Source organism: Manis javanica, chromosome 14 (assembly GCF_040802235.1).
Source record: "Manis javanica isolate MJ-LG chromosome 14, MJ_LKY, whole genome shotgun sequence".
Lineage (NCBI taxonomy): Eukaryota > Metazoa > Chordata > Mammalia > Pholidota > Manidae > Manis > Manis javanica.
The window spans coordinates 42,868,920-42,941,008 of record NC_133169.1 but is presented as its reverse complement, the minus strand read 5'-3'; the positions used below and the strand labels follow the sequence as shown (position 1 = coordinate 42,941,008).

The following is a 72,089-nucleotide window of genomic DNA, read 5'->3' as shown; positions in this document are numbered from 1 at the left end:
CCTCTCCTCCTGCCGGGAGCTATGGGGAGGTGTGCTCAAGTCCTGCTGGGCCGGTGCTTGTATCTTACCCCTTTCACCAGGTGCTGGGCTCTCGCAGGTGTGGATGTAGTCTTGCTGTTGTCCTGTGTCTTCTGGTCTCTCTTTTAGGATTAGTTGTATTTGTTGTATTTTCAAAAATATAAATGTTTTTGGGAGGAGATTCCCACTGTCCTACTCACGCCGCCATGTTGGCTCATAAATATGTATTTTTAGAAGATTTCTTAAGCTTATTTGTGCATAAAACAGGATTAATAATACACATATGAATATGGTATTGAAGTGGGATTCTATATGCAGGATTCTATATGCATACACACATATACAAAACAAAATAAATACACTTAAAGACCCACAATGATTAAAAACCTTAGCCTTGCAAAGTGCTTATACACAATAGACTGCTCTAAGTGACATGCATATATAAGCTGATTTAATCCTCACAGCTATTCATTATCATTTTTATCACATTGGACAGACAGAATATGAAGCATAGATGGCATAATTTATTTGCCACTGTTTATGTATTAATGACAAAACTGAAGCATGAACAGAATTCTCTAAATGTTGATTTTTCCCCCTTTATTATATAACATAAAAGGAGAGAAAGGATATACTGAACTCTGATTTTTGTTTTCACAGATAATGAAATCAGTCAAAGTTTCAGATTGGAATAAACTAAACATTTCTGGAATTCTTTGAGGATTATGCTTCTATAAAGATTTATCAGTTAAGTGAAAAAAAAGTATCTCCACAAGATGAGTATGAAATCTCAAGAGCGTATTCCCCAGGAGGCCCTGTCATGTGACTTCCTGGACATAAATTATAATAATATAGATATGAACGTAAACCATGTGGAGCCAAAAGAGAGTTATATGATCATGAGAGAGATCACCTCCATAAAGATGATCATTAAAATACAGAAAAGTCATGAAGACTCATAATAAAACAGAAAATGAATTTCAGCAAATGCACGACTATTTGCATCTTTAAAGTAAAATACTTTGATGTTATTAGTGAAAAAAGGATATTAATTAGGTAGTCTAAATAGCATAAATAAGAATAAAATGTTAGTAAATAATAAAAAATTTAAAATGTCACACCAATAATTTTAAAAAATGAAAGAAATTTTAGGGAGAAAGAAGTGCATAGAGAATACAGCCAATGATACTGTAATGTCTTTGTATGTTGACAGATAGTAACTACACTACTACAGTGGACATTTAGTAATCTACACTACTACAGTGGGCATTTATTAATTTATGTCATTTTCAAGTCATTGTGTTGTACATCAGAAAAAACATATTGTATATCAACTAAATTTCAATAAAAATTTTAAAATAAAAACAAATAAATTAAAAGATATCACATGTCTATGAATTGTAAGACTTTTATTAAAGTCTCATTAAAATACAGTATTATGTTAGTTTCAAACGATTCAATGGTTATACCCATTATTAAATCCTCACCCCAAGTAGTGTAGTTACTCTCTGTCAATATAGAAAGATGACACAGAATCATTGCATTCTCCATGCTGTACTTCACCCCCACGACCAGCTTATATGATGACTAAGAATTTTTGTGTCCCTTTATCTCCCTACTTTCCCCACTCACTCACCCCAACCCCTCCCCGGGTTGATCAGCAGTCACTTTTCAGTGTCTCTCTCTTAATCTACTTTTCTTTTGTTCATTTTGTTTTGTTTTGTTTTCGTATTCCACATATAAGTGAGATCACATGGTATTTGTCTTTGTACACTTGGCTCAGTTCACTTAGCATAAAACCCTCAAGGTTTATCTGTGTTGCCACAAATGGCAGGATTTCTTTCTTTTTATGGCTGAATAATATTCCATTGCATATATGTCCCATATCACCTTTATGCATTGATGTATGGATGGACATTTTGGTTGCTTCTTCCATATCTTGGTGATTATAAATAATATGGCAGGAAATACAGAGGTACATATATCATTTTGAATCAGCAATTTTGTTTTCTCAAAGTGGAATTACTGGGTTGTACGGTATTCCTGTTTTTAGCTTTCTTAGGAACCACCCTACTTCTTTCCATAGTGGCTGCACCAATTTAATTCCTAGCAACATTGTAGGGGGTTTCCCTTTTCTTCTTGCCAACACTTGTTATTTCTGGCCTTTTGGACAGTGGCCATTCTGACTTGTATGAGGTGATATCTCACTGTGCTTTTGATTTGCACTTCCCTGATGATTAGTGATGTGGAGCATCTTTTCCTGTGCCTGTTGGCCATCTGTATTTCTTCTTTGGAAAACTGTTCAGTTTCTCTGCCCAATTTTTAATAGGGTATTTCTTTGTGTTAAGTTGTATATGTTCTTTACATATTTTGAATGTTGACCCATTATACTATTACAACTGAGTATTTGTCAAAAGAAAACAACAACTAACATCATAAACATGTTAGTCCTCCCAATCTTCAATGCTGTATTATTCACAATAGTCATGATATGGAAGCAATCTAAGTGCCAATCAAAGGCAGAATGGATACATAAATTATGATATATATATATATATAAAATGGAATGTTCAGCCATAAAAATGACAAAATCTCAACTATTTGTGACAACGTGGTTAGACATTGAGAGCATTATGGTGGGTGAAATAAGACAAAGACAAAATCCATATGATTTCTCTTCGATGTGGGAACTAAAAAACAAATAGAACCCAAAACTTCATGGATACAAAGAAAGGATTGGTAGTTGTCAGAGGCAGGTGGGTGGGGTCAGGAGATATGGGGAGAAAGACAACACTATATGGTAGCAATGCATAAAGAAATCATTAAGAACAACACCAAGCATAGAAATATCAGATCCCAATTGTACACAAATTTAGTATATGATAAAAGTGACTCCCCAGTTTAGAACAGAAAGGATTTCTCATTTAATGATTATATTGAAATGCTTAGTAACACATATGGAAGGAAGTAAATAGATTCCAACTTACACAGTGAATGGCAGGTATACAAAATATCAAAAAATAAGAAAACTAAACAAAAATAGTAATCTCTTTATGTAGTTTTCAAATCTTATGTATTAATTCTAACTGAAATTTTCATTGATTTGCACTGTTCTGCAAATGAGCAAACATGTTTACCTGTTTTGAAAATTAAACTTCACCCATAGTCCTCGCACATAAAGAGTCATATAAACAGAAAGCTGAGGAGCCACAGGAACTCTCTGAGCAGAAAACTAAAGAATATTGATGAGTCTTTTGTTTCTGACCTCTTTTGACATGTCTTCAAGAGCAGCAGTTCTGATATCTGTGCTATGACCTACTCTTACCTGATTCTCTGGTATGATCAGTGATTGTATCTATACACTGCAATAGATTATTTCAGCTTTAATATTAGAGAGGGTCACTCAAAGAAGCAGGGGATGTGCATGTCCAATAAGGAAGCAGCATTAGAACAATAAACCAGAAAGCATCACAACAGAAATAAATTAGGATGTAGCACCATGGCGGCACATGCACAGTGTCCCCACAGGAGCCTGCCAGTGGTCCTGCAGCTGTGAAGGTGCCCAGGGGGGTCAACAGTGCTGTCTTTGCTTCGATCATGCTCAAGCACAGGTTGAAAATTTCTTGATGTTATGGAGTCTGCAGACATGATTGGGTACCATTGCTGAGGATTATGCAACTTCTGACTCTCTTTTAATATAACATTTTCTGATTAAGTTAGACTGGTTTTATTTAATTTAAAATGTAAATTTATTATAGCCATTGCTGAGGATTATGCAACTTCTGACTTTCTTTTAATATAACATTTTCTGATTAAGTTAGACTGGTTTTATTTATGTAAACATGTAAATTTATTATAGCTTAGATCATTAAGTAATTATATTCTAAGTCACATTTTAATTCAGTTTGAAAACCTTGTTGGAAAGAGTAAATGCTCAGCAATTATTTGGTCATAGATATTAACCAGTAAATGTCTTTTTTCCTCCATATTTGTGAATTAATTTATTAGCTGAGGTAAGCAACGTGGAAGCAATTCTTTCAATATAAAATATTACTCCATTATCATACATTAAGTATATTGTGATGAGAACATTTCCCATAAGATATTGGGAGGTGAGCAAGTCATACTGACTTGCCATTCTGAAATAAGCTTTGAATCACTTGATTTGCAATAAAACACTAAATTCCTGTCCAAATTTTAGCTATACTAACTTGTTTTTATTATAAAAATATCCAATATCATATCATCCCATTAAAAGCTGATCTATTTTAGAAAAATGATGATTTGCAGAGATCCATAAATGTCATGATTTGGATAATACAGAGATTCTTATCTGCCCATTCTTTTTTCCTTCCCACGTGTCCTCACAGAATAAAGAGTAAACCAGAATTCCCATTTGGACCCTGATGACCCTTCACCCATAATCTCAGCTGGGAGTGACAGGGGAACTACAAAGGCAAGTGAATGGGCAAGAATAGCTATTAAATATTTTGGTCCAGGAAGGCTGAACTCAAATCTACCTCCTAAGCGGGTTTAGAAGCATATTGAGACTAGTTAAGTGGAGAACAAAATGTTCATAACAGATATTTTTGTATAAAGGGTAAAAAGTAGCTGCCTGGGAAATACAATTTGAGTGTGTTTTGAAGGATTCTTGAGGTGTTTCTCAGACTGATTAATCTGCACTAGTATTATATGTAACTTGCATGAATCTTCTCAAAAAGTGGCTCTCATTCCAGTATAGGCTTTTTTTGCATCTCCACAGCCATAGCTGTGAAACCTGAGGTAGACCTGTAAATATATCACTTCCTAAAGATACATTTAGGTATTTCCATGGACCCTTGCATGTATGATCTAAATGTATTGTATTTCCAATACAGTGGCCCAAGCACTCTTAAATCCATGTAGGGCTCTCCACCTAATCTGTATATCAAACATTTCCCCTGAAAAGTGGGAATAGTGGAACCAATATGCACCAGTTAAGATTGAATTACAATAGAAATATTTGTTCTGTTTTCAATTATATCAAACAATGTTATAATATTTATGGTTCCTTTGCAAGTTTTAGACATTTTTGGATATGTATTATGTACAGCTGAAAAGTTATTCTGAATGATAACATCAAATTTGATGGTTTCAACTTCATTTCTACATATTAATAAATATTCATTGCTCAAGTGATAGTGGGAATTATATGTACTTCATTAAAAGTTATCAGGAAGAAAACTAAAAACTGGTTGGAAATATATAAGTGTTTTGTTAAATCTCAAATATTTAATGCTCTATATTAAATAATACATTCCTTGATCTTGTAATGATATTCTTTAATTTTTAAATTTATCTGCTTCTGAGACTACAGTCCTAAAGAGAACCATTGTCTACATTTTGAAAAAGCAGAATCTCTGAGTCACCCCCCTCCAGCCCCCACCCACCTCCTTGTTTCTCAGGCTGTATATGATACGGTTGAGCATTGGGGTCAGGACGGTGCAGATCACAGCCAGTACTTTACCCTCTGTTGGAGTTCAGAGGGATCTTGGGCACAGGTAAGTGTCAGCAAGGGCGCATAGTAGAAGGTCACCATGGCGAGGTGGGTGCTGCAGGTGTAATAAGCCTTCCTCTACCCTTCTGGTGAGGGCATGTGGTGGGCAGCCAGGAGGGCACGGCCATGGGAACGTGCAAGCCAATGAGAGGGAACACAATCCAGAGAGTGGTGCTCAGAGACACTGTGTGCTTGTAAACACAGGTGTCCGTGCAGGCCAGAGTCAGCGTGGCTGGGACATCACAGACGAAATGGTTGGTGGCCCTGGATGGCGGTAAGGGATATGGAGGACATGTGTGGTGTGGACACAGGACTTGATGGAGCCCATTATTCAAGCTCCGGTTAGCAGCAGCACACACACTCTGTTGCTCATAAGAATGGGATAGTGGAGAGGAATGCAAATGGCCACATAATGATCATAGGCCACAGATGCCAGTAGTAATCCTTCTGCAGCTGCTAAAGTCAAGAACAAGGAGCTCTGAAACCCACAGGCTAGAGGAGATGGACATGTATCCAGAGAGATAAGTGGAAGCCATCCCAGGGACGATGGTGGAGATGCAGCTCAGGCCCATCAGGGAGAGCCGGCTCAGCAGGAAGCACACGGGAGGGCGGAGGTGGGCGTCCAGGAGGGTCGGGGGGATCACAGAGAGGCTGCCCAGCAGGGTCACTGGGAAAATGAGAACAATGAGAATGAAGAGGAGCGAGCCAGCCCGGGATTGTGATTGTAATTCTCCATATTTCACTCATTTAATTGTTCCTAAAAACAGGTGTACATTAAGGTAAATACAGTGTAATAAGCTTTTTTATTAAGATATAGTTCATATACAATATTATACTGGCTTCAAATACACATTTATATGCATATTTAAATCCTCATCCCAACTAGTTTAGTTAATATCTGTCAACATAGAAATATGTTACAGAAGTACTGACAATATTCTCTGTGGAGTACTTTCACCCATGACTAATTTACATATTATGATAGAGATTTTGTGCCTCTTTACCCCTTTCCCCTAGTTTACCTCCCCACTCCACCCCACCCCCATTCTAACCAACAGGAACTTCTCACTGTCTCTGAGACTACTGCTATTTTGTTCATTTCATTGTCTTTTCTTTCTTTCAATTTTCCCTTTTAATTTCATTTATTTAAGACTCTTTAAACAATCAGATAATTGTGGGAATTCACCACATATGTCAAGCCTCTGTCATTAAACTAATATTATAATAAAGAAATAAATATGTTATAAATGTAAAGAAAGTGTAGAAGGGAGGAGAGGGGGGATCCAAGGATAAAAAGAGTTTAGTCTTTTGAAAGAAGGAATTTTGATTAACAGTCATGTAAACGGAGAAAAGAGGAAATGGCGTCCTTACGGTCTTCTGAGAAGGAATGAGCCTGTGGATTCTCTTCCAGAGCAATAGCAGCAATATGTTAGTATAAGAATGTTGCAATATGTCAGTTTCTAATTATTTTCCAGGATCAAAGAGAATCATACTGCTGAGGATGTCTCCGAATGTATGACAGAGGTCACACATACACCACATAAAGACAATACACCTTTAAAAGAAAATTGCTATGTTCAGAAAAATATAAGGAGTTGTTAACTCTACAGTATTAATAAAATGTGTGATAAAAAAGGGTAATAATAAAAGACTTCTGGAAATCAAAAACAAAAGATCGACATTTTGAAAACATAAGAGAAAGAATTGAGATAAGATGGCCCAACATATGCTTATGAGCATTCGTAAAAATGCATATGACATAGAAATCATGGAGTGAATATTATTAAAGAAAGCATTTTCTCAGAATAGTTACACATGAGCTAAAATACTCAAATACAATGTAAAAGACAGAAAAATAAGGAGAAATAATTTATTTAAGAAGAGTTTTCCAAAGTCTAAATAATTTCTTAAAAAAGAATGTTGTTGGGAATTATCAAAATTAGTTATAAAGTTAAATCCTGAAAATATCTTCAGAGAAATTATAGTAATGACAAGAAATGTATGCATTAATGGCCAATAAGATAGCATCAGGTTTTGCAATAGTCATATTTTTATATGCGGCCAGTAAATCATGGAATATGGAATAATGCCGTCATCCCACTTCCCCGAGACACAAAGTGGGCTGTGCTATGTTGAGAGCACGCAGGAAGGGAGGATGGTGAAGGGACGGTGTGGGTGGGGTCAGCTCCCCATCTGCAGTTGCCCGGGTCCCAAATAATTGTTTGGCACTTGGGGTTTAGGGGTCAAGCATTAGAACATATGAATACTTTTTAAAACATTGGCAAAATACTGGGGAAAATTACAAAATAATTTGAAGCATTTGCCTTGGAGCTCACAGGGATGGATTTAAGTCAAACAAGAGGACCAGTGTTCTACTCTGTGAGTTGTTGATGCCCTATCCATGCATTATTTGAGCAAAATATTAATGTGATACAATTATTTCAGTTAATAATTTGCATGTACTCAACTTATTTTATATATGACCCACAAAATAAATTATAGGGATCCTACAGCACAATCCTAGGGAAATGTGGAAAAATTGCTTTTCAACTGCTGCCAACAACTTGCACAGAAAAACTGGGAGAATTCTTTTTTTTATAACATGGCATTTGGATTAAACATGAGAACTTCATATTGACTGATATTGTGGGATATGACTTATTAATACAAACACTGACAAGACTGAAAATGTTGTATTTGTTATTACCAATTAAGTGCACATTGTATGTATTCCTATCATTTTCATTTCATGCAGGGCTGACTGTGGCAAAGTCCCCCTGAGGTAGTTAACATCACCTCAGTTTAATCACAAGGAAAAAGCACACAGAATAGAAATAACGAATGGCAAGTTAGATGTAGTTTTTGATGCCATGTCGCAGGACTGACAATGCGGCAGTATTTGATTGGCTCTGTACCTCTGTCCTTTAGCATTAAACCTGCATTTGATGATTTAAAGAAGTGTTGCATCTGAAAGGGAAGAAACCTCAGCCATGGAATATGTCTCAAGGTCTAAGGAAAACAGATTGCCTTTGTTCTCCTGTAAAAATATTATGTATTTCTCTTTTATTTTTATCTAAGAAATAATAATCAGGAATCTTTTAAAGACCATTTAAATTTGATTTTCACCTGACTTCATTTTTCACATTCCATTTAACTTGTGATTTGGATATCAGGAGAAAAGCAAAAACCCGCGGTTTCTCAGTGATTTGGAGAAAAAAGCCTTGACCCTAGATGAGGTCCTTACATGGAAAAGAAGTTCAAGCTGTGAACTTTTACTGACCTTCTGCATTAGGTGCGGTCTGATGTGTGTCAAAATTTGTGTCAGGATTAACTTGACTGCTAGCTCTTGAGGCTGATATAATCTGGCAATTTACAGATGATAAGAGTAGATTCGGAGATTTAACTGGTTTGATCTGATTGCTCTGCTATTGTTTTAGATGTTAGAGTGATAGATATAGATATTTACATTTTAATTTTTGTCTAAATAAATATCCCATAATTTCCCATAAAATTTTTTAGGTCAACTATGAAATAAATTTATTATGTCTACTAAAAATTAACCTCAAAAAATCACATAAAATGAAAACTATTAAAATATACATTCACTATAGCTGAAAATGTAAAGAATGTATATGATTTCCTTTATGCCCAAATAAATTGGTTTTGAGTTCAATTTTATTCATTCCCAGATCTTTATCACTTTCCTGCTGTCTTACCCCTAACCTGCCTTGTCTCCTGCAACAACCCAAACGTAATGACAGGTGCAGAGAGCACGCGCCTCGCCCTCAGAGCCTCTGAAGAAGCTCTGACTCACGTCTCTGTTCAACACACAAATGCCCCTGCCTCGGTGATTCTGATTTAAAATAAGCACATGTATTACTTTCGGTGTAAATCAAAATGTATATCTACATATTCAGGGTATATTCAGTTCCCTTATGATTAATTAAAATTGCTACAATTAATGGAATACTTTACAGATGTTCTTCAAATATTTATGCAGCAACCCCACTCATCAGCATATAGCCAAAGGATACAAAATCACTATCCACACTCCTGTGATTATGGCAGCATTTTTCATAATAATTAAGATATAGGAATGACCCTAAATATCCATTGACAAATGAATGAATAGTATATTCAGCCTTCAAAAAAGACATACTGCCATTTGCAACAACATGGATAAACCTGGAGGACATCATGCTAAGTGAAATAATCCAGGCTCGGGAAGACAAACACAGCTTGATGACACTTACGTGTCATCAAATATATCAGAATCATAGAGGAGAGAACAGAATGGTGGTTGTCGGTGGCTGAAGAGGGGGAGAAAAGGTGACTGTGTAAAATCTGCATTACTATTATTAAAATGAATAAACTCTGAAGACCTAATGCACAGCAATGTGCACATAGTTACGTATTGTCTTGTACACTTGAAATTTTCCAGGAGGGATTTCACCAGCTGCTGGTGTTCTCAGCAGACAAAAGAAAAAAAATTATGTGAGATGACAGATATGTTAACTAGCTTCATTTTGGTGATAATTTTAATGTGTACATATATGAAAATATTAGTTGTACACTTCAAATATATAAAATTTTTATTTTGTCCATCATGCCTTAGTAAACTAGGAGGAAAACAACCACTTCATGATAGTTGAGGTAACAAAGTCTGTACAATTTCAGTGTGACATGTGGAAGTCATCACTGAACAACAGCTGTGACATGCACCATCCTCATCAGCAGCTCTGCCCACAGCACATCCCCATCATAGTCACTGTGCCATCTGCTACCTGGATTTCTAAGTGATACAGTTAATGCACTATTTCTATCTACTATTTCATTTTCACAACATGTCCTAGGTTGCTAATAAAGATATTATTTCACTGGAAGCTCCATGGTATGCATAGAGTATTAAAAATCAAAGGTAAAAATTAAACAGAAAGCAATAAAATCATGGAAATTTGTAAAGAAATTCTTGATAACCATAAAACCTCCACTATCACTATGAAGGCATGGATTATTTTCCAAAGGTGCCCTTTAAATTCATAAAATAGTTAATTGTCCCCATAGGCAGTTCATCTTGCCTGTTACTATTTAACTTAAATGCTTTTATCCTTTTTTTATTTTTGAGTTAAAACATAAATTATCCTTTGCACCCATTTAAGAAATCACTTAAATAGGAAGAGCAGTTTCATATAATTTAAAAGAGTTTTTAAGCAATAAGTTACCCTAGGAACCATTTAACCATGCTGTGCGATGACTGGGAAAAAGAAAGAAAGAAAAGAAAAAAATCCCACAAACAACCTAGTTAAAATAGGAAATGCTATTCTCAGCAACTGGTATTGAGAATTTGGACATATAAGCGTGAAGTTTTAATTAAATTTCACATGAGCCCATCCAGAGCCCACCCCAATGTGACTCAACACTGTCTCGTACAAAGACCAGCATCCACCTTCCCCTCCAGGGAGCATGTTTATCAAACAGCCCCAAATCATTTTATTTTATAAGAAGTGCTGCCATTCACACCCAAACGGCACTTAAAATATAATTCTGGGCTTGACCAACTCTCACATAGATCATGACACTCGTTTCCTAAACTGATCTCCTTAAATCTGGTAGGATTTCAACCCAGACAACAATCCACACATTGCATAGCAGTATCAGCCGCTATGCAAGCACCTCCGAGTCTGCCACGAAAACAGCCCTGCTGGTGGGGAATAGTTTCTCTTACCTACACCCTGTAAAGCCTCTCCACCAAGATGCAATCCTCCCCAACTCCAGGGGATTCATCACAGACCCAGAGCACGATGCCCCTTACCTTCCTCAGTAAATATATTTATCTTTTAAGTTCAATTGCTTTTCTAAGTAAAGTTTTGGTTGAATTATGTACAAATAAATTATCTTTGTTTTTGAAGTACCCTTTGCACCCATTTAGTATGTATTTTGTCACACAGTATATTCTTTTTTTAGTGACCATATCTTCATGATATGAGATAATTTAGTTTAGAACTTAATATTATGTTCCATAAGTCCAGGTAATACATTTTTAGGAGTATATGGGTAATATCAGAATTGACTGTATTTTCAATTTCACTGTTTCACTACCACTTTACAGTTCTGTCCAGAATTGTATAATGATTTACAATTTAGGTTCATGGCATGTCTTAAAAAATTGTATGTCTTTAAGCAGTTCACTCAAATTTAAACTTAACATATACATATATTCTGTGTTCTATTTTAGAGTTAGCAAAGAATTTCTCTGACTTGAGTGGTGAACTAAAAGGCAGTATAGTTCCTCAGATAAAGGAAGCCCTGAAATCTTGGCTATTTTTGGGACTAGAGACAATGTTAAATCACAGTGTACATGAGTTTCACATACCATAGAACTCTTTTCCAAACTTACACAATAAAGATGCTTCCGTAGTTATTTTTAGAAAACATATTTCAATGAAAATGAATCTATAGACTTTGCTAATGCTAGTACTTAAATACAGGTTTATATAACTCTTATACAGATTATGGAACTCATTTCCTAAAATGATAACCTTAAATCTGGAATTATTTCAACCCATACAATAACCACATTGCCAAAAGATCAAAAGCTATGCAACTACATTACAATCTTTTATGAAAAGTACTCTAATTTGTTAGGTCATATTTTCCAGTTCAGTCAAATAAAATTTCATTTTTTAGGTTCCGTGGTTACTGATATCACTAAATGCATCAACTGTTTATTCTGATAGTTTATAAACAGTAGTTTCTTAATAAATTATAATAAAAATTCTCTTAAGTGTTTGTTGAATCATTCATTTCTTCTGAGATCAATAACAGTTAAAACACAATTAGAACATATACCTTTTATTGTCCCCACACTTTAAAAAACTCACCAGATTGGTTAGCTGACAGTGATCTTACAGTCATCACATGAACAGTCATTTTTCTGAGTAGAAAGCTGTGAATAGTTTTCAAACCACTGTATTACTCAACTCTCATCCCCGCACATGACATTTGAGATAATGTCATGAAGCATCTGCAGCAACCATGAATCAAGGACATCTTTTCTTGGAAATTAAGTATAACACCTGTTTTGTGCATGTGTGTTCACTTGGGAATGTCCACTGGGAGCTGAATAATGTAGGTTAAGTAACTAACAGGGCAGGGTGGCCTTAGGCCACTGTTGGGGAAGGAGTTCTGATCATTTCTTTAGGTGTTTTCATAGATCAGTTGACATGTAATTCCTTAGGGAAACAAACAAATATACTAACACCATACACAAAAGTAAACTCAAAATGAGTTAAAAACCTAAATATAAGACATGAAACTTTTAAACTCTTAGAAGAAAACATGGACAAAAATCTCATGAATATAAGCATGAGTAATATTTCCTTTAAACATCTCCCTAGGCAAGTGAAATAACAGAAAGCCCAAATAAACAAGTAGCCTCACATCAAACTAAAAAGCTTCTGTACAGGAAAGGATACCATCAAGAAAACAATTGTGTGGGAGAATATATTTGTAAATGATATATCCAATAAGGGGTTAACATCCAAAATACATAAAGAACTCACATGCTTCAACATCAAATAAACAATAACCTGAGCAAAAAATGGGCAGAGGCCCTAAACAGACAATTTTTCCTGAGCACATATACAGATGGCCAACAGACATGTGAAAATAGTCTACATATTGTTAATCATCAAGGAAATGAAAATCAAAAACACAATGAGATATCACGTCACAACTGTCAGAATGTACACTTTCTAAAAGACAAGAAAAGTATGTTGGTGAGGATGTGGTGCAAAGGAAACCTTCCCACGCCATTGGTGGGAATGTAAACTGGTGCATCCTCAAGTTGGAGGTTGCTCAAAACACTACAAATATAAATGCCAGAAGACTCAGTTATTCCACTTCTAGGAATTTACCCAAAGAAAACGAAAGGTCTGATTCAAAAATATATGTACCCCTATGCTTATTGCCACATTATTTACAATAGCCAAGGTATGGAAGCAACCTAAGTGTCCAGCAATTGATGAATGGGTAAAGAAAATATGTACATATATACAATGTAATATTACTTGGCCACGAGAAAGAAATCCTACCACTTGTGACAACACGGATGAACCTAGAGGGTATTATGCCAAATGAAATAAGCCAGCTGGAGAAACACAAATATCATATGATTTCATTTATATGTGGAATCTAAAAATAAAACAAAACAAAATGAACAGAACAGCAGTAGACTCATGGACACTGAGAAGTGACTGGTGTTTACCATGGGGGAGAGATTGGGGTGGGTAGGTGATAGAGTTGTTGTGATAAAGAGGAACAAAATCTCAATCAGAATATAAATTAGTCATGGTGATGAAAGTACTGAATAGCAAATATAGCCACTGGTTTTGTAACATCTTTATATACTGACAGTATCTGCACTAGGTGGGGCCAGTATATAATAATGTGTACAATTGTTGAATCACTGTGGTGTGTACTTGGAACCAATATAACACTTCTATCAACTACACTTCAATAAAAAAGAATCCAGTTCATTATGAGTTGACATTACTCTGTGATCAGCGGTGCCCCGCGGCCAGGCGCTCTGTGTCTGCCGAGACCCAGCAGCATGGCAAGAGCTGCTTTTAAATGCCATGAAATTTTCCAGTGTGGATGGCATGAATTCACTCTACATTTTAGTACTTTTTTTTGTAATTCTCCTATTGGAGCTTGCAGGAAATGTCACCTAACGCCATTTCCTAAAAATAAGATATCCAATATCTTAGATACTAGTAATTTTATGTTTCAAGTTGCAAATTTGCTTGCACTGCACCCTGGAATGCCATAGATCCCTTTCCTGTTATTGACCCTCTAAAGACTCACTATCCTTTTGTGTAACCTAATATTTAGGTCAAAACTGAAGGGTCCCCACCAGTAAGATGGCAAACTTCCGGCTTCTCTTCGGGGTCCTCAGTTCCCGCCGGCGCCACCTGAAGCCCAATCACCTTTCGCCCCCCTCCCAATCCCAGCACCTAGCCAACAGCCAACAGCCCCGTAGAAGTGACACCTCAATCAATTCATGCCCCTTCCTATATAACCCAGCACCTTTCCCTAATAAAGCGGAACTCTCCGGTGAATTGCTGCTATGTGTCACTCCTTTCCTTTCATTGGTGCTGAAACCCGGGATCCGGGACACCCCAACTGGGCCCCGTCTTCCCCCCAACACCAGCAGCAGCTTGCCCTCATCCTCTTTTTCCAGCACTGGCTCATCACACTCACCACTCCTCTCTGGCCTTTAGGTAAGTTTTCCCCCCCGGGGTGGGCCACTCTTCCCCGAGCTATTGCAGTGCCATTGACCGTGATCGTCCGGCAAGGCCCTGATGCTCAGGGACGAGGAGGGAACTCTCCCCGCCTCAGGCCTTCACGGCTGCGGCGGACCCTCAGGCCCCTCCTCCGACAGCCATAAATCCCCGCCTCAGGCCTTCACGGCTGCGGCTGACTTTCAGGCACCCCCCTCCAACAGCCATAAACAAGGTGACTCCTTTGTGGATGAGAATGCTCCCTTTTCCCCCCCTCCACCTTCTGCTCCATCCGCCGAAAACGCCTAGTGCTAGGTACCTCGTGACTCCGGCACTCTGCCTTCTTAGGGAAGTCTGGGTGACGACCCACACTTCCTAAGAAATTCCGACTCGTATATGAGTTTCCGCAGACCACCAAGGATCATCGGGGACGCCATTTGTCTCCTTGTGGTCTGCTTCCAGTCCGAGGATCTTTGTTCGTCTTCCCCTGTTTGTCTCCTTCTCTGTCCTTTAGCCATGGGAGCCTCCTCATCCCTCCCTGAAAGTTCACCTCTTGAATGCCTGCTTAAGCATCTGGCTACCCTCTCCCTGATGCCTGATATAAAACCAAAACTTCTCCATAAATATTGCTCCCAAGATTGGCCGACATACCCCCTAGACAATAACAACCCATGGCCCGCAGGGGGAACTCTTGATCCTAACATCACTCGCGATCTTTTTAACTACTGCCAGCGCCTGAAAAAATGGAAGGAGATTCCCTATATCGAAGCTTTCCACCTCCTCCTCTCCCCGCCCCCTCCCAAGTTCTCCTAGCCTGCAAGTCGCCGCCCGCACAGAAGCTTCCCATCCTCTCCCTTCCCCTTCTTCTCCAACTACAGCCCCTCCTCCTTCCTCTACCGCCACCACCGCTGCCTCTTTCCCCGTGGCAGAAGCCTCCCGTCCTCTCCCTTCCCCTTCTTCTCCTACAACAGCCCCTCCCCCTTCCTCTACCGCCCCCCCCTCCACCCCCGCACAAGCCTCCCATCCTCTCCCTTCCCCCTCCTCCACCACCCCTTCCTGCCCCCCTCCACCCCCTCCTCCGTCCCCCTCACCTTCCCCCCTCCCCCAAATCGAGCTTGAGCCTTTCAGCCCCCCTCTAACTAAGTTCCAAGAGCCTTGCCAGTCTTTGCCCCCTCAGATTCGGTCCCGAGGGCCTCCCAAAATTATTGCAGCTTTGCCCCCATCACCTGTTTCCCCCGCACAGATTGAGCCAGAACCCTTCATTCCCCCTCAGACTCGGTCCCGAGGGCCTCCCAAAATTATCGCCCCGCTCCGGGAAGTAGCAGGATCCGAAGGCATCGTGCGCGTTCATGTCCCTTTCTCCTTAGGAGATTTAGCCCAACTAGAGAAACGCCTAGGTTCCTTTTCCACTGATCCCACGACATACATCAGGGAGTTTCAATGGACCCTCCAGTCTTACAGCCTCACGCATCATGACATTTTCATGCTCCTGGCCAATACTCTCCTCCCTGAAGAGAGTAGATGAGCTTGGGACTTCGCCCAAACGCATGCTACTGAAACCCAGAGGACTGACCCCACCTGTCCCCCTGGCCCCACTGCTGTCCCTAAACAAGACCCACACTGGGATTATAACACCGCCGTGGGTCTCCACTCTCGAGATATTTTTGCCTCCTGCTTAATTGCAGGTCTAAAAAAGGCAGCTTGTAAAGTAGTCAATTTTCAAAAGCTCCAAGACATAATTCAAAAGAGAGACGAAACCCCCTCCGAGTTCTTAGACAGACTCACTCAAGCCCTATTACAGTATACCAGCCTGGACCCAGAAACACCTGAACGAAGACAGGTCCTTATGACATACTTCCTAGCTCAAAGCTACCCCGACATTAAGGCTAAACTCAAAAAGTTAGAACAGGGCCCCGCTACCCCACAGACTGAGATCCTAACAGTGGCCTTTAAAGTCTTCCATAACCGGGAAGAGGATAAAGAACGCCGTAAACAAAAAGCTGATCAGGCCAATATCCAGATGTTGGCCCAGCTGATAAAACCACAACCTGGGCCCCCCTCTACAGACAAGCCCCCCCCAGGAGCTTGTTTCAAGTGTGGAAAAGAGGGACATTGGTCAAGAGTGTGCCCCTCCCCCAGATCTCCTACCACCCCATGCCCCAGATGCCACAAAAAGGGCCACTGGGGGTCTGATTGCCCAACCACCCGAAGGGGAGGCTGGACGAACAACCCCCATCCTAAGCCCGCCGTAGTGGGGCTGGCAGAAGATTGATGGGGCCCGGGGGCTTCTCGCCTGACCATTTCCATCACCAAACAGGAGCCCAGGGTTACTTTAACAGTAGACGGTCACCCCATCTCCTTCCTCCTAGATACAGGAGCCACCTTCTCAGTCTTGCAAGAATACCGGGGCCCTACCACGCCAGCCATTACTCCTATATTCGGGGTAGGAGGTAAACAGATTTTCCCACTAAAACCCCCCCCTTTTATGCACAATCCTAGACAGTCCCATACCTTTCTCCCACTCCTTCCTAGTTATGCCCCAGTGTCCCATCCCTTTACTAGGATGGGACATCCTTTCCCTCCTCCACGTTTCCATAACCATATCCATTCCCATAGCCCCCAGTACTCCCTTTCTGATGGCTCTCATAGCCGACAACCCCCCTCTACCCAATGAAAGCTCCGGTTCCGCCCTTATACACCCTGTAAATCCCAAAGTTTGGGACATTACAAGCCCCTCCGTGGCCCTATGTCCCCCTGCCTCTATCAAATTACGTGACCCCTCTCAGTATATCTGTCAGGCACAATACCCCCTAACCACTTCAGCCCTCATAGGCCCCCAACCCATCATTCAAGATCTCTTAAACAAAAACTACCTCAGACCCACTCACTCCCCATTTAATACCCCCATATTAGCTGTTAAAAAAAACAACGGATCTTTCCGCCTTGTCCAAGACCTTCGCCTCATCAACATAGCCGTTGTCCCTATCCATCCCTTAGTTCCAAATCCATACACCCTTTAATCGCAGATCCCTGCTTCCGCATCCCACTTCTCAGTCCTAGATCTCAAGGACGCATTTTTTTCTATCCCTCTAGACTCCTCCTCCCAAGATTTTTTTGCCTTCACCTGGACGGACCCATACACCAGACAGTCTGTACAACTTACTTGGACAGTTTTGCCACAAGGCTTCCGAGGTAGTCCCCATATTTTTGGACAAGTCCTAGCTCAAGACCTCAAACAGTTTCACCATGATCACCCCGAGTCCACTTTATTACAATATGTAGATGATCTTCTACTCTGCAGTCCCTCGTGGGAACAGTCTCAACTTGACACTGCATCTCTACTTAACCTTCTAGCTTCCAGACGTTACCGAGTATCCCCCGTCAAAGCTCAAATCTCTTCCCCTTCTGTCACTTACCTTGGATTCCTTCTGTCTCAACAGAGAAAGTCCATTACCTTAGACAGAAAATGACTCCTCTCTGACCTGCCCGTTCCCAAAACCAAGACAGAAATCCTTTCCTTTCTAGGCCTGGTTGGGTATTTTAGAGCATGGATCCCTAACTTCTCCCTGTTGGCAAGACTCCTATACGACCTCAGCAAGGGCCCCCCTGAAGAACCATTATCATCCTCACCCAGACACTCCTTCATTAAGCTCCGCCAAGCCCTTGTAGAAGCTCCAGCTCTCCATCTCCCTGATTTGTCAAAACCCTCCTCATTATACATTCATGAGAGGTCCAGTCAAGCTCTAGGAGTCCTAGGCCAATATTATGGCCCATCCTTTGCCCCAGTAGCTTATCTCTCCAAGCAATTAGACCCCACAGTTTGGGAATGGACCCCCTGCCTACGGGCATTAGCCGCTGGACAGCTCTTGCAGAAAGAAGCTCATAAACTAACATTCAGAGCGCCCCTTACCATTCTGTCCCCACATCACCTAAAAGATCTCTTAACCTACAAAAGTTTACAGACTCTCCCTCCCTCCAGACTCCTGACCTTACTATCCTCTTTCCTCCAAAATCCAAACATTTCTTTCCTCCCCTGCCAGCCCCTGAATCCGGCCACTCTTCTTCCTCTGCCCGACTCTCCTCACACTCCCTCGCATGATTGCCTGGAAGCCCTTCACAACTTCCTTCCGTGCCACTCCACGATCTCTGAAGGAGCCCTCTCACACTCCGACCTCATCTGGTTTACTGATGAGTCCTCCTTTAAACATGAGGGCACCCACTACTCAGGATATGCAGTAGTCTCCCTCAAAGATGTCATTGAGGCACGAGCCCTACCCCCTGGTACAATCAATCAGCAGGCTGAACTCATTGCAGCCACCAGAGCTTGCACTCTGGCCCAGGACACGTCTCTCACATTGTACACTGACTCCAAGTACATATTCCACATTCTCTTGTCCCACGCGGCAGTATGGAAAGAACGAGGCCTCCTCACCACAAAAGGGAATTCCATAACTAATTCAGCCTTAATTACTAAACTTCTAGAGGCTTCACAACTCCCACACCGACTAAGCATAGTCCACTGCAAATCACATCAAAAAGATGACTCCCCCATTGCAAGAGGTAACAACAAAGCCGACAGAGTAGCCCGGTCAGTTGCCCTATCAGAAAACACACCAGACAACAATCCATCTGCCCTTGCAGTTTTAGCCTTATCACAAGACGCCCTCTGCTCTCAGGACAAAGAGTCTCTCTTCTGCCTCTTACATGACCTGTTCCATCCCAGCCCCCAATCCTTGATCCATTTTTTACAATCTTTTTTTCCTCTCTCTCCTGAAGACAAAACCCTACTTAACCAAATCACCTGCAAGTGCACCATCTGCCAATGCACTAACCCTAATACCCCCCTCAAAGCCCGACCCTTCCCGGCTCATCAAGCAAGGGGTAATGTCCCCGCTGCAGATTGGCAAATAGACTTCACTAAAATGCCCCCTGTACGACGTACCAGATACCTACTCGTGCTAGTAGATACATTTTCAGGATGGGTCGAAGCTTTCCCCACCACTAACAAACGAGCGTCCGTAGTTGCCTCTATCCTCCTCACCCAGATCTTTCCTAGATTCGGGATGCCCACTTCCCTCCAATCAGATAACGGCCCTGAGTTCACTGCCCAAATTATCCAGAACCTCTCCAAGTCGCCCTCGCTCCCCTGGCATTTACATTGTCCTTATCGACCACAAGCTTCAGGAAAAGTAGAAAGAGCCAATAGGACTCTAAAAGACATCCTGACCAAACTATCCCTAGAACTACACCTTGACTGGGTTCGCTTACTTCCCTTAGCTCTACTCCGCATTTGAGCCCTCCCAAAGAAACCTTCCTTCTTGTCGCCCTTTGAGATCATGTACGGCCGCCCGATTCTACCCCCGGGGCTCCCTTCCCACAAAGGACCAATTCCTCCCAATATAGCTCTTCCACTACTCTCTCTCCTCCACACTGAATTGTGGAAATATCAGGATTGGCTCCTTCCTGATCCATCCGCCTCCCAAAATCCTCCTGTCTTACAGCCCGGCCAACTAGTGTTTTATAAGCCTCCAGAGGATCGGCCCTCTCTCACCCTGAAATGGAAAGGTCCACACCCAGTTATTCTCTGCACCCCCTCGGCCGCCAAGCTCTCACTGCCTGATAACTCTGTCACCCCTTGGATTCATATCTCCAGGTTGAAACCAAATACCCAAGACCCACCTTCTCTGGACACCCAAGACCCATCAGTCACAATCCAGAGTCCTTTGGATACAGCCCAAGACGCTGTCTACTCTACCACGCCTCATCCCTCTGATCCCTTGAAGCTCCGCATCTCCCGTGCACTCCCTTTGCCATCCATACCCGAATCATGACTTTTTCCTCCTTTACTGCTCTCTCGCTTTTTTCCCTCATTCCTATTTTCTTCCCTGCCTCCCCACCCACCTTTGTATGGCGATTCAAAGTCAGGCAGACTTACACACAGCATCAAACAAAAGTTACTACCCTCATTGCCACATCAGACTGCCCTCTGAAAGACTGCTCTGAGCCTTTGTACCTCCACTTTCCTCCCTCCACCGAAGTATTCATTTACAGTTACCTTTATTCTCCCTACCTCTGCTTCCTCTATGACCAAAGACAAGCCTATTGCAGGCGATGGCAAGACACCTATGGGGGATGCCCCTACTGGTCTTGCACCATTCACTACATGGGTGACTTCCAGTACCCACAGTATTACTCCTCCAACCGTTTCATGAAATATCCCAACGGCTCATTCTCCTTATCAATCCCAGATCCCTGGGACTCTCGATGGGCTGCTGGAGTAACAGCCTCAGTTTACTACAAGGGGTCCTCGACCCCCCACGGTACCCTTCATATCTCTCGAGAGTATGTTCCCTCTCGCTCCCAGATCTCTCAAGTTGCATCAGATATCAGACATTCCGAGAAAGTCATTATCCAAACTCTTGATGGCACCTTTTCATCTTCTTATTCCTCCTACTCTTGGTTACAGCTCATTCAAGACACCACCATCTTTCTCAACCACACCCTCAACACCGCCAATTGTTTCTTGTGCGCATCACTACAGCGCCCACTGCTGGCCGCCGTGCCCCTCAATATTTCCAACTACTCTTTCCATGCAGAAGGAAAACCCCTCCGTCCCCTGGCAGACATACCCCTATGGGAAACAGAATACGCAGATAATCTCACCATCCACCACTGTGTAAGCCCAACTCCACCCCCCTCCAGTGCACTTCACTGCCTCTCTATCTACACCCCTACCTCTGGCTCTAAGACTTTTACGCAACCGGGACACTTCTTTTGGTGTAATGGCAGTCTTTTCAACTCACTGCCTTTCAACTCCGATACACCCTGCATTCTCGTCACCCTAATCCCACAGTTAACACTTTACAGCATGGCAGAATTCCTTGAGCTCCAACCTCCCTTGCCCTCACGCACAAAAAGAGCTGCTTTCCTTCCCATCATGGTCAGTAGCTCTTTGATCACCTCAGCCATTGGGGCAGGGTTTTCGGGAGAAGCCTTGGGTCACTCTCTATAGGCAGTTAGAGATCTCAACGCCAAACTTGAGGGAGCCCTGACATCCACTGCCGATTCTCTAGCCTCTCTCCAAAGACAGGTCACTTCGCTAGCTAAAGTCACCCTTCAAAACCGGCGGGCCCTAGATCTGGTTACAGCTGAGAAGGGCGGCACCTGCGTCTTCCTCTGAGAAGAGTGCTGCTATTCTGGCATTGTAGAAACTAACATTACCAAACTCACCGACCTTGCCTCCATCCTCTACTCTGCTTCCAATTCCAACCCATTCTCTTCAATACTAACAAACCCCCTCCTCACCTGGCTCTGGCCCATTGCAGGCCCCATAATAGTCATTCTTCTTGCCTGTCTCTTCTTACCCTGTATAATAAAGTTCATCAAATCCCAAGTTGGAAAAATCTCTAATCAAGCTTTCAACCAGCTTTTACTCAGGAACTACCAGCTTCTAGCCACAGAAGATCCCTCATCCTCACGTGACCTCCTCACCACACGCTGAGATGGACCCCTCTCTTCACTGGAAACTGTTCCTGGAAACAATGGCCACAGATGCCTGGCTCCTGACACCCATATCCTTTTGGCACCATTGGAATCAACAGGTCCTCAACCTATAGTTACATGGAACCTTCATTGATTTCCAAACCTGAAGAAGTCCACATCTACTTGTCTTTACTGCGAGGAGTCCTATCAACCCCTTTCCTCCCAATCCTCAAGCCCTCACTCCCTTCTCCGCCCCTGTTCAGCAGGAAGCAGCCAGAGAGAAAGCAACGTCCACAAACCCATAGAGGAGAAAGGGGGGAATGAAGGGTCCCCACCAGTAAGATGGCAAACTTCCGGCTTCTCTTCGGGGTCCTCTGTTCCCGCCGGCGGCACCTGAAGCCCAATCACCTCTCCCCACCTCCCAATCCCAGCACCTAGCCAACAGCCACCAGCCCCATAGAAGTGACACCTCAATCAATTCATGCCCCTTCCTATATAACCCAGCACCTTTCCCTAATAAAGCGGAACTCTCCGGTGAATTGCTGCTATGTGTCGCTCCTTTCCTTTCAAAAACGATAATTCAGGTGTGCAATATGCTGCCTCCAGTACCCAAAAAGGAGTATGATGCTGTGCTCCCTTCTTTGTGCTGAGAGTAAGATGTGATTTTTCCTTCATTTTGGATATGCATCTCCCTTGGCTGGTGTACAACTTCCTACAAACTATTGTGTCAGTCCTCTGAATGTTGATAGAGTTTATCTCCCACACTTTGGAGCACACATGTCCCACAGGGTCTCCAATATGTTAACCATGTCTTACTCATTCTTCCATTAAGCATTTTGTAATCAGTCTGGTGGACCAAGTTATTTTGTGTGAGAGGTTAAGACACCTTGCACTTCTTTCCACTACATTATTGCAAAGGGCAGGAAAATGAACCTAATATTAGGTAAAGTTGTAAATACAAAATGTTCCTTGTGAATGTGAAATCTTCTTGATACAATTTTGTGATGGTGATGAAAAACAGGTCTTTCAACAATTCAATAGTGTGCATTTGTCATGTTGATCAGGGTGGGATAAATTGCAGAATTTCTGGAATCTCCCGCCTGGCCTGATTTCCTTTACACATAAATAGGTGTTTATCACAGCAGAGCCTCCCGTCAAACTGGGATAAGGGGTGGAGAGAAAACAGCCGTTCTCTCCTCCCCTCTGTTCCTGGCACAGAGTCGGTCTGCCACCTGCCAGTCACCAAGGACCTGCGGATGGAGTTCCCCAAGGAAGGGGCAGGAGGGAGTAGAGAGTGCCCCAGGCGGGAGAGCGTGAGCCCTGGCTGAGGAGGTGAGCTGTGCTGAGCCTAGCCAAGGAATTTGAGCCAGCTGTGGGCAATAAAACAGTTTCTCCCAACCTACCCTTTCCCTTGACTTACTTCATTTTCACTGGTTTTGTAAGAGATCCATCCCTGCCCAGGAGCACCCTTCACCCTGGAGGTATAGCCTGCCATAGTAAACGGACAACATCTCACGTAGGGACTCCGACTTGTTTGAGTTTCAGGTCTATGTATTTTTTTAAATTTATTTTTCATTTAAATATTGATACACAAATTTACATTAGTTTCAAAGGTATAACATAGTGGTTCAACCCCATAGTACTGAATCCTCACCCCCACTAGTGTGGTTATTATCTGTCAGTGTAGGAAGATGTTAACAGAATCACTCGCTCTTTTCTCAGTGCTGCAGTCCTATCCATATGACCAACTTATCTGATGCTTGAGATTATTTTTGCCCATTTTTCTCCCTCATGCTCCCCACCACCCACGCCAGCCCCTCCCCCATGGTAACCACCAGTCACTTCTCACTACCTATGAGTCTCCTGCTGTTTTTTCATTTTGTTTTGCTTTGTTTTTATATTCCACATTGAAATCATATAGTATTTGTCTTTCTCCATCTGGCTCATTTCCCTCTAGGCCCATTCATGTTGTTGCAAATGGTAGAATTTCCTTTCTTTTCATTGTTCTATGGTTTTTGCAGAACTTAAAGTACTAAATTAACAGAGATACAATAAGAATCACCATCCCTGAATCATTTAGACAAGTATAATCCAAAAGAAATATAGTCAGATATGCAATTTAAAAATATTTTAGTGACATTTTAAAAAGTAAAAATAGATGGCAAATTAATATGTTTTAAACTGATAAATGTAAAACTTTTGACAAATAATCAATATTAAAAATTAATGATAGTTTACATTTTTGTATTAAGCATTTAAAATCAAGTATACCGTGTATATTTCCACCTCATAACAATTCAGAATGTAAATTTTGATTGAAAATAGTTGGTTCAGTATTTAGTTTTAATAAAATTGATGTTTGAAAAGTTAGATTCACATACCCAAGAAATGCCTAATGTAGTCAGAATATTTTCAGTCACTAACACACATAACAAGAATTATAAAATTGATTAAACCTTTTTAGAACACTTAAACTTATTTTGAACAAAATTCATATCCATTTGAGAGCTTTGCACGTCCACATTAATTTACACTTCTATTAAATCAGTATTAACAGAAATTCAAAAAGTTAAAACATAAATTGAAAAGTTACTCAAAATTCATCAAAATCGAGTTGTTTTCAATGTTTCTCATAGATTTTGCAATTTACATACACTATTGATTACAATTGTACTTCACAGCATGTGTAAATTATAAAAAATGTAAAATCATTTTTATTATATCATAAAACGTTTCCATTTCAATGTAAACACTCATACCTTTTTAGCTAGATTACAAATAAGTGCTGTTTTCTTTACTGAATTCAAATTTAGCTGCAGCATGCCTAGTTTTGGTCTTGCTGATAAGATATAAATAACGGCATTTTTATCTTTATTATTGACATGTGTGCATGCAGTATGTTTTGTTTCAGGATGTATAAATTGGTGTAAAACTACAGTAAATCTTTGCAAAACTCTTCCATGACACAATCCATGAACAATGACTAGGGACATATCATTAAATTACCTTTCCTCTATTTTGAAATTTAATTAATTGAGTTAATTAAATTGAACTAACTGGTGATGTATAACATTTACAAGTATATACTGAGTGAATTAAATAGCTTTACTGATGATACATAGATTATGCTTCAGAAAACTGAGAATAATTATTTCCAATATCTATCACTAGAGGAATGAAGGAGAAATAAGGAAATGTTATCACCATGTTGTAAAAATTCAGTAAACCTAGGTTTTTGATCTGACATGGCTGAAACAACTTTTGTTAAGATAAAAGCTATTTTTTAACTTAGTACAAATTGTTTTATAAAGATGCAATTAGTCTTTAATATTCAAAACCTGTTCATCTTTTACTTTATTAGAAAATATTTTATTATGGTAAATTTAAAAATAATTATGTCAATTTAATTACTCTTTACAGTGATCATATTTACCAATGTAACTTATCTTATTTAAATAAAATATCCAAAGAACACATTACAGTATTGTATTAGTCAATTAAAAAAACATACTTAAAATTAGAAAAATCTATTGGCGCTAAATCAACCACGCTTTTCAATGTGATACTAGAAATGACCCTTCTGACATGTACACTCATTATAACAATATATCTGCCAGCTGCCACAATGAAATGTATCTATGCCAAAACAATAAAGCTGTTCATAATCGGAAAAAAATAGCTTACAGTATTTCAGTTCTTAATTTTAGTTTAAATTTAAAGTTTAAAATTCAGTTTATAAGACCTAATTTGCCATATTTGAAGTGCTCAATAATCACACCTGACCATTGGATCTCCATACTAGACAATATGACTTTAGACTTTTTAAGGCAGCCCCTATTTCCACCATCTCGCCGGGGTTGTACTTTAACTTGATCTTCATAGCTGGACTGGGATAGCAGTTTTAGACTTGTAACTGACTCTCCCCAATATGATAAATCTCATACCAGAGTCCAGGTCTCATTGTGGCTATTTGTTAAATAAAAAGTATTTCTACCCATCATACATGTGTGAATGGAGTAAATGCCAACATGTGACAGGGACACAATAGTGATCTGATGGTGGAGACGTAATACTGTCCAGAAACAGATGAGCATATACACAGTTACAGATGGGGGCATTTCTCTGAAAAATGGCTCCACTTCATGCTCCTTTCATTAAGTCCAACATTCATGCCAGGGCCTTTTTATCTCCTTGTCTGTTTTCTGTGCAGTATCCTCTCCATCTGGCCAATTGGTGACAGGCTTTCTTGATAGTCTTGGCTTGGAAGACAAAATGGCACTGCTACTCATGTCCCTGTAGCTTAACTGAATTAAGTGGATCCATCTAATCATAGAGGTCTGAGAAATGTGATCCTACATAGCTAAAAATTTTCATTAAAATCTGCTCTTTTTTAAAGTACCAATGACATGGAAACATTATCATATAAGCTTTGCTCTTCTTCCTCACATTGCTTTTGCAATTCAGTCTTTTTGCTTTCATAAACATTTTAAGATTTTTGTATCTATGTCTGTTAAAAGTACCATTGAAATTTCAACAGGGATGGCACTGAAAACACTGAGGGCTTTTGGTAGTACTGACATTTTTACAATATTAATTTTTCCAATCCATGAATGTGGGATACTTTTCCATTTGTTTGTGTCTTTAGAGATGTATCTGTTTATTTTGATAACATCTTATTTACCTTAATTTTTGTGTTCCTTGATGCCTTATGTTGGTATCTGACATTCTATTAAGTAGTTCTTGTTCCAGACTTTTCAGTTTTGCTCAGGCAGAGACAGTTCTCCAGCAGCCATCTCAGTTTTGTTTCTGGATATTTCTGCTGGTAATATTCTTGGTTAGGCTGGACCTGCTATTAGGGTCTATTTTTTTGGTGAGGCAACTGCTTGAGCTGTAAGGTTTGGGCTGACAGGTGTGTCACTGGCTGAGAACAGATGGATTAGCCCGATGGTGGTGTTCCCTGTCCAATTAAAGCTGGAGGATAGGCTCCACAATAGCCTAGATTCTTGGGTCAGGCTTACTAGGTGCTCAGGGACTCGGTACTGTACTCAGCATTAGGGGGCAATATGAATTAGCCTCACTGCCTGGCGATGTACCCAGGGCCTTCACAGCTCGTATGTGGGGACCCTGAGTCAGCTAATGGTCTGTGATGGTCCCATGAGGCCACCGGTTGTTTTTCTCTACAGACAGGGAAAGTCCCAGGCATTGCTCTCTGCTCACACAAAGTCCTAAGCAGGGCTGTTGAATGGGGTGGGCAGCTTCCCAGGTGGTCTCATAGGTCTCATAGACTCTAGTCACCTATAGTGGGTTTACAGGTTTGCTTCCTGTCTGGTTGCAGTATGGGAAGCACCTCCAAGGCCACTGAGGCTCTTCAAGCATCCTGACCCAGCTGACCAGTGGCCCGAGTTCCCGGCTGGACAGGGCCAGCAGCTCCACTCTGGTGGTGATGAGCTCTGGCTTCCCACCTCTCAGCTCAGTTCTTGTTGGCTTATGCAGCTGCCAGATCTTCTCACTGGCCTTAATGGTCACCTGGAGCTGGAAGCCACACCACAGCCAATGGGGCTGGGACTCAGCTCTCAGCCTGGGTGTGGGCACACCTGGCTGCAGGACCATCATCTGAACCTGTGACAGGCAGACTTGCGCCCCACCAAGTTCCCAGGTCCGACTGACCGCTGACTTCTTTCTTCAGATGGCAATGCCACAGGTTGGAACTGTTATCTGAGCACCGCAGGGAGGAACTCAGGTTGCAAAGATCCAAGCTTGTCTTTTGGAAGCTCCTGACCTCTTGTTTTTCTGTAAAATTCACAGTGGTTGAGCCCTGCAGATCTCCCTCCAATTCCCTAATCCCCATTGGGAGAAAACAAAGAAGGGGCTCCGCAGAAGTGACCCACAGTGCTGGAGGGACCTGGTTGTCACAAAGTGGGGATTTTTACCCCCACTGGAGGAAATGTAGGCTCAAGGGGTCCTCTCAGCTGGGCATTGTGTTGGCCTGGGGGAGGGGCAAAGCAGTCATTATGTAGCCACATCTCCTGTCCTTCTAATATGAGTTATCTTGGCCTCTATGGTCCAGGGGATGCTTTGGCCTCACCCCCATATTCTAGGATTCCCTCAGTGCTGTGCCATCCATGAATAGCTGTCTCTGCTTGTGAGGGCAAGTGAAGCCAGGGAAGACCTGTGATTTGTGTCCCTAATTTCCTGTATCAGATATCAGAAAACCAAGATCATCTATAGATCTGGCTTTAAAATTTCAGGAAGACATAAAAGATTATAAAGTGTGTGTGTGTATACATTATTATTTATAATATTTACTATATGTTTACTGAATTTAATAATGTTACTAGATACAAACCAGTATCATGAACTCCATTTTATTTCAACAAATAAATGAGAAGGAATTACAAAAATACAACTATTACAACCATGTCTCATTCCTCACTAACCTGAGTCAAGGATGCGCAATGCCCTCAGCTATGCCTGTGTCCTGAGGATGTAGAAGAGACCAGCAGGACAGCAGTGAATGCAGGTCGTGCACAGCTGACATCTGGGTGCAGCACTGCCAGATCTCTGGATTGTACAAATGAGAGCACAGGACACAAAACTGATCTGAATTTCAGAGACACAACATGTAATTTCTTAGTATATATGAATATACTCATGTCTATTTCAATAATATATCAATCTATATTAATGTCTATATCAATAATACTCATTGTTTATCTGACATCCAAATTTAACAGGATGCTTTATTTTTATCTGGAAATAAAATTCAAGACAAAGATTAAAATCATTAAAGCTTATCAAAATCCCATTTTGTAAAGATAAAAAGCAATAGAAATACAAATATGGTCCTATTGACAATGTAAATTATTATAGATTCTTTGGAGAGAAATTTGGAAATATTAGTAAAATTAATATATTCAAAAATGTTGTTAGCAATGACTCCACTTCTCATCAACATTCTAGATGGAATTGAATATATACTCAAAGGAAAATACAGGTCAAGCAATGGTACAGACCTTAATTTTTCAAGTAGACATGTAATTCCGTACATCATTAAAACTGAAAAGTAATATAGCCATTATCAAAATGGAAGAAAGTCACACAGAATTCTGAAAGGAAAGTGCCCAGCATACAAAGTGGTACTATGTATCTATTAAGACAAATGAGCATTAATGATATATAAGGCCAGGGATATTTAACAAAAATATAATCCTTTGTTAATCTCTGGAGGCAAAAAGCAAAAGACACATACACAGATTCTGTGCACAAATACAGGAATCAACTTAATCTATAATTGTTTATTTTCAGATGAGTATTGGTCCACTTTCATTTAGTAATTATTTCCTATACTAGTTCTCACTGAAATATTTATGAAGCTAAGGAATATATATCATTGTAATACAGCCTGTGAACAAACTGAGGAGATCATGATGCCACAATCTCAAGGAAAGGAGGACATTATTTGGTAAATTTCAATGACAATTTGTTGACTACAGCTTTAGTGGAGTAAATCAGAAGGCATTGTGCTCATGTGGTAAGTATATCTATCAAAACCTCAAGCCAGCCTCAGACTTAATGGTGAATCTTTATAAGCATAACCTGTATTACATACTGTAAATTATATACACATATATAATGCTACATATTTTCTTTTAATCAGTTACATTAAGGAAAAGAGATTTAAGAAATGGAATAAAGAGACATTTTATCACTTAAATGTTATATTCTACAAGAAAGGATACTAGAGTAGGAAATGGCATTGTTGATTCAGGATAAGTATACAGCAATCAATAGATTTCTAAGTATCAGCAAAAGCAAAAGACAAAGCAATGGAAAAATGTTCCACGCATGATAATAACAAGTGTAAAATATCCAGGACATTTCCATGTAATAGAGTGAATAACTCTAAGAATAGTTTTGAAATGGGTAAAAAACATTAAAGACTATTTGAGAAGTATGTGTGGAACTTCAAGATATTAAAAATGTCAACTCTGCCCAAGATAAGCCATGCTCACTCTGCAAGGATATGGGAAGAGGGGGTGCAGGGAAGAGGGAAGATGCAACTCTGAAGCCAAATGAGTAATATTACAGGACGGAAGCTGTGTGTGCGTCATGCACAGCACGGTGACTCTAGTTACTGAAACTGCACTATATGCTCCAAAGTTGCTAGAAAGGTAGATCTCAAGCGTTCTCACCACAGACAGACACACACAATGGTCACTGTGTAAGATGATGAATATGTTAATGTGCAATATTGTGCTGATCATTTCTCAATGTGTACATCTATCAGAACATCAAGTAGAAGACCTTAAATGTATACATTGTTTATTGGTTAATTATATCTTAATACAGCTGGAAAAAATGGGAACTCATATCAGCACTGGAGCATCCTGTCTGGAATTCACTAGCTCTACAACTTGGGGAAGTGAGTTTAGCAGTTCCACTGTGGAGGAAAGCATGAGGGTGTAATCAGCGGATAATTAGAGTACCTGACACAGCATATTTGCAAGTGTGCTGTGAGTTTGCACACATGCTAACCACAGTGACATCACACAGGCAGCACTTGGTGTTTTTCCTATCATTATGTTAGGGACATGGAGGGGAGTTTTAAGAAGTTCACAATAATACTCAATAAGGAGGTATAATTATCTACCCCGAAAAAGTATTTTCATTTAGGTAAAGAAAGTTAATTCCATCTCTGCCCTAGGAGAGGAGGCACAAAACAACACCAACTACTATAATTAAAGGCAAGGGAATGGATTCCCCGCAGGGATGAAAACTTAACTTTCTTCTTACCATGGGTAGGCTGAGTAGGGATAGTCTAGGAATGAAAATCCTTTTAATTTCATTGACAATTCCTGTCTTTCTGGGAAGCTGCAGAGGATAAGGCTTCCACCAAACAACTGAGGGCAGGTAAAACTTTTAGGATTCATGAGCTAAAATGTAGGTGCAAATGTATTAAAAATTTGCTGCTTAGCAAGTCTCCAAAAAGATGGGTATATTTTATTTGCCATGGGTATATTCATATGGACAGAAATATTTACATTCATGGTTATACAATTTTACTAAAATTAGAGTAATATTGATACCTTGGGGCTTAAGTAATATAATACACTTGAAATTATATTTAAATGAGTGGTTTTAAGAATACTTTGGGCTACTCTCATCAATACTATGAGTAAACATCTTTTTATCTCTAGTTCATTACTATGTCTTTCCATTAATTTATCAATGATAACATTTCCAGTTGTGTATTGGGAGCTTTTTTATCAAGGAAATACAAAAACATACAAGATATGTAATCTGCCTTTCCAGTAGCCTAAGGTCTCATTGGAATTATACAGTACGCAGACCCACTATGAAATAGCCAGGTGAGAATGTGTGTGAGCTACTGTCAGACATTCTGCTGAACATAGAGATTGAAGATGATCGGTTTCATTTAAGAGATTTCTGACTAAGGACTTACTGTCATACTTTCACTTCATTTGTACGGTATGACTTTGAGGAATGTGGTATCACTCTCCTTGCAGGGACGTGAGAACTGAGGCAGAGGGTTGCCTGCCTCAGCTCAGGGACAGGATAGGTTGGATAAAGGTCCTTTTTGCTTTTTCTATTTCCATATTCACTAGCACTCCTGAGGCAGGGGTAAAGGGTGGTGAGTAAGAAAAACGTGTCAGGTGAGAAAAAGGGCATAACTGAATTATCTGAACAGCAGCTTCAGGCCACATTCTCTTTTTTAATAAGCACAGTGCAGTCCCAGATACTCTACAGTTGCCTTGTGCTCCTGTAACACTTGCACGTGTGTTTTTAAATTGCTTTACTTAGTTTCAAATAGACCAAATACTTTATAACAACCACTTCTATATATAAATTTTTTTAAATTGAAGCATTGCAGATATACAATCTCGTATTGGTTTCAAGTGTGCAGCACAGTGGTTGAACAGTTACCTGTGCTATTATATCCTCATCCCCTCAAGTGCAGGTATACTGTCTTTGTCCACATAGGAAGGTGTTACAGAATCATTGACTATATTGTCTCTGCTGTACTACCATCCCTGTGTCCAAGTTAATTTGTGATTCCAAATTAATTTTGCAAACTTTTAAGAAACACTGTTTTTACCAGTGGTTTAAAAAAGTTGTATGATGCCCTCTGATCATATGACCCTCTTGGTCCATGCTGGTGATACCGGTTATCTCCACACTGCTACTTGCCTTATATAATATACTAAGTGTGGTGGAAATTCCTATGATAGGAATCATGAGGAAGATCCCATATGACCTACTTTGTTCACTCAATATTCTCCTCTTGAGGCTCACTGATGGTAACGACCTGTACCTATGGTTATTAATCCCATTACTGAACATTTGGATTGTATTTTCCTACTGCAGACAGGGTTGTTGTGGTCTGTCTTCCCATGTAAGAGCATTTTTTTTAAATTTCTGATATTTTTGCTTACTTGATATTTACTTCTATAAAAAAATTGGTGTGGCATCCAGAGATGATTACATGAATAGGTACAGGCTGACATCCTGTTACATAGAGCTTCGCTTTTTCTTCAGAACAGATTCTGTTGACTCAGTGCTTCTTTCCCGTGATTCGCTCAGTGAGTCTCATTGAGCAGCCGTGACCTGGGCTGCTGGTGCCATGGGCACATCCATGGTGCCACGGGGTCACGGAATCCGAGATAATGAAGTGAAGAAACAGAAAAGCCCTTAAAAATGCACATACTCTCTCCCTCCCAACATGACATGGTTTAATTCAAGGAAAGTGATGTACTGTATATAAAAGAATAAAATTAATAACAAAAAATTGCAACTAAGAAAGCAAACTGATGGCAAAGTTTGAAGCTGAGTCTACCTTTCTTATTACATCATATGAGTATTTTTTTAGATGTTCATAAGTATTCTGAAAAAATTTGAGGACAAGATGTCCAAATATCAAAAGCATTTAGCTTTTGATCAAAAGCTTGCTAAGAGGGCTGCCTTTCAAAAGGTACTGCTCCCTCTGGCATTAAAGAGACCCAGAGAAGCTGGCATTTCAAGAGATGCTTTCACCATAGGTCCATTTTTTTGTAAAATATATTTAAAAATATTCAATGGAACCCTACATTTTTCTGAAACGCAGTTTTGGATTGCTTATGTCCTGGTTAGTTTACTCTGACTTTTGACACTTGGGACTCACTTTCCTGGTGGTTTACAAGAGAGCCAATTAGGTCATGTATGTCTTACTACCTAGTAAAAATCCTGTATTCCTCATGAGAAACAGCATTAGTTTTCCTTTACAGAATGCTCTTGAATAATTATCTACACAAACCTTACTGCAGCAAGTACTGTATATGCAGTGCTATCTTCCATTCACATCACTATTAAAATTTAATAACATATTATTTGGACTCTTTCAAGTGTCTACAATAGATATCACTTACCTTGAAATTAATAGTAAATAGGCATATTACACAATGAGGCATTTTATAATATTTATAATGTCATGTGTATAAAACATATTACTAAGATTCAGGATTCCAGCATATATACTGCAATTGTTTATATACTGGGCTGAGAAGTTAAGAGAGAAAATAGTCAATCATCCTAGTAATTATCCTAACAACTAAGCAGGAGGGAACTGCAGGGAATGGTTATAGTTACCTAGATAGGTTTATGTAGATACCACTTGACTGAATTAGGAAATTGAATTTTATATATGTTTCTAGCATAATGAACTTTAAGTTAATTAAAATATATTCATTTACATTCATGATTACAATTCATTAATTATATTGTACTAAAATGTAATTGTGATTTATACTGAAATGTAATTCAAATCAACAAATGATTTTCTATTTTTTTCTACATGCTGTACAATTAAACTATTTTTCCATTATTATCTGTAAATTTATACACAATATAAATTTCCCAAGTTAATTGAAATCTCAGGTAAGGCATATGCATCTGTAAACCTTTATATTTGCAGCGGCGATGACACACAGGAGCCAGCCCCTGTCTCTATCCTCAGTCTGACCAATTCCCAGCTTTCAGGACAGGTATCACTGCTACAAGGAGGCCTTTTGCAACTTCCTATGTGAACTCAGTATCCCTCGTGTCACTAATAATCTCACAACTATAATTTTTTTAAATCTATGTCATAAATGATTTGCATAACTTTTTCAGTATGTCATTTTTTCTTACATGTCTTATACTACTGAAAACAATTTTTTAAAGTTTGATGTTATTATTTGTGAAAATAATTACCACTTTTCTGACTACTATGAGGTACAAGATCACTTTGTTATTTCTTCTTTCTTCCCCTATATTGTTTCCTCAGTGTTCACCAAAAATGACAAGCATAGATTTATCAGACACCATTTCTGCATCTGAAGTCTGTATCCCTTGTGTTCAGAACATTTTTGGTATTATCTATAATCATTACATACTTCTGTTTTCCCTTGAATTTCCATTCCTTGATTTGATGGTGTCATCATATCCACTAAACTCTTCCATCTATCAGTGCTGTTAATTTTAATAAATTTAGTCTTATTTTTGAACTTTCAATATTATCTGGAAATATTGTCTCTTAAATCCTAACCATCAGGATATGTCCTATTTGTTTTTTTCTTAATAAGATTTAATGAGGTCATTAATATTCACATTGATTTATTTCCCAAGGAAAATAACAAAGCTATGACACAATTCAACAGTTCCATGTTATTTTTTCTGAACAAAGAAGTATATTAATTAAAAAACAATTTACCTATATTTTTGTATGAACCTCATATCATTCCTGTTTTCTTAATCCAGACTCTTACATACACACACACACGCACTTAGAATACCCATTATTTTGAAGTACTTGGATTGCACTTCTGCTTTAAAATCTTATAAGGTATTATTGGACACAATATGATTCCTCAGGGATGGGAGGGAAAAAGTTCCTTTAGCAGTCTTGATTAATCAGGAAGCAGAAATTGTATACTGACTTAAAAAGGATCAGTTTAATATGAAAATTATTAATTATATGGTAAAGCATTTGAAGATGTAAGAACACTCTCTGTGAACTAAGCATCTCTTCAAGGGAAAGTAGGACAACTTGGAAAGGCTGATGAGCTCACTGGGAAGGAAGGGTTTAAAGCACTGAACTGTGCTGGTTCACCCAGGTCACAGCTGGTAAGGAGTTCCTGAGAATCAGTAGGAAACTCTCCTGAGTGTGGGCTAGGGAGTGAGAAGCAAACACTCATCTGGGCCTACAGGAGTCCAGGCTCCAGGGGGAGCAGAAGGCCTGAGGAGCACAGGCCCACACAGCATGGCCTGGGGGGTTCTTGCAGAAGACACGCAGGGATGGAGGCCACCTCATGTGCATTGCAGGGCTTTGTTTCCATGTCAACAGGGCTACAGAAAGGTGATGACCAGCCCAGATACAGTGTTCCAGAATGGACAGGATCTACTAGAAAGTCTGTCCCCAAAACCGCTTCACCAGACATGCAGAAAGTGTCTTCCTCCTGCAGTGTCTGTCTATCTCCCTCTACTGAGAAACCTTAATGTCATGCTCCCTTTAAGAGAGAAATGTTTAAAAGAAAGCCATTATTTATCACAGATGATGGATAATTTATAGAGATGAATTTGGAGCTGCAAGATAATGCTTTTGATACCTGATACAATCCACAGCTCTGACCACTCTGCTTCCACAGCAAAACAACTCTCTGCAAAAAATAAAAATGCATCAATATTTTGAACAGGTAAAGGAGTTCTCATTCTTTCTCAGAATGAGAAGGCACACAATTCAAATTCATTTTGTAGCTTCTGGGCTATATTAAATGTTCTTCAAATTCAGTGATGGGCTCATGGATATTCTGTACCTAAACACTAAGAGGTAAAATTAACCTCCAGTAACTCTTGAATAATTGTTTCAAGTGGGGAGAAGAAAGAAAAATAAAATGATCAGAATATATCAAATAAAAACCTTCATGTAATAAGTAAAAAAAATGTGCAAAATGATTGTCCTCCCTTCTCCAACTGGCCATGATAGTTAATACCCGTATTTTCTTTCCTCCGTTACCCACTCCACAGATTCCTTTCCCTCAGCCAGAACCCCAGGGGCGCTCAATATTTTGACTTGTTGAAGTAACACTAACCGCCATTTTCAAAGGTCCAAGATTGAATAACTGTTTTTCTAGTTGCTGTACATTTCCATTGACCTTTATTATTTGAAATGAAAATCCTAAGAGGGACTCCTGAGGGTGACCTGGGATCCACACAGTTTTTCTCGCCCTTATTAAATAACAGCAACCACATGTCCCTCCATAGATTAATCATTCTTTTTATGTGTTGGTTCTTTGGCATAAGTAGTCTAAAATGGCTGTATGTCAGTCTCATATTCCAATTTAGTACCACTATTGCTCTATTTCCTACCAGAAACAACCTCTTTTGGAAGATTAAGATCTCTGAACCAACAAAGGTCAAAGTGTCTGGCACAGGAAGCAAAAATTCTGTGAATAAATGCTTAGTGCAGAAGTACTACAGGTACTCCCTTGGTGAAAAGGGAGACATCTCTGGTGACTTTGGGTGACATTCCTGAGGACCCAGTGATGGCCTGTTTCCTAAGGGGGGTTCCCTGCAATGTGAGCACAAGTGGGTGCAACCCCCAGTCAGGTCCAGGAGACATCTCACAGCTGAGGGGATCGTGAGATGCTGGTCTCCAGCCCAGAGCAGGTCAGAAGGACGCCTGTCGTGGGAGTCTTAACATCAGTAGCTGCCTTATTAACTTCTGACTGGCCATCCCATGCCTGAGCATTTGACAGTGACAGTCGGGGTCTTATTGGCCATCTGGCAGACAACAAAATGCGAGGAGGAAGAGAAAAAAAGAAACACAGCGAGTAGGAGAAATTCGAGAGCACAGGAAAGGAGGTCTCCTGCATGGAGATACTAAACATTGCCGAGGGTTTGAGGTGGGGTTGGAGGTGGGTGCCCTTTATGGTGGGCCTCCCTCGCATGGAGATCATCTCGCAGTCAGCGGGGTGCCTAACGCCGTCTTCCCTGGTGTGGGACGGACAGCTTGCGACGGGAGCTTTCTTGCAGTGAGCGCTCTAAGGGCCTTGGAGTGCTCAACCCACGCCCGCAGGTTGCTGCTGTTCCATTTGCCAGACACAGAGAAGGGGGAAAGGATTCCCAGGGATGAAGTGGGCAGCGAGCGCCCCCAGCCAGGGAGTGAGACCCATGTGGCTCACCAGGAGTAGCAATCCGAGTCATGATCTGTGTCAAGGCACCAAGTGGGTTACAGGTGGGGTTTGTTCTCCTCAGTTCCTGTCCCGCCGCAGCAAAGAATTGAAAGGCAGAGACACAACAATGAAGCCGAATGGAAGCTGTGTTTGAAGGCTCCAGGGAGGAGCCGCCCGAGCCCAGGGAGACGAGGGCCCCTGCCTGTTAGGAAGGAGGTGTACATACGGCGTTCTGGTCCTGAGGCGCCCCTCCTGTGGTTCACAGCGCGTCTGCACCGCCCACCCTCTCAGTGCACGTCTTTTCCCCAGGCTGAGGAGTGATTCTGTCATCCTTAGTTCCATTCTGTTGTGGCCCTTTGAAATGTGGTCAGGGAGGAAGTGTTTTCTCTGCCAAGCTTTTGATGTCTTCATGGGGATCCCTGCCTGGGCAGAGTTTGGGCAGCTTTTTCTTTGAGCCCTGTCTTCTGCTTTTCTAGCTGGTCATGTTTATTTGTCTGCCTCACACCCTAACCCCCATGATTTCCCTTTTTGGAATTCCCTCGGGTGACCTAGATATCTGGTAGCCGTACTGACCCAGCCTCTAGTCCGGTAAACCCTAATTCCTAATTCCCACTCTCGTGTTTCTATAGTTGACAATGAGTGACCCAGAGAATTTGTAGGAAGACCACCCCGGAGCCCTAATAAAGACAAAGTCCCAAGTTCCCCCTCTCTCTCTCTCTCACAACAAACTCCTGGTTTGTGTACCCTAGCTCCCAGATGCCCAGGGTACCCTCAGGTAGTATGAGTAACATGTCTTGCTCCTAAGAGTTCCCTGAGGGTTTTTTCTACAATCATAATAAGAACCACCAGGGCCAGTCCAGCCACAGCATGGGATCCAGGCGTGGAACATCTGTGGGTCTGCCAGGAGCCACACAGGCGTTGGCAAGGGCCTCGGACCTTTCCAGGTATCAGCATCACCGCCAGCAGGTTGAGGTCAATCACACAGGCATGTCCCAAAGTGGTCAATGCAAAGAACATATCCTGGAATGTGGGCTGCCAGGACCTTTCATAAAACCTTTGGACCCATAATTGTTGACTAGATTCTCACATACTTTAAGGCTTCTGAGAGTTTGTTTACATTTTATTTTATCCTAATTAATTAGATAAGATATTTTGTAAGTGTGGTAAAAATGTTAACACACTTGAGAAGGCAGGTTGCAAGAAATATTTAGTTTTCTTTCTAAAACCAGAAATACTAAAATACAATTGTATTATAACTATAACATAATTAATATTAATATAAATATTTAAAATTAACTTTCATCACTATTAACACTATTTACTTTCATTATAACACTATTTACAGGAAAATTTGGCAGCCATAACTTGTGACTCTACAACAAGAATGACATACAGTGACAAACGACTAAATTGTGGGGTCCATGTGGATTTTGATTCCCAGGAGGGTTCTGAAAGAGGGCATGCTCTTCTATAATTCAAGTTTGGGGACTGGATTCTCTGTGGAGGTGAAGGACTCAGGGCTCATGCTACCATGACGCAGACTGGTCCCCAGACGTGTGGGTCCTTTGGTTATCTTGCAGCTGGTGCTGAGACTTCCAGAAGACACAGAAGAATAGGTTGCAGTGTGTCTCTGAGATCGATTATTTTGCATAGTACAGATGCCTGACAATTTATTTGGTTAACACACACCCTGATCACCCCTGTAAGTATAAACAGCAAGACAAACTCTTCTTTCTGGAGAAGCTGTTGCTTCTTATGCTGACATTAAATGCTTTTGGTGAAGAAAATGAGATAAGGTGCATTTCAGAAAAGGTTTAATAAAACTATATAGGATTATATAAGCATAAACTTTGCTCAGGAAGGTTATTAAAATTATCTTGTTTTGATAAATTCAACGTACTATGTGCAGTTTTCACCAGTCCTGGGAATGCCACCACTCCTCACAGACATGGGCTCTGCCCCTTCTTCATGCTGAAATAAGGCAGAAGAGAAAAGAGAGACTCATTCTCCTTAATGATTAAAATATTTTGATTTATTTAAAATAATTATTGTAGCATTTATGATAAAAATAAGTATTTTCTGGTTGGTGAATGTACATCTCAAAATGATTTCACAGCTGACTTCAATATACTGCTTTTGATATATTGCTTTAAAACAGACTTATGAAAATTTAGACTTTAAAGATTCCTTAGAAACCCCCTAGTGAAAATTTTCAGTTTACAAATTATTGCAGGAAGTGATTTGATCCAAAATGGAGCCTAGTATACTTATTTATTGGGTTAAAAAATATATTTGTTCCAAGTAGTTCATGAAAAAGACCAATTAATATAATTATCAGAATCAGTGCAATAAAAGTAAAGAAAAGAATAATTAAAATAAAGTTTTATTTATTTAAATTGCATAGTATTGCATTCTAAAATCAGGAAATAGTGAATGTGCTGAAATGTGTGGACAAAAATAGGCAGGTTGGTCTGCATCACAAGGTCTAAAAACTGAACCAGTGCAGCTGGGTTCCTCTCAGATGTCTGTGCTCACCAAGGTCACTTCACTAGGTCTGTGACTTTTGTTCCCTCTCCTCCTATTTCTATCAATATTCCCAATTTATTAATCATCATAGGCCTCATATCCTCAATCTTAGAGTTTTTCTTTCCCTTTCTATTTTAAGCTCTATTTCATCACTTAGTAACCTTGCATACCTCTATAACTCTTCCACATAGTTGTTTTTCCTCTCATTAAGTAACTTCTGTTCTTTTAAGTATCTTTTTTCAACTCCCTGGATCATCTTCTCCATGCTCCATTAACAATTGGCACAAAGGAAGAAGCACCTACATGTTCTAGCTAGGAGGTGAGAATTTTCCAATTTCATATGAAATTGTGATTGATCTCATTTTTAAATGAACAGAACAAAGAAGCTGGTAATCCATTTTGCTGACAGCCTTGGAATTAGGACTGTATCTGCTATCTATTTAAATAGTTATCAATATTTTGATATATTTTTTTGTTCCAGGAAACATTGGTTCTCTGCAACATTCATTCAAATGGGTGAAAGTATCTAGTATGTAATATTCATACAAATAAATGACTTAGTGACCTAAACAGGTTATGCAATGGTTTCAGTATTTGACATTTGCCATTTTTTATGGAACTCTTCTGTGCCCAAATATTAGAACTGGGAATGAAAATTTTCTCATGGGATAGTGGCATAATATATTAATTCTGTAAAATACATAAAATTATGCCATTTTTGTGTGCCACTAAAACAAGCAAATAGATTTCTATTGTTTAAATTTGAGAAGCATTCTGTCACTAACTATAATTGACAGAAATTCTTTGAGAATATCAGTTCAATGTATAACCAGGATATTTCCTAGAGAAAATCAAGCAGCACAGATTCCAAGATGATTTACCCATTGTAAATAGCATATTGAGCAGAACATTTCTCAGGGATCCGCTCTTCCTTGGAAGTATATATTCTTTGGTTTGATGCACATGATAACACATCTATGTTGTGGATACTAAATAGAAAAACTTGATGTATCTCCGTTCATTCCATTGCTAACTGAAGTTTCAAAAAAAGATATTAGGATTTCTTGACAATTTAATGAATTTCCTCAGAACATATTTAAAAACTATTACTTGCTTAGAGTTTTTTTAATAGAATGAAAGATAGTCACAAAGAATAAATACTCTGTATGGAAGGTAATATCCAGTCACTATTATTATTTTTTAATTATTAATTGTTATTATTGCTATCACTTACTACAATTTATATCAAAAATAATCTCATGTGCCAAAGCATAGATTTTTTTAAAAAATTAATTAAAATTAAGATCATGAGAAAATAAGGGAAAAAGGTAACATTACACTATTTCAAGATTTAGAGACTGAAAGTTCAGAAGAGTTTTGGTGGCAGTGATGTATATAAGGCAAGAACATAAATTTGGATCTTTCTCTGAACTGAGTTTTATTTGGTGTGTATTTAACTTGGGACTCTAGGTATGATATTTTAGAGTCAGGTTAAAAGGGGAGGGGGCACTGATCATATGAATAGCTTTCATGGTGACCTGATGGTCGGTGTTTCCAGCCAGTCTTCTCTGTCCACACTGACCTCGGCTCCCATGGGCACTGCCATCACCTACCTGCAGTGTCAGTGCCCTCAACCTACCCATCTGACCCATCACACCTCAGCAACCAGGAGAAGTATTCAGTGCAATGTCATTTCACATCACTCTACATCTTCTTTCTAAAATTGAAAATATTTCTTTAATTATTGATTAATCAAAAACAAAATTGAGGTATGGTCTACTGGATTCTGATGATCTGATTCTTCACACCTTTAGGCTCCCTCTTGCAAAGCCTCCCTTGCTCCCTTTGCGTGCATCCTGAGCTCCGCCCATCCTGACCTGCAGCGGGTTGCATCTTCCTTACAGGCAAGCCTTCACTCCCTGGGGTGTAGCACGCCCACTCTGCCCTCGAGGGGCGGACCGCAGTGAATCTTCTAAAGAGCATACAAGGGGTTCTGTTTTGTCCCTTAAATCTGAGGCCACTCAGCTTACATTTTATTGTAGAAACATGAAATAAATTTCCACAAAAAAAAAAAGAAAGGAAGGAAGGAGAAAATAAAATTTCCTCTCCTCATGTAGGTTGGGAGAAGCAGTGATTCTCAAAATAGAAGTGAATGTCCTTTTCTTCCTAAGGAAAATGTTTTAATGGATATTTTGATTAATTAAGACAAGATTACAAGGCTTTGTCTGAGATGGGAAAATTAAAATGCACACTGTTAATTTAAGGTGCGTAAGTGTCCTGACGAGCGTGCTGACACTGATCCCATACGGTCCTTCACTAGGCATATGGGCAGAGCATAGGAAGACTCTAGAACACAGGAGTTCCATGGACATGGGAGAGAGCACAAGCTGGAGACATTTAGACAAAAGGATATAAATTCACTGGGAAATTTACTGTGATCAGAGATGGTCATAAAATTTGGCAACAGGTATCTATAATTAATTTTCTCCTAAGTTCTCTATTGACTTTCTACCTGAAGGTGTGAGAATACATATTATATACTGACTTCATACACATACAAACTTTATTTTCTGTAATAAAATAAGTCAAATACTGAAATTTTTGTTGGTGAAGTTGGGGTGAGGACTGGAAATCACTGGACCAAGTTATAAAACTTACTGTGAATAACACAGCAGGTAACTGACATTTTGTGAGAAGGATTTTTGTGTGCAGCAGGTACAGTGCCCACCTGAGGGCATTGGCATGGTATGCATTTGAAAATCAAATTAATAAATAAGCTCTGTGTATTCTCTGGACTTACAGATAAGGCAAATTGTCATGGATGGGGTGGAGAAACCAGGCCTTCAACTTGGACTTCATTCTGCTGGGAATTTTCAATCACAGTCCCACCCACACATTCCTCTTCTCCATGGTCCTGGGCATCTTTTCAGTGGCCTTCATGGAAAACACTGCCATGATTCTCCTGGCACACACACCTGGACACACACCTCCACAGCCCCTTGTACTTCCTGCTCAGCCAGCTGTCCCTCATGGACCTCATGCTCATCTGTACCACTGTCCCCAAGATGGCCTTCAGCTGCTTGTCAGGCAGAAAGTCCATCTCTTTGGCCAGCTGTGGAGCCCAGATATTCTTCTATGTGTCCCTGCTTGGAGCCGAATGTTTCCTGTTGGCTGTCATGGCTTACGACCGCTATGTGGCTATATGCCACCCCCTTAGATACACCATCCTCATGAATCAGAAACTCTCTGTCCTCATGACGGTTGCTTCCTAGATCTTGGGAGCTCTTGACGGCATCATTGTGCTTGCGGCCGTTCTGTCTTTTTCCTTCTGCAGCTCTCTGGAAATACACCACTTTTTCTGTGATGTAGCTGCTCTTTTACCTCTATCTTGCAGAGACACCTCTGTATTTGAAAGACTGCTTTTCATCTGCTGTGTGGTGATGCTAATCATCCCAGTCTCAGTGATCATTGGTTCCTATTCCAGAGTCCTTCAAGCTGTCATCCACATGGGCTCCTCAGAAAGTCGCCACAAAGCCTTCGCCACCTGCTCCTCCCACCTGTCTGTGGTCGGACTCTACTACGGTGCAGCCATGTTCATGTACATGAGGCCAGCCTCTCTCCATATGCCAGACCAGGATGAAATGGTATCAGCCCTTTACACCATTCTCACCCCCATGCTGAACCCTCTCATCTACAGCCTTTGCAACAAACAGGTATCCAGGGGATTTCAGAAACTATTAAGGAAAGGAAAATTAGTATAACTTCATTATAAAGCTTCAGCAAAATCTTTGAGGGACCAGAGTTGTTAACACTCCTTCAAGGAAGCTGCAATTACCTTTTACATTCTCTTCCTCCAGTTTGTCTTTTTTCCCACATTTTTCAATTTAAAATAGCTTTCTTTATTATACTATTGTATAAACATCACAAATAAGGTGGGCTGTATTTAGACATTAACATAGGCTGCTTCACTCATAAATTTTATTTATATTATTGGTAATGTGCCACAAGCAATTGACTTCAGGATCCCTGCCTTTAAACTCAGGTATAAGTCCAATGATGTTTGCTTTATCCAAGAAAAAATGATGGGGTTGACTGACAGTTAATGGTGAGCATCTTGTTTGTTTAAAATTAATTACTTGTCAGCATTTGTCTTCAGTTTTATCTCTCCTTAAACCCAGTTATTGACTGTTTATTCCTGACTCCAACTCCCTTAATTCCAAGCATTATGTTAGTGTCAGCAGTTCATTCAATCGAATCTTATGTCTATATAAAACAGCTCTTAGAAAACCCTACATCTATATATTTTTACCTTAAAATTATGAATGGATATTTTGATGAGACAAGATAAAATATCTATGATTAGGCTGCACAAACTTCACCTTTATCATGATGGATTTTTGAGCCTCACTTATCCTTATATTAATAACTAGACTCATTACAAAGATCTTATAAAATTATCATTTCTGAGATTTTCTAATCATTATTTTTCTTATTTTTCTCTGAAAAAATAATATCTTGAAAATTATCCTACAATATTGAAAAAAGAAGTTTTCTTTAAAAGGATATATAGTCTCTAAATGTCCAAAATGACTGCTTTAATGTTCCATGGAGTACCCATGCTTTCCTGTAACAAACTGTTGTTAATTTATTTCATTTGCATATCTGAAACATCTATACCCTTGAGAATTGAAAGCAATCTTTGCCTGCTTCATGGAGATTACCTAGACATTATTTTTAATCCAATTTTCATTGTGTAATATAATATTACTTCAGAAATGCATTTTTAAAACTTAAACTAAACTTCATGTTTTAATGACATGCACCACAGTTTATAATCTGTTGCATCCGTTTTTACCAAAACAGCAATATTTTGGAAGAAATGAAATATTCTTAGTAAGCTTTTTTGTTCTGAGATGAAATATACACACAATGAAATTCAATTTTTAAGGTGCACAGTTCAATGATTTTTAGTAGAGTCACAGACTTATGAAAACATCAGTCATATCTAATTCCAACATTTTTATCACCCCAAGAGAACACTCCTCCCCATTATCAGTCATTCCCTGTTTCTTTCTCCCTCAGCTTTTATAATTACTGTATTTTGCCTCTGGTTTTACCCATTTCGGACATTACATATTAATAAGTGCTACATATAAATAGAATCATACAATCTGTTTCCTGTTACAACAGGCTTTTTTCACTTAGCATAATGTTTTAAGGCTAATGTTGAAGCATCAGTATTTCATTGCTTATATGAATATATATAAACAATATGTTATTTGTAAAGTTATATTATGTTTAGTTTATCCACTCAACAATTGATAAGCATTTGGGGTTTTTCTAATTTTTGACCTATATGAATAATGTTATTACAAACATTCGCATACACATTTTTGTGTGTTTTGCAATCTCTTGGGTTTGGCACTAGGAAGAGAATTGCTCAGTCATATGGAACTAACTTTTTGTGGAACTGATGAACTGTTTTTCACAGTGGCTACAAAATTTTACATTTCTCTAACCACTGTAAGCCTATTCTGTTGGGAAGAAAGTCAATTTGGAGATGGAGGGAAGTCAAACATAGTGAGACATGAAACCAAAGTTAGGAAGGCAAAGTGAATTTTATTTCAGCCTTGTAACTCCCGGGGGTGGGAATACAGCTTCCCACCCTGGAGCAAAATACCTTTGAATCTGAAATCAGTAAAAGGGAGAAATAAAGTGGGAGACACCCCTTTATTTCTTCAAGCAGTAATCCACTTCTGCTTGGCCGTGTCTCTCGTGACCCAGCCACCAAAAGGGAGCCCACTCTATCTCTCCAGTCCAGATATGCCCTCACTCTCCCATGTAATCACCTACTGATATGGATATATATATATGAATATTTGTTGAATGCAAGCTTATAATATAGTATATGTTCTTTTAACAGGGTAAAATATTATCACTGTATTATTTCTGACTTCAAGAAAATTTTAATAAAGGAAGAGAGAAATTAGAAAGTACAGATAAATTGTAATTCATTTTTAAAGGTTGTAAGTAGCATAATTCTAGATTGGCCAAGATTTCTTAACCAAATTCCAGGGACTATGAATATTATGGATGTTGCTCCTGGAATTGTTAAATTGCATGGCCAAAAAGCATTTTGCAAATATAGTTGGGGTTAAAAAATCAGTTGATTTAATATTGGGATATTACATGTTTCTCTCTAATGTAACCCAATGAGCACTGTAGAGAAAAAAATCTCTCTGTGTGGTAATAAGAGTAGAAGGAAGATGGAATTTAATGATGAGAGAGATTTGGCATAAAATTGCTGGCCTTGCAAATGGAGGGAACTGTGTGCAAATAGCAGATTCTGGGACTGGAGAGAAAGCCCTGTATCATAGCTAGTAAAGAAACAGTGACCACAGTCCTACAGCCATGAGGACCAAAATTCTGTAAATGACCTGAATGATCTTGGAATTGGGTTCTGCCACAAAGTCCAGATAAAAGTCAGTCCAGCTGACTGGTTAGCCAGAGACGGGTAAGATTCCTCAAGGGAGGAACAACCTAAGACAGGCACAGTCGCAGGGGGGCCATCAGGTGAGAATTTGGGGATCAACAGAGGTGAGGCTCAGAACCTCACCCCCCCTGCTTTGAGAGAAATCTTCTGCATCCGTGGATGTCTCGCTGCCCTTGTCTAGCCTGGATTAATACTTAGTCCATAAGCACACACCTGATCATCTGATCATCTACAATTGCCTTCTTACAGCACGAAACTATGTTTTCTACCTTTATCTTGCATCTACCTACCACTTCAGCATTTTATTAAAAATAAAAATAATAATAATAATAGGAGAAATGTGGGATCAACATATAAATCAAGTACAAAAATCAAACGAATATTCATATTTGACCTGATTGTTTATAGGTCATAATGCATGATCAAAACCGAAAGTTTCTGTGATGAATGCCCTTGTACTGTTCACCATGTAAGAATTTATTCACTATGTAAGAATTCGTTCACCATGTAAGAACTTGTTCGTTATGCTTCAGAAGATTGGAGACTGACGAGAATTAGGCTTGAGATGGATTAATGATTGTACATTGAGCGTTGACCCCCCTATACTGAATTTTATTGTTGTTAACAACCATTTGATCAATAAATATGAGAGATGCCCTCTCAAAAAAAAAAAAAAAAAAGTCAGGGCCAAAGACAGCAAAAAAAAAAAAAAAAAGTCAGTCCAGCTGATAACTTGACTTTGGCCTGTGAGAACTTAAGGAATCAAATCATGTGTACCTGGACTTCTGACCTACATGTCTTTGACATAAAAAATGGGTATTGGCTTAAGGCACTAACTTTATGGTAATTTGTCAGCAGCCATGGAATTTATGACACAGGATCTTAGCATAGTTCACTTAAAAAATTGGGTTGGAGTAATTGGCACAAGCAAGAACAATTGAAACCTTGGCTTGGTTTTCTTACAGAGCTGGAATTTGTGATATTCTACTTATAAAAATAAGAATATTCCTACAAAGAACTGTTGTAAAGCAAATCTGGAAGAATGAAATATATGTGCAAACCCACACAGTTGGGCAGCTTTGGACATAGATTCCTGAGATCATATGTTTGACTAAGTTTTGATTGCACAGATTCTAAGGTCTCATTGCACAGTGAGGAATCCAAATTAAATCCTTCAGGTAACAAATAAATGGATCACTGAACATTTGTTGACATAATCAGTTTCAATAAAATAATATTAATCATAACCTAACTTGTGTTTAGATTTCTAAAACACTAAAGAGATTTTGAAACCAAATATGATTATTTCCATATTGCTTCTGGAATTATGTGGTGAGAACATTCTAAAAATAAACACATGATTTACTATTTTTGTTAATGCACAATTCTTATTTCTTTTTTAAATTGGTAAATTAACATGGGAAATGCAGATATTTCAGTTTTTTATCTCTCCTACAACAAAGACTGGGTCTAACCTAATTTACTTGCTCCAAGCTTCTTCTTTGGCCTGAATCTCATCTCTTTGCTAGGTCTAGGAAAATTGTCAGAGAAACAAAATGGGTATAATGTGCAGCCATTTATGAGATATGTGAATATTATAGGCACATGTTTTGCTCTAAATTCAATATTTTACCAGAAAAGGGGAAGTTGATATCATCATCACAAAGAGTAATATGGTAAGTTCAGTATCTTTAACCAAAGACTAGTGGAATATATTCTTTTTTTAATTGAAGTATTGATGTAATATTATAAGAGCATCAATATGCAGCACAATGACTTGACATCTTTATACATCACCAAATGCTCACCATAGTAAGTAAGTTACTACCTATCACCATACAGTTACTCAATATTTGGTAATTACCCATGCTTTACCTTTTACTCCTGTGACTTATTTATTTACTTATTTACTTATTTATTTATTTGTTTTTATTTTGGTATCATTAATCAATAATTACATGAGGAGCATTATGTTTACTAGATTCCCCCCATCACCAAGTCCCCCCCACATACCCCATTACAGTCACTGTCCATCAGCATAGTAAGATATTGTAGAATCACTACTTGTCTTCTCTGTGTTGTATAGCCCTCCCCGTGCCCCCACACACACTATGCATGTAACCTAAAAAATTAGATTAAATTAGGTATCTAGGAGTGGTTGATATGGAATAAAATTATAATCTATTTAAAGTAGAAACACAATGTCTATATATCTGCAAATTACAGCATAATGCTAATAAAATATGAATAGTATTCTACACTAATCACGAACTGTATGTACTCATATGTATATATATAAAAAATTCACTTCTAGTCTTTTCATTGGGACCTACACGTGTAGTAACTTTTCAGCTCCTAAACCAGTGAAACAGATAGTTTAGTTTCCCAAGTGTTGCAGTTCACTTAACAGTAGAATGAAAATGTGGCATTTCAGTGAAATGAATTGTGGCTTTATTAGAAAATATTCAAGATAAAACAGAGACACTTTGAGAATGTCAACACTGTAAGATGTGCTAATTGATACATCAAAGGGGATATCCTTTGTAATTCTCTAAGAAATTATATACAAATATTTTCAGATAAACCAACTCAGAATTAACTAACAATGGAAAAACTTTTTACTGAAATTCTAACTTAAAATTAGTCATCTTGTTAAACCTAGTACTTTTTCAGTATTACATCAAAAATACTTTTAATTCTTTTGTGTGATTAGAATTTAAACTCATAATTCAGAGTCTGACTCAAACCAACATGTGAGATGAATCAGGTTAGATAGAATGAAAATCATTATTTGGTCTGGAAAATCATATGTTAATTTTATTAAATCAATTCCACAGATATACACAGGGCATCTTTTACACAAGACCAGGGGAAAACATTACTTCAGTCAGGAAAAGTAAAAAATGTATCTCTATTTCCATAACTGTTTGCTGGTTTCCAGGCAAGTTAATTTACCTGACCAATCCCAGTTCCCCTCCCTAGTCACACAGTCTTTCTTGCATGTCTATCACCCCTTTGCATTTTCATCAAAGTACATAAAACTACCTGAAATATTTTATTTCTCCTCAAATATTAACTATTCACTGTCAGTCTCTTCTAACAGAATACAGATTTCGTGAGGCTAGGTATTTGTTTTGTTGCCTTTATTACTCATAAAACTTCTGGTCTTAGGCCTATCTTTGTTGAACCAATGACTCAAAGAATGAATAAATCTATGAATGAATATACATTATTAAAACTGAGTATAATAGTTCACGCAGTTATCCTGTTTTGACAGGTGAAGTGACTACATCTTGGGTGAAGGACAGTTCTAACCTCGCTTGCCTGGTAAGAGGCAGTGATACTTCCTAGATTTCGTGTCTCCTTGCTGTACAGATGAGGTCATGGTGGCTCTTCCATGGGAGAATTTATGCTGCTGGAAACTATTTGGATTCATGCTTTAATGCCTGATGTAATCATATATGAAACTTCTGTACAGGAAATTATAAGTACTTCATCATCACAAAAGTATGAGGACATTATTTGGAAAACTATAGAGATACTGAATTGGCCCATTCCCAGTGCCACTTGGATGCAGCACGTCCATGAGAACCACACGGGAGACAGCTCGGAAATATCAGCGGTTACATGTGCAGGACTTTTGCTCTCTATGAAAAGGGGTTACAGTACTGCCTTTGAGAGATTTAGACTAGATATACAAATTTTATTTATAAAGTGTCTGACTACATACACATACATGCTAGTAATATTGGCCTTTAAAATAATGGAACACGGAAATATTAGCAGTATTTCTGGAAATGGGATACTTAAGGAGCATTTTTGATACTCTTGGCCTTTTTCTAAATGTGTTACATGTAGTCTCATCTGATCCTGACCAGTTTATATGAGAGGTAGTGCACTGCTCCCAGTGTTATAAGATATAGAGATTGAGTCTACAGTTTGAAATGCCTATTTCACTCATGATAAAAATGAGTATTTTGATCCAGATAGCTGGAAATCAAAACCATAACTACAAATTACTTTTCCCTCTATCAAAAGAACCTTGAAAATATCCAGAACATAGATATTTTAGTTCAACTGTTAAACATGTAGAGGCAATATCTTGTTGATGAGGGTATTTTCTCCTCTGTCCTGGAAACCATGTGTAGATAAAGAATTAGTGGTAACAATACTTTAGTAATGTGATAGCTTATTCCCCATTAAAAAAATCTATACTTAATATCAAATACATTTACATAGCTTTACCTGACATTTGAAGGGCATAACTTTTCATCAAATTCAAACCTTGGAGAACTTAAAAGCATTAACAGAACAGGTGGCTCAAAGCATCCATTCAATTTATTTCCACTCTGAAATGTTCTAAGCATCATAAAATCGATGGGATAAAAAAAGAGGTCATGACTGTGGCCCACATCTCTGAAGACCTTCACAGACAGATGTTTGATAAGTTCATGATAGGTGATATTAGCAAAATGATGTCTGAGGGAATGGGTCAGTGTGAATGGGTCTGGATTGTAAGATTTTTGAAGAGAACTTAAAAGACCTTTACTTTCACACAAAGTGAGAGTAAAATAAATTCAACTCTGGACATGGTTATTTGGAGGAACTTAGAAGAAAGAGCTGTGGAAGAGTGATGGCTGAGATCCAGGAGAACACAGGTGGTGCGGCCACGTCCAGACGGGTGTCGGCTGATATGTCCCACTGACGAATAAACCGAACAGACCGAGGACACAAGATACAAGCCCTAAAGAATTTTTGGCAACAGCCAAAACTTGACTTGTTAAGGGATGCAAAAACAAAGAGAGATATTTCAGAAAACTTGTTGAAAAAGATGAAGATCTCAGTGAGAAAAAGCAAAATTAGTAATTTAGAAGTAGAAAGGTAAATTAGTATTAAAAGGTATTATGCCATTATTTAGTTGTTTCATTTTGTTTTTCAGCCAGTAGAATCAAAGAAGTTTTGAAAAATACCAAGACTGAAGGTGATAATGAGGGAATATTAGGGGTGAGTTTCAGGAGTCTCTAAGGAAACAGAATTTCTGGTTCACTCCTTCTGTCTTCAAAAGGTGAGATGAAAAACTAGAAAAATAATGAGATGTATAAAAGTTTAACAGAAAAATGAGGAGTAGATTTTGTGAGGGTAAATATATCAGGTAACATGAACAATTTGAAGAAAGTAAAGTCCCAATAATATTAATATTTAATGTCATAGGGATATCATTATGCATAAAAGGCACACTCTAGAAGAAAAGGTTACTTTTCCCCATATTGTCTGAACCCTCACATAAAAATGTAAGACTGAAATACAACCACAATATTCTATTTTAATTATCCTATATTTAACAACATGATCTCTCAAAATTATTTTAAAATCTGTTTATGTAATCTATGCCTATATTTATTTCTATTTGACTATGAGAAAATTGCATTCTCCAATAGAAACATATAGAGATGTATATTGAACTTTTAAATGTCTGTTGTTTCCGAACAATTAGGCTGATTGCCACTCCACTACTACCGCAAGAATAAGAATGTCATCCAGACTGATGAAGGGTCACTTAGTTTTCCTTCAAACATACTAGGGACATCATTATAGACTGAAATACGTAGAGGTCAGGACTGAAACAGCTGAGGGCATCGCCCCATGACTTGACTCTTCCTGGGTTCAGCACATCTATCCTTACTTCCCAGGTGCAAGCTGTGTGACCCACTGATGCCAAATTCCATGACGATGCTGGCATTTCTCCTCATGGGGTTTTCTGATGTATGGGAACTAAGAGCTTTGCACACCATCTCCTTCTCTCTGATATATTTGGTGATTTTAATGGGGAACATTCTCATTGTTACTGTCACCACCCTTGACAGGAGCCTTCACACTTCCATGTACTTCTTCCTCAGAAATCTGTCCATCCTGGATGGGTGCCACACATCTGTAACGGTGCCTAACTCATGCATCAATGCCTTGCTTGGCAGCAGGACCATTTCAAAGGCTGGATGTGTAGCTCAGGTCTTCCTGGTGGTTTTCTTTGTGTATGTGGAGCTTCTTCTCCTCACCATCATGGCCTGTGACCACTATGTGGCCATCTGCCAGCCCCTCCACTACCCTGTGATCATGAGCCCTCGGGTCTGTGTCCAGATGACCCTGGCCTCCATCCTCAGCTATCTCGCCTATGCAGGTGTGCACACAGGTAACATGTTCCGGCTGTCCTTCTGTCAGTCCAATGTGGTCCACCAGTTCTTCTGTGACATCCCCTCCCTGCTGAGGCTCTCCTGCTCGGACACCTCCAGCAATGAGATGATGGTCATGGCCTCTGGTCCGGGGATCAGTGGTGGCTGCTTCATCTACATCATCATGTCTTACGTTCACATATTTTCCACTGTGCTCAAGTTTTCAAATGGAGCAGACAGAACAAAGGTCGTCTCCACCTGTGTCCCCCACATCCTCGTGGTGTCTGTCTTCCTCAGCTCAGGCTTTTATGTGTATCTGAGGCCATCCGCCATCTCTGCCACCATCCAGGACATGGTCTTCTCTGTTTTCTATGCCATAATCGCCCCACTCTTCAACCCTATTATCTTATTACCTACAGTCTCAGAAATGAACAAATAAAATGTGCCATCAAGAAAATCATGAAAAGAATGTCTTATTCAGGAAACATATAGGAAATGTGAGGGTAACCTGATTTACCAAGAGAACTTTATGTTTTCAGCAGTATGATAAATTAACTGATTAGGATTATGTAGATATAGCTGATGTAAATTTAATAAATATCCTTAAATTATATCATTGATCAAAATCTTTCCTTTTTGATGGTTGTGGATTATTTGAATATGCCACTGGGTAAAGATTGAGTGTGACAAGTAAGAGATCTCACTACTGCTTTGATGAGCTAAGGGGCCTCCCTAAAATGTCAGTCTTAAAGAGCCAAAAGGTTTTCCTGAGAAATATTTCATGTTAAACTTCTTTTCTACATTTATACAATCCTTAAATATTCACAGACCTGGAATTAAAACAATGTTAATTAATTTTGACAGGTCACATTTGATATTACTCTAAAGAAGAAATAAAAACATCCAGTCACTTATTCATTTAAAAATAAATATATAAAACATATTCTTTTGAATACTGTAAAATATGAATGAAGTGTGCTCTATATTATGAAAAGAGAAATGGGTTGGGCAGGAGTATGGAATCCTTCTAAGAAGATAAGAAGCATTTTACACAGCTTCTCTCACATGGAGGAAAAAAGAACAAATGCTTTATACATGTCATGAGAACAAATGTTTGTTAGAAATATGTTCAAATGGCTTGGAGTACATTTATGTACTGATGCTTCAAATATTATTTGCTACACTTATACAAGAATGTACAAATTTTACCTTCTCCCTTATGTGCTTCTCCTCACATACATTAAAGCCACTGGGGATTAAAAATACCATTAATTTGCTTTCTGATAATGTTATCTGAAAGATTTGTTCTCATTGTCATAGTATCAGCCATCATTTGGTAGCCTTTACTGCATGACTGGTGACCCCAAAGTCTTAGCAGCATAATACAACCAAGTTTTATTTCTAGCTCACAATATCTGCCAAATCTGGGTTAGCGGGGGTGGAGGGCGCTCTGTGATAGATGCACTTGACTGAGGATTGGAAATAAGAGCTGAGTCACACTGAAATATGATTCATAAGCCTTTACTGAAAAATGCAAGTAGAAAAAGTGGGAGCACTCTGCAATCAGAAGCTAAGTGACTTCTTGACTGTGGGCCTGAAAATATCAGTTTTATGAGATCTTTCAAAAACATACATGTAACCTAAGGCAGCCTCTGCCTACATTCCCAGAAGATTTCTGCATTCACAGTGGAGAAGGACTCTTGAACTCAAAAGCAGACAAACAGAAAATACTACAAGGCAATCCAAGGACACATTTTGAAAACAGGGGTTAACAATAAAAATGCAAAATACATATTTGAAAAAAAATTCAAACATACATTTTTACATCAAGAAGGATCACCATACAAATGATAAAGCATTCATTCAATGTACACCTAAAAACAAGAAGAGTTATGATGGAGTTTTTTCTGTTTCAAAATGACATGAAATCATTTTGAGTTTGAGAAATGTGAGAAGATGAATTCCATAGTCAGCTCTCAGCCGTGCTGAGTTTTTGTCTCTACCAGTCATTTCTGCTCACATTTTATTGGCTGAATAAGTCACATGGCCATATTTACTGTTGGCGGTGGGGTGGGTGGAGGGGCTGTCTCCCCAAGCTTACAACAAAAGGAGAACAGTAACGCCACTAAGTCCCAGGGATAGTGTACCCTGGCTGAAAAGTGGAAATGTCAGATTCTGAATGCCTCTCAGCCATGTGACCACTGTGAACACTCTGATCACTTTAAATATTCTGAACCCTCACACTATAATCAACAATTTCAAAGCATAAGTGTAACCAACTGTGGCATGAACCGGGCAAAGTTCTTTCGATGCATTGTTGTCTGCGGCGCCTCAGTGCCTGCCGTGGCCAATGATGATGCTCTCCCTGTAAAATGAGCGCCTGGACTTAGAAATATGTGAGCTTGTTCTCTATGTTGTTTGCTTCAGCTGAATGTTATTTCCTTCCTACTCTTAACTCTGGGTTCAGTTTGTTCTTATTTTTTTATTTCTATGAGGTATAAATTTAGGTTTTTTATTTGATGTCTTTGTTTTGATATAGGCTTTTATAACTGTAACCTTCCTTCTACACACTCCTGCTACTGCATCGTAGGAGCTTGGGTTTACTGTGATCCATTTCCACTTACCTCAGGATGTTTTCTGATTTCAGAGTTAATTTCTATTTTTTCCACTGTCAGTTATAAAAGAGTATGTTGTTTCATTGCCAACGATTTGAGTATCTTTTGATCTTCTTACTACCACTGATTTCTAATTTCACAGCATTATTTTTGAAAAACATACCTTATGTGATTCCAGTCTTCTTAAATTTGTTAAAACTTATTTTGTGTCCATCAATAGATGAATGGATAAAGATGTGTTACATATACATAGTGGAATAATTAGCCATAAAAGGAAAACAAATCATACCATTTGCAACAACATGGTTGGAGCTAGAGGGTATTATCCGAAGTGAAATAGCCATGCAGAGAAACACAAATACTATATGGTTGCACTTATATGTGGAATCTAAAGAAAAACAAATAAAGAAAGTGAACAAAACAGCAGTAGACTCAGAACTCAAGAGACACTGAAAAGTGCCTGGTAGTTTCCATGGTGGGGGTGGGTTGGGGTGGGTGGGTAAAATAGGTGAAGGGGATAAAGAGGCAGAAAATCTCAGTCCCAATATGAATTAGTCATGGGGATGAAAGTACAGCGTAGAGAATATAGTCAGTGTTTCCATAACATCTTCCTATGTTAATAGACAGTAACTACACTAGTAGGGGTGAGGATTTAATAATGTGTTTAAGTGTCAAATCACTATGTTTTATATTTGAAGTCAATATAATATTGTATATCAACTGTACTTCAATAAAAAAGAAATACTAATACAATAGCTGCTGATAAAATTGAGGTAAATATTAGAAAATAAGCAAAATATAAAATTGCATGTGAGTCATCCATGCATGAAATGTCCAAGAAAAAATGCTCCTTTTCCAGTTGCTTAATGCTGTGAAACAATTTCCTCAAACTTGTTGGCTTCAAACAATATTTTATTATCTCAGAGTTTCTATGAGTCAGGAATCCAGGAATGCTTGCACAGAGGACCTAGCTCAAAGGAGCTTGTGTAGCCAGAGTGACTGCACTGGAAGCACAGGGGTCTGACTCAGTGAGAGGATGCCTGGGAATCTCCGTCATGTCTCTCATGTCTACTTCTATCTCTTATCTGTACCTCTTCCTATACCTCTATCTATCTATCATCACTCTCTTTCTCTATCTATCTCTATCTCTACCTCTACCTCTATCTCTATCTTTATCTCTATCTCTATCATCTCTCTCTCTCTATCATCTCTATCTCTATCATCACTATTTCTATCTCTATCATCCCTATCTTTTCATCCACAATGTTACTATGGGTGACTAATTTCTTCTCATCATGAAAGTTTCAGAAAACTAGACTGTTTATAGAGTGGTTGAAATGTCTAAGATAAAGCATTACTAAAAGAACAAAGTGAATATGCCCAGGTAATAGGCCTCAGACACCATAGAGCATTGTTTCTGCTCACACTCCATTGCTTGAGGCAGTAACAGAGACCTGCCACATGCAAGCACTGCGGAATATGTATTTTACTTCTTGAATGGGAAGTAGTAAGTTTCTAGAAAATTTGTGGGTGGAAGATGTAGCTGGCAGCGATTTTTAGAAAATAATCTGCCACAGTTCACACCGTAAATGCACCCTGCCCTAAAGCAAAATGTGTTCATGCTGCCTTCAAAGGCCTGGCCCCCCAAAATTTTAAAGCACAAAATTCAATCTCGTATGACACGAGACTCATCAGTCCTTATCATCTCGTTCTATAAACAAGATCTGGGGATAAATGAGCCATCTCAGGTGAAGTTGCTTGTTGCCTGATCTGAATGTCATTTTTTAAAAACTCTGATTACGTGTGAACTAAAGAGAAAGTTACCTGTCCTGTCACAAACCCTATGCAATGGTGAGAGGCACTGATCACACCAATAGAGCACACTTGCTCAAATGGTGAAAAAAATGCTACAAAGTAGGCATTGGTCATGGCGATTCTGAAGTCTAGTCAGGCACACGGGCCTCAGTCCGGGCTCAGTGTGGTGGCTGCAAATACTTCTCATGTGGGGAAGTCGGGTTCCTATGCCCAGGAGCCTCTCTGAGCTTAAACCACCTGATGAGGTAAGTGGCCTGTTGCTAGGCTACGGCCTCCACACCTGCCGGCCTCCACACCTGCAGGCAATGAGCCATTACTGCGCTATATAGAGAGAGATCTGCGCAGTGCTCTGGGCGGAGGCGGGGTGGGGGTGGGGGGTCCCAGTGCTAGGCCTGCCCCTGGGAGAACACGCGGGGAAACAAACACTTTCACCCGGAAAAATGTTTGCTGTCATTTTCTTTGATCCCTTTGAATCCACAGCGAACTTGCCCAGGGCTGGCACCCATGGGCAGGACACCTGAGCTCATGGTCTCACTCTCGGCTCTAGGAGTTCCCCCCGCAGTGCTGCTTCCCTTTGAGTAAGGTAGCTGATTTTGCAACAGAGCAGACTTCCGCCTGATTTCTGCAGCAGTCTAGTAGTCCGAAAGCAGCTTTTCACTGTATAAAGCCCACTCCTTGCACAGCGTAGGAGTCCTCAAGACCAGCTTCGCTTCCAACACCAACTACAAGATTCAGAGTCCCCAGAACTATGCTGAGTTTCAGTCAATGGATGGAAATGTTCACGTAATTCAGGAAAACCACTAACCCATAGTTACATTTTACGACATCAAAAGTGATGCAGGCTACTGTCAGCCGTGGCAAGCGTGGATAGGGCAGGGTCCGCAGAGAGGAGACAGGAGCTTCCAGCTGTCCTAGCAGAGTCACACACACAGCAGCGACGTGCTGCTAACAGGATAAGAGTACCGACAGCCATGGAAGCTTCTCTGAGCTTTGATGACTGGAGTGCGAACGGGATCAGCAGCACCGTTGAGACCAAGTGCATATGTGGCTACAAGTTGTCTAAAGCTCTTCCTGAGATAAGATATTGCATAGTCCCAGGATTCCCACCCCAAATCACACTGTTGGCATAGACTATTGTAAGTGACACAGAGACCTCAGAAAACCAAAGACATGTGTTGGGAGGACACTCAAAGGCTTGCAGCTTATGTTCTAAGAGCTGAGGTCGCAGGGCAAAAATGTCTTTGGGAAAGGTAAAGCCATTACGTGTCATTCCTTTAGTTCATGCTGGCTAGAAAAATCATTTTTGAAACTTTGTGGGGTTTCTGTAAATTGTGTAGTTTTTTACTCCATTATAGAAAACCAGATGCATCAATCTCTTCAAGCCTAGCCTTTAGGTACTAGAAACCTTTGAGTCTACATGTGACAAAGCCTGCAGGGTAGGGAGCCTCACTGTGTACCACACAGAATCTGTGTCATGGCCTTAAGATTTTAGAAGCCTTTTGCCTATGTTCCGTGTGTCTTATGAGATATCTCTTTTACATTTCAGATGGTCTGAATAAGGCGTCTTACATTCCACATTGGATTTGGTATTTGACCTGGTGCCTTTTCTTAACTATGAGAATCACTTGCATCTGGAGAGGCTGGAAATGACAATTTTGTTTCTTAACCCAGTGAGACTTGGCTCTTTAAATTTAACAGTTTATTCTTTAGCTCACTTATCTTTTCTTGTTTTGTAATAGACAATAAGAAAATACCAAGTGGCAGTATTTTGCCTGGAAGAATTGTTGCACCATCATGATAACTACATGTATTTCCTATATTTCCTTTACATGGGCAGCAAAGTATTGACATCCTATGCCATTATGTAAGGTATGTCCCCTCTTCTTCAGCTTTAATAACACTTTCTTTAAGCCCTCATTGACAGTCTCCTTGAACACCTGTAGCCTCTGCTGACATGCTTCTGAGGCCCTGCAGGCTTCCATTCACAGTTACCGTCAAGTCCTTCAAACTTCTACCAGTACATGTATTTATATATTTATTTTTTATCACCCTACTTGTATTAGTCTATGCTGGTTAATATTGCTGTGTAACAAATAAAAGATCATTTACATTATACGGTTGACATTTCTTTGTCATTAAGGAAATCAGATGGGGCATAGGGGGATGGGGTCGGTCTCTGTTCAGTGTGGGAAGGATTCCGTGGACAAGAGCTGGGGTCACCTAGAAGTGCCTTCACTCAGATACTTGGCAGTTGGTGTGGGCTGTCAGTCTGGCTCTAAACTGAAGCTCTTGGCTGAAGCACCTAATCTCCCTGTGGCCCAGAAATTCTTAAAACATGGTGACCCAAGGAGACGCAGGCTGTTTACATGACTGCTAAAACCTCCGAGGAACTGCCGACCGAAACAGAAACTACATCACCTTTAATAACCAAATCTTGGGAGTCAGAGTATACTTTAATGATTCAATCATAAATCCTGGCAAGTTTTAAAGGGAGAAGTTCTAAATGGATTTTAATCCTCTTTGGAAACAACATACTATGAAAATCATAAAGTTATATATTTAAAAATGAAGTATCAAGCAAAATACTTAAATATTTAAAATGTAATGTTATGAGGAGATATCATAATATCTGATGCAAAAACTAGATGACAAAAAGGCAAATATTAGTGCCAAATGGTGCACATCAAGAATTTAGACAAAGTGTACCTAATGCAACACATGAAAGAAAAAATAAAGTTCAGAGAAAATGGTAGTGTGAGAAAACAGCAGGTGAACAAAATGGAAATGATTTAGGAAAAGGAGATAATATAAACATCAAAAAAAGAAGCAAGAAAAGTATGGACATTGTTAAAGACTTAGTGATGGGCATCTGGTGAGTGAAGGATGAATAAAAAGGACCCTTTGGAAAAAAGTGTATTTTGTAAATGAGGTAATCTTTGAAAATGCTTGCATTCCTTTAATTTACACAACATGTTAGGAAATCTAAAATGCAAAAATGTTTAGAACAAGTATTTTACTATCCCTTCCTACATTTATAAAAATTAATATTATGTTGTATTTGCCTTCCATCTATTGGCTAATGATGTAAATGTTAATAATGAGATACATCTAACCATATATTTACCACCAAGTCCAAATCCCATCTTCCATCCATATTTCATTTGTTTGGTACACACTATTCCAAGCCTTGCTAATATCTTTAAATTCATCTATGTCTTATTAAACAGTATGTAAAATTATAGTGGGTTTAAGATACATAAATGAGTTATTTTCATAAGTTTCCTTCTCTATTTTACTATGTTAACTTACACTTATGTTTATGATAATCTTTTCAAGGTGACATTAGAGTGCTATCATAAAGTTAAGTGTATTTGAAAATAATTTTTAGAGAAATATTAGTTTGTAAAGCCCCAAACAACAAACACTTAAACTAACATGAGGTGAGAGGTTGTAAAGAGGAAAACCTCTTAGTATCATGAATCTCAGCTCTTGCTTTGTTAGGGATGATATACAATTAAATCAGTTATTAAATCAACATGGGCAAAGGGACATGGGCATGAATCTTATGGGAAACTGATAAAAATACAAAATACAGCTATAATATTTAAAGGCTTAGAAAACATTGTATATTTTAGAAAACAAAACAGAGAGGTAAAAGATGATAAAACAATGCAAATTAATTCAATTATTGATTTCAGAGAATTTCAAGCACAGGAATTTGGTGAGTAGTATTAGATGGAGGTAGAAAACAGTGTAGGAAGAGACTCCAACCCAAGGTCTGGTGCTGTAACAACTGGAAGGTCTGCATGAAATTTTTGAAATTATATTCCTGCCTTTTAACTTTCACAAGAGATAGATTAATGACTCAGTGCAATTCATTGAAGTTGAAATCTGAATGGCCAATAAATACGTGAGATGACTACACGAATCAGTAAAGGAAATGATATTAATGTAAGAGTGAAAAACCATTTCTTACAAAATAGTCTCACAAAAGTTTTAAAAAAGAATCAAGTGGTATCAGATGATTTTGAGAATGTGATGAAATAAAATGCTCTTTTTGTTTACATAGCTACTGAGACTGTAAAATAATCGAAGCATTCTTGCACATAATTGGGCAGTATTTTGAAAACTCAGATATTTCCCTCCTAGGGAAATTGTTTCTATCCTACACAACTCCTAGGTGGAGAACATGATTAGCAGGACAGAGGATGATGTAGAAGCTTGTCAACATTAAAACAACAATAGATTCATGGGAGATAATAGTCAGCATTGGAACTGTATTCATGTAGTGAATAGGAGATGAAGAAGGAATATCAAAAAATACAGAAAGCAGGCATTTGGTAGCAAAAGGAATTTGGAAGTCAAATGTTGAATGAAGATATATAGATGCAGCGATCATGTGTATGAACTAAAGAGAAAGAAAACAAGTCTGAAAATCTCAGCACATCAGATTATCCCAGGGAGGGATTGACCCAAGTATACAGTACCTTGAGATAGTGACAAGACAGCCAGAAAGAATCATGAAAGAGTAACCACAATAGTAAGTTTTCAAGAAAAATAATTAATTAAAATCATGTTGAAATATCTATGATAGGAATCTCAAGTCAAATGACCACTTGAATCATCAGTTTGCAAATAATTAGTGAATTTAAACAGAGTTCATTTGGAGGTAATAAAGGCTGAAGTCCAAGGAGTATTTCTATTTATTTTATGTTAAAATGAGGAACCCAACTCCCTGTCTGTCATTATACAGCAGAACAAATTAAGGAATTTATATTATTAATGTAGAAAGCAACAAACTGTTTTGTCATCTAAAATATCAATAAAATTCACACTTTCAAAATAGAGAACTAATTTTATGCGAGGCTCTGGGAGAAAAGTAGGTGACTACATGCATACTATAATTAAAGACAAGGGACTGGATGACGTGGAGGGATTGCAAATTAAAATCACAGATGACTTTGTAAAATTAAGTTGCAAGTTTTCTCTCCAAATTTAAACATTTCAGTTACTTAGTAAGTAAAGCTGTGTCTTCTTAGGAACATCTAGAAGGAAAGTCTGAGGAAAATAGTTTATACTTCAAAATTATTCAGTCCTGGAGTTCAGTACGGTGGATCAACATTCCCCTCAAAGGCTACATAATAGTTCTGTTACCTCCTCCAAGTGAGGTAGTTTTTCATGTTGACATTCAACTTATCTTCCTATATTCTCTGTCAATTTAGAATAAAATTCTCATATTTAATACATGTTCTCATGGCTATTGAATTCAATAATACCTATGATGATGCTAAGTAAATATAAGATATTATGTAGAGCAAGATAATATATGTTTAGTTTAAAACTATTACAAGACTCCCCAGTGGATCTAGTCTATTTGTTGGTGCTTTTAGTCACTTATGGGGATTTTATGGACTCCACCTGTGTATAAGCATCCCTTGTTTACTCACTGCATGAAAAAATAAATATATAGCTTGCCAATCAGAACCAACAACCTAGTAAGGAAAAAAGAATACTTTAAAAAATTATTGCATGTGAGTAAAAGTGCAGCTTGCTGCAATATTGCAAAAAAAAGCATGACAAGATATATGCAATGAAGGTATTATTCATCTAATGAATATACACTGTGATACAAGTGCTGTGATGAGAATATCATAAGAAATAATACACTTTTATAATGACCCTCTAAATAGTGGTGGAGAGATGAAATAATTGCACAGAGGTTAATTAACCTGCCTGCTAACACAGAAGATGGTGGTATAGCAAGATTGCAAACTCTGGTTTATCTCATCTGAAGGTTCATAATAGTACCTATTTTAAAGACTATGGGCAGAGGCCACACATCTTTCAGAAGTTCAATATATGCAGAGTTTGCATCTAGAGGATGAATAAAGACACGTAAAGAAAGGGGCACGCATGTTGGAACTTGAAGGAAAGAAAAAATGAAAAATGATTTACAAAGGAAAAGGATTGTGGATGAGAAGAAAGAGACATTCTTAGGAAGGGAAGCCTGCTGAGAAGATGTGGAAGCTGTATCTTTGGAACCTGTAAGTAAAAGCGACAGACTTTGTCCTGGGAAATGGATAATGGATATCCGGGAATAGAGGCTTGAGTGATTTTCTGCAATACCTCACTAAAGATCAATAAAGAAATGGAAGGCTGTTCTACAAATAATTTTTTTATTTTCAAGTGATACAATCCCATGATGCTTTGGGAAAATCCCAAAGAAGTGTGTTGGACAGAAAGAAAAACAGAAAGTTAGTCATATCTGTGATATGAGTGTGTGGGTGCAGATGCAAATAAAGTGAGTTTTTCATAAAATACATTGATGAGCCTTTCCGAAGGGCAGCAGACTGAGGCTCTGTTTACACACAGAAGCTTCTCTTGGAGGCCCCTGAGTGTACTGTGTTTGGAAATAAGTGTCTTGACAACCACGAGGCACTGTTCATCCTAGTTCCCTGTGAGACAGCAGCAAAGGAAATGGAGTTTGTGGTGCTTATTTTGATAGGAAGTTAGATAACACAACATGGCATAATCACCTATAATATCCATGTATCCTTCTATTCATGCTCAGCTTGAATAAGAATCTGTGGACAAACCAGAAGACTGCATTGTCTCTGCTTTCTCTCCCACTGTGTTTAAATACTGCATTGCTTTATGGAGAGATAATAGTTCAAAACTGTACCTCAAACTGATCAAAACCCTATGAAATCTTGGAAACAATATTATTGTTGATTAGCTCTACTCACATTGCTATTTGTCAAGAGGGTTCTGATAATGGACTGAATGAAGGGATGTTTTTGCTTATGTGGACAGACCTTGAAGAAACATAGTACTAAAATACACCAGAGTGTTTTGAATTACATGCATTGTGAAGTTGAACCATGAGCAAAATCTTGGGTGGCAAATGAGACCTAATTACAAGGTTAATTATGGGGACAAGGGCTACCCAGTGCTAACTGATCACAGCACTCCCTTAAGAAATTGTTCCTTTAAAAGCTACTGCAATTACACTTAGTGTGGAGGCCAGATGGCTGCAGATATCCATCCCCAGATGACCCCAGATGTGTGAGTAGGATGGAGGCTCAGCAGTAATACATGGCCTTGGTCAGGCAGAATAAACAGGAAGGCAAATACAGGTCAAAGCCGCACCTGCTCTGTGGACTCCGCAGGCTCCACAGCTTCCGTGGCACTCCTAATCACCTCATTTAAAGACTAGTTAATTATATAATTTAAGTCCAGGTGAAAAGGCTGATGAACCTGATACTCTGTATGATTCAAGGATGCTGCACAATTGCTGAATTCTGACCTTAGGAAAGAATAAAGGTGGCAAATATTCAAGTGATGTATATTAACTTTTCCATTCAGCTTAGGTAGCATTTATATTTCAAGGCATAGGATGTGAGAGAAATCAACCCAAAGACATGAAAAAGTCAAATATCACATACATATTGCTTTTAGATGGACTATATTTTTTGTATCATTAATCTACAATTACATGAGGAACATTATGTTTACTAAGCACCTCCTTAACCAAGTCCCCCCCAACAAACCCCATTACAGTCACTGTCCATCAGCGTAGTAGGATACTGTAGAATCACTACTTGTCTTCTCTGTGTTGCACAGCCCTCCCCGTGCCTCCCCCCACAATATACATGCTATTCATAATGCCCCCTTCTTACCCCCCACTCCGCTTATCCCTCCCTTCCCACCCATCCTCTCCAGTGCCTTTCCCTTTGGTAACTGTTAGTCCATTCTTGGATTCTGTGATTTTGCTGCTGTTTTGTTCCTTCAGTTTTTTCTTTGTACTTATACTCCACATATGAGTGAAATCATTTGGTGCTTGTCTTCCTCTGCCTGGTTTATTTCACTGAGCATAATACCCTCTCGCTCCATCCATTGTTGCAAATGGTAGGATTTGTTTTCTTCTTATGGCTGAATAATATTCCATTGTGTATATGTACCTGATCTTCTTTATCCATTCATCTACTGATGGATACTTAGGTTGTTTCCATTTCTTGACTACTGTAAATAGTGATGTGATAAACATACGGTTGCATCTGTCCTTTTCAAACTGGGCTGCTGTATTCTTAGGATAAATTCCTAGAAGTGGAATTTCTGGGTCAAATGGTATTTCTACTTTGAGATTTTTGAGGAACATCCACATTGTTTTCCACAATGGTTGAACTAATTTACATTCCCACCAGCAGTGTAGGAGGGTTCCCCTTTCTCCACTACCTCACCAACATTTGTTGTTGTTTGTCTTTTGGATGGTGGTGATCCTTACTGGTGTGAGGTGATATCTCATTGTGGTTTTAATTTGCATTTCTCTGATAATTAGCGATGTGGAGCATCTTTTCATGTGTCTGTTGGCCATCTGAATTTCTTCTTTGGAGAACTTTCTGTTCAGTTCCTCTGCCCATTTTTTAATTAGATTATTTGCTTTTTGTTTGTTGAGGTGTGTGAGCTCTTTATATATTTTGGATGTCAACACTTTGTCGGATCTGTCATTTACAAATATATTCTCCCATACTGTAGGATACCTTTTTGTTCTATAGATGGTGTCCTTTGCTGTACAGAAGCTTTTCAGATTGATATAGTCCCACTTGTTCATTTTTGCTTTTGTTTCCCTTGCCCAGGGAGATATGTTCATGAAAAAGTCACTCATGTTTATATCCAAGAGATTTTTGCCTATGTTTTTTCTAAGAGTTTTATAGTTTCATGACTTACATTCAGGTCTTGGATCCATTTCGAATTTACTTTTGTGTATGGGGTTGGACAATGGTCCAGTTTCATTCTCTTACTTGTAGCTGTCTAATTTTGCCAGCACCAACTGTTAAAGAGGCTGTCATTTCCCCATTGCATGTCCATGGCTTCTTTATCCTATATTACTTGACCATATGTGTTTGGGTTAATGTCTGGAGTCTCTGTTCTGTTCCACTGGTCTGTGGCTCTGCTCTTGTGCCAGTACCAAATTGTCTTGATTACTGCAACTTTGTAGTAGAGCTTGAAGTTGGGGAGCAAGATCCCCCCCTCCACTTTATTCTTCTTTCTCAGGATTGCTTTGGCTATTCTGGGTCCTTTGTGGTTCCATATGAATTTTTGAACTATTTGTTCCAGTTTGTTGAAGAATGCTGTTAGTAATTTGATAGGGATTACATTGATCTGTAGATTGCTTTGGGCAGGATGGCCATTTTGACAACATTAATTCTTCTTATCCAAGTTCGTGGTATGTGTTTTCATTTGTTAGTGTCCTCTAGATGGACTATGATTTTACTGACTCCAATGGTGCAGCAATTTTCTGCTGAGCAGAAATTTTCAGTCAGTAAGCATGGAAAATCATAATCAGTTTTAATTTTAATTTATGTCTAACAATTTTAGTTTTGGGGGGTTGCATATAATACAATGTTGTGTAAGAATGAAGAGGATTTTTAAAAGTTTTTAAAAAACATTTAAAATAACTATTACAACCCAATATGATAGGTCCAAATATAAAGTTACATTTTAAACTTTAGAGACAGGCTTCTAGTAACTGAGAATTCAATGAAGAATGCTTTCCACAATCATTATGGTAAGAACTAATTAGCATATTAGAGACTGCAACACATTACTAGAGTTGGAGAACATAGAAATGATTGATAAATAAAACTAAGTCCCAGCACAAATATGTGAATGGAAGAGGGAGCTAGGAAGAGACATTCCCCACACAAGGGCTCAGAGTGCCTTCAAGTCTCCTGGGAAGAATGGGTGAGGGAGTAAGATACAGCTATGAAAGCAAGGTTAAGTTAAATGCATGATTTTATTGTAAAAGCTGCATATGTGAGTCCCACGGTCCTTCCCTTCCCTACTTCTGCAAGAAGTGCAATCAGAAAGGAAATATTTACCAGAAACAGTCACCCCCAGATCTGTTGGAAGCAAACCAATCGGACCTCCTGGGGCACCGTGGCTTGTAGACACATGGAAGCGGCCCAGGAAAGCAGTTCTCCTTTTGGCACTTGTCCCTCCACATCAACAGTTCGTTCCCACAGCCACAGTGTAAGGTTTGGTCAGTCATTATAGACCTCAGGTGATGCACAGCCCCCAAACCAGCCATTGCCTCTGCCGGGGTGGGGAGGGAGGCGCTGGAGCAGAAAGGAGGGCATCTGAACCACAAAAGAAAACACACAGCATTTCCTATCATGAACATGCTGGATTCACCATGGATCTGTTGAAGGTGGCTCGTTAACATCTCGCATGGAATGTGCATCCTAATGAGGTGAGACAGTCAAAAAACCAGATGAATGTCTACGGTATTCAATGAGGAAAATACTTAGGAGGAAGAAAAAAGGTCTGGGCAGGCAGCATATCCAGAGAGAGGCCATGAGGGCTTCATGGGTGGAAAGCACTTAAGGGAGGGTCTGAGAGCAGCCAGGGACTTGGGTAAGGAAGAGGCTGGAGAAGGGAGCAGCCTGCACACACACCCGGGGTCAGGGCTTTGTGGGCATGTCCCAAAGCAGAGGCGAGCAGAGCCAGTGAGCAGGCAGATGCAAAGGGTAAGATCAGGGCACAGTGGCACCCATTTCTGTCTACAGAAAAGGCAACACTCCCTACAATTTACATGAAATCATTAACAGGAAAACTGCAAGCTTCAGAGACAGATATTAAACTATAGGTTACATCTAAGGGGTGATTATGAAAAATGAGAAAATCCTTGGAAACTATCCATATTTTGGTTGGTGTGGTACTCACACAGGATTAGACTTGTATAAAATTTTATCATTTCAGATGAATTCCCTCAAAACACTTGTTATATGTATGTTTCACTTCCATGTGAAGTATGTACAAACATCTGGAGACAATACCATAAAATTGGTATATTATGCCTAAGCCATTCCTAATAAAATTACTAAATATAAAACTGAGTATATCAGAAGACAGAAATAAATATGCGACAATGTTTATATGCCATAGACATTTGTTTCATTACTATTTCATTATATGTGTTTCATTATATGTGTTTCATTATATGTGTAATTCATTCACATATAAAACTATAGCAAGATTACTTGTTATTAATAATTAGAAGCATGAAATAAGTCTTAATCATATACCTATTTTGTTAGACAATAAATAATGCATACATTAGCTGAAATACTTTTGAATGCATTGAAAAATCAGTGATGTTAATTTTAAACATTTTTCACACTTATTTGCATGATAACATATTCATCAGTTTAACTGATTTTAAATCTAATATCATAGGAGCATCTTAGGTGACATTAGGCTAAAATGATTGCTTTTCCTAGACATTAATACAAAACAGTAAAATAATACATAATAATATCATGTTTTAAAACAGAATTTCTGTTGAATAAATTTGGCAGAACCATATGGATCAAAGCCTAGAGCCAAAATACCAGGCACGCTTCTCTAAACTGCACTCAGAGGAGGGAAAGACCTCAGGAAAAGAAAGGGAGCCAGTCGGTGCCAGAACCACTGAGGAGAGCAGCATGAGAGAGAGAAAAGAAATTGGTATAAAAATAGAAAATCTAAAATAAACTACTGTGTAGAGGAAGAAATCCCCTGAAAGAGTTTTGCTAATGAAATGGAAGAGATTAATTCTATATAGATTTGAATAGTTTACAGTTAAAATAGGAAAAATATTTATCAATTAAAAATATTTATGTGGTATAAACTATATTCCAGGTATTTTTCATGTATTATAAATGTGTGATTTCAGTTAGTTTTAATAGAATCCTACAATATAGATATTTTCAAAATATCAAAATTTGAAGTAGAAATTAAGCTTGGAGGAATTGTCTAAAATCACACAGAAAGATAATTTGTTCCAGGTATTTGAACCATGGTCTTTCATCTTCCTTTGGCCCGCTTCTCCAGGAAAATGGCCTATTCCAGAATGTCTCATGATTGTATCTAATTTAAAGATATGGAGTGAGGGATGGGCATATTGACCATTTCCAACACAATCGTTATTAGTAATAACTATTATGTAATGGATTTACGATTGATGATTTCTCAGTGCCTTCTGTTTACCTGACATTTGACTAATCCTATCTCATTTCCTTGAGTACACGTTTCTTTCTATACTTTGATAATATTTTTAGTATCATAGGGTGATATGTTAAGTTCCATGGAAAATGATAATGAAAAATCTCATTGACCAACAATTCATGAGTGTTCTTATGACTCTTAGTGTATTTCTGAAGGGGTAATCCTTGCTTGGTGCTTGAACTGACTGTCTGATATAATTAGATTGTATGCCTTTTGAGAAGCCTCCTATGTTCTAATGACGAAACTCATTATGTCTGTTAACTATGTACTCTATATTTAAAAATCATATCAAACTGAAAATAACCTTCAATATTACTATTCTACAATTGACAAAAGGCAATATTGTAGTTGTGGTGATATAGGCTGGAAGTTCTTGATATTTCCATGACACAATCTTGGCCATTTCTCACATGTTGTACTCTCCACAGTGGGCATACCCATCATAGCATGGGAGAATCAGACCTTCACCTCCAACTTCATCCTGCTGGACATCTTCGATTATAGCCCCACCAACATCTTCCTTTTCTCGCTGGTCCTGGGCATCTTCTCAGAGGCCTTCTTGGGAAACACTGCCATGATTCTCCTCATCTACCTGGACACACACCTCCACACCCCCATGTACTTCCTGCTCAGCCAGCTGTCCCTCACAGACCTCATGCTCATCTGCACCACTGTCCCCAAGATGGCCTTCAACTACTTATCAGGCAGGCAGTCCATCTCTCTGGCTGACTGTGGAGCCCAGATATTCTTATATGTTTCCCTGCTTGTAGCCGAAAGTTTCCTGTTGGCTGCAATGGCTTATGACCGCTATGTGGCCATTTGCCGCCCATTACGGTACTCAGCTCTCATGAGCCATAAAATCTATGGTCTCATGACTATTTCTTCCTGGATTGTTGGCTCTCTTGATGGTATAATTGTCATTATAGTTGCATTGTCTTTCCCTTATTGTGGTGCCTGGGAAATTCCCCATTTTTTCTGTGATGTTCCTGCTCTTCTCACTCTTTCATGCACTAACACGTTGCTATTTGAAAGGTTAATGTTCATATGCTGTGTTATTACACTTCTCTTCCCCGTAGCAGTCATCACTGCCTCCTATGCTCATGTTCTCCTGGCAGTCATTCACATGGGATCTGGGGAGAGTCATCACAAAGCTTTTGCCACCTGCTCCTCCCACCTCATGGTGGTGGGAATGTACTATGTAGCTGCCATGTTCACATACATGTGGCCTATTTCTGATCGTTCCCCCACCCAGGACAAGATGGTATCAGCCTTCTACACCATCCTCACTCCCATGCTGAATCCCCTCATCTACAGCCTCCACAACAAGGAAGTGGCCAGGGCATTCAGGACGGTGTTGGGGAGGGGCAAGTCTGGAGAGTGAATTGCCTAAGTGACTTTCTTCTGCCCTGTTTGCTTTATGTTTAAGTTTATGCAATCAAATAATACAATTAAGCATCCAAAAGATTCTTGGCAAACCCACAGACTTAGGAAATGGAAAATGGCATATAATTGTTTGCGTGAATATTGTATTTCTTTTGTGATGGAAAATTCAGTGTATGGCTGTAAGTAACAAATTAGAGGTATTTAACCACCACAATATCAGAGAATATGTAATAAAATGGAGTACTCATAAGTGGTCTGTTTTGTAACATATATTAGTTTTGCCTGTGGCCAACCGAAGAATTCCCCTGAGTCCAACATCATACCTTGGATTGATCAATTTGTTAAAATGATTGACCATAGTAATTATATACAAACATATTTGTAAAATTATTATGCAAATTAATATGCTTTACCCAGAGAGAGAAAAATAGCACTAGTTAGATGGTTGGCTTATTGAGCTTAATTTAATGGTCACTGTCTTCTTTCAAGATATCCACCTCGGGAGCACACAGGTTGGGGAGCTTCTGTTTTTATATGATACCAACCTTATACTTGGGAGAATGAAATGTGAATATGAATCCTAATGCCTGGATTTTTTTTATCCTTCCATATCTTGATGCTTAAACAGGTTGTGTAATTTCATGGAAGAATTTGTGTTTAGAAAATCCTAGTTTCTCTGTCTGGATTTTCTATAAATCACATGTGTGGCTTCAGTACAGATATTTTTCTAATGATGTTTATATGAAATTTAGTGCAATTCTAGAGATTCTTGTATTTTTATGAGGAACAACCATTATGCCTGAATATGAATCTTAACTGTTTTCTTAAGACTCTGTTGTAAATCATCATTGGATTAGTTTTCCTTTGCTGCCCAACAAATGAACACAATCTTAGGGGTCTCAACAGGAACTGTTCATTATATTAGAGTAGGAATGGGTGGAAACTGCAGTGGCTAACCTGGGCATTCTGACTAAGCTGTGTCCAGTTACCAATCTAGGTGATGGCCAAGGCTGCAGTTTTATGAGGCTCAGGGCAAGCTTGTGTGGCAATTGAAATCATACATTAATTTGCACATGAGTAACTCACATTAGCTGATTTCTTTAAGGCCATTAGGAAAGTCCCTCTGACCTTAGGGTAGGCCTAAGGCCTCTTTCAAAGGTCTACTGACCAGTTACATCAAGCCAACTCAAGAGCATCTCTCTGGGATTACTGTAAGCTAACTGATTTGGAATCTTAACTACACCTGCACAGTCACTTTACTCTTTCCTCAGAGAATAGCCTAACTATAGGAGAAAGGCCAGAGAAATAGATCATGAAAAAAAAAAAAGAATTCTGGCTACCACACACACCCAAATAACATACAGACTCCTAGCTATGAAGAATGTTAAAATGCAATTGCAACTTTTCCAGCAGAATTTTTTAGGAAACATTGGCAATGTCCTGATCACTCACTGAATTATTTCAACATTTAGAAATTTATGGACGTTAGGGTTGAACATAAGGCTAGGAGTAGAAAAGT

General features: G+C 39.0%; 3 protein-coding genes and 1 pseudogene across 3 annotated transcripts; 3 read left to right on the top strand and 1 right to left on the bottom strand.

Annotated features, from left to right (window-relative positions):
* Positions 1 to 5,393: 5,393 nt before the first annotated feature.
* On the bottom strand, positions 5,394 to 27,927 carry LOC118967709 (olfactory receptor 2L3-like; annotated as a pseudogene).
* A 14,943-nt stretch (positions 27,928 to 42,870) lies between these two features.
* Positions 42,871 to 43,810, top strand: LOC108393063 (olfactory receptor 2M4-like). Its single transcript, XM_017653660.3, is given in 2 exon segments — positions 42,871 to 43,017; positions 43,019 to 43,810. Coding segments are annotated over 2 exon segments (939 nt in total).
* An 8,444-nt stretch (positions 43,811 to 52,254) lies between these two features.
* On the top strand, positions 52,255 to 53,148 carry LOC108393064 (olfactory receptor 14C36-like). The gene has a single exon (XM_036994715.1). The coding sequence runs from the start codon at positions 52,255 to 52,257 to the stop codon at positions 53,146 to 53,148; it is 894 nt and encodes a 297-aa protein (XP_036850610.1).
* Positions 53,149 to 59,302: 6,154 nt separating this feature from the next.
* LOC108393061 (olfactory receptor 2M3-like) lies at positions 59,303 to 70,568 on the top strand. The gene is made up of 2 exons (XM_036994765.2): positions 59,303 to 59,477; positions 69,616 to 70,568. Exons 1-2 carry the CDS (start codon positions 59,303 to 59,305, stop codon positions 70,566 to 70,568), a joined length of 1,128 nt encoding a protein of 375 aa, XP_036850660.2.
* The last annotated feature ends 1,521 nt before the right edge of the window (positions 70,569 to 72,089 follow it).

What these genes read in the sequence shown, in the direction of transcription:
- LOC108393061 (XM_036994765.2), top strand. Translation starts at nt 59,303, where the DNA reads ATGGGGTCGGTCTCTGTTCAGTGTGGGAAGGATTCCGTGGACAAGAGC. An exon ending in CCAGAAATTCTTAAAACATG is followed by an intron (nt 59,478 to 69,615) that starts GTGACCCAAGGA and finishes TACTCTCCACAG; the next exon opens with TGGGCATACCCATCATAGCA.
- LOC108393064 (XM_036994715.1), top strand. Translation starts at nt 52,255, where the DNA reads ATGCCAAATTCCATGACGATGCTGGCATTTCTCCTCATGGGGTTTTCT.